The 72,089-nt window shown below is 32.8% G+C and overlaps 4 protein-coding genes and 1 pseudogene across 4 annotated transcripts; all 5 read right to left on the bottom strand.

Moving 5' to 3' along the window:
- Positions 1–26,140: 26,140 nt before the first annotated feature.
- On the bottom strand, positions 26,141–28,533 carry LOC111879258 (F-box/FBD/LRR-repeat protein At1g13570-like). Its single transcript, XM_042902099.2, has 4 exons — positions 28,340–28,533; positions 26,904–27,736; positions 26,677–26,844; positions 26,141–26,579 (listed from the first exon to the last, which is right to left on the bottom strand). The coding sequence occupies exons 1-4, from the start codon at positions 28,341–28,343 to the stop codon at positions 26,289–26,291; spliced, it is 1,296 nt and encodes a 431-aa protein (XP_042758033.1). The 5' UTR covers positions 28,344–28,533; the 3' UTR covers positions 26,141–26,288.
- A 6,525-nt stretch (positions 28,534–35,058) lies between these two features.
- On the bottom strand, positions 35,059–35,913 carry LOC128127604 (SH3 domain-containing protein C23A1.17-like). The gene has a single exon (XM_052766250.1). The coding sequence runs from the start codon at positions 35,911–35,913 to the stop codon at positions 35,059–35,061; it is 855 nt and encodes a 284-aa protein (XP_052622210.1).
- Positions 35,914–36,066: 153 nt separating this feature from the next.
- On the bottom strand, positions 36,067–37,916 carry LOC111879256 (uncharacterized). The gene is made up of 3 exons (XM_023875721.2): positions 37,363–37,916; positions 36,896–37,130; positions 36,067–36,810 (listed from the first exon to the last, which is right to left on the bottom strand). The coding sequence occupies exons 1-3, from the start codon at positions 37,914–37,916 to the stop codon at positions 36,067–36,069; spliced, it is 1,533 nt and encodes a 510-aa protein (XP_023731489.2).
- A 4,201-nt stretch (positions 37,917–42,117) lies between these two features.
- Positions 42,118–48,076, bottom strand: LOC111879255 (F-box/FBD/LRR-repeat protein At1g13570). Its single transcript, XM_042897029.1, has 7 exons — positions 47,722–48,076; positions 47,041–47,326; positions 46,820–46,884; positions 43,389–43,614; positions 42,799–43,298; positions 42,487–42,683; positions 42,118–42,402 (listed from the first exon to the last, which is right to left on the bottom strand). Exons 1-7 carry the CDS (start codon positions 48,074–48,076, stop codon positions 42,118–42,120), a joined length of 1,914 nt encoding a protein of 637 aa, XP_042752963.1.
- An 8,736-nt stretch (positions 48,077–56,812) lies between these two features.
- On the bottom strand, positions 56,813–59,185 carry LOC111879253 (F-box/FBD/LRR-repeat protein At1g13570-like; annotated as a pseudogene).
- Between the last annotated feature and the right edge of the window lie 12,904 nt (positions 59,186–72,089).

Raw genomic sequence — 72,089 nt, 5'->3', positions numbered from 1 at the left:
TCTTTAGCTAACGTCATCGCCCCTGCTCCACCACCACCACTGTCCCTGCTGTTGCATAGGTGTCGTCGTCGGTTGCTTCACTGCCGTCGTCGTGTGTATCCACCATCGCCGTCACATTCGTCCACCGTCGCTACTCTAGATATTAATTTTTCATCTTCTGATCCTAGCTTCAAACTCTCCCAACATACATACATAACACTCGTATCTACAATCCATTATCTGGTAATTTCTGCCAATTTTAAATTCACCTCCATTGATCCGGTAATTTCTGCTAATTTTAAATTCACCATCGCATTTAGTTCCAATTTTAACATAATAGTTGTGAAAGGAAGTAGCTACAAACCCTAAGGATTTCAATTTAGTTCTCACCGGAGGCAAACACAGGTACGTTCACATCTTAAGAACTTATGCCATAAATCCTTCCTAATGTATGCGTACATTTTTTTGCAAGTGATTCTTTGTAGCGTCTGTACCCTAAATTCAAAGATCTATTTCATATATGTTTTGATTCGTGTTAGATTTTTTCACGTATTGATTTATTCAGAGATATAGAATCATAGACGCAGATTAGGAAGCATATTAAATCGATGTTGCTATTCTAATTGTGATCTGTTTGGGGTCGGATATCTGAATTGAATCTATAACATTGGTCCTTTTCTATGAAATTACATCTTTGATCTGCAAGTGTATTTATGTTTAAGTTTAGCATCTTATAAGTATTAGCTATTGGTCATACGTCTTATGGTGAACATTGTCTTTTTGAATAACCTTGGATATGGTTTAGTTATTTGCCCAGATAAGCCTGGGAATTAGAGATCAGTCTTTTAGTATTACCAGTTGTTATTATACGAACACTACTGGAGTGGAATGATGTAAGGGACTCTTTTGTGAAGTTTTTGTATACTTATGGTTCAATTATTTCATAGATAGTACTTTATATCCTCCAAAAAATGGCTATATTTAGACTCAATGTCATAGTCTTGATAGAGGGAGTCGTACTTCTAATTTCATGGAGTTTCTACAAAGGAGATTCCTTCACTGAACTATAGGATTGGAGCTTTCTCCTGTACATTATCTCACATGTTTTAAGGAGTAGGTTTAGTCTTCAACTCCCAACTATCCTTACCTGTATTTTGATTTATGTTAAATGTTAAAGATACATCATATTTTTTAAATATTAAATTCTCAAGATCCAATCTTTATTTAAAAAAAAATGATTCAGATTAGTTCTAGATACCATGAATCATGATAATTGATTAGCTCATGTAGAATGGTGAATATTTTTTTTGTATTATGGTATTATAATGCTGACATGTGGCATGCTCGCATCAATCTTTTCGCAGACCCAAGCTATTTCCATGGCAGCAAATCAGCGTGATTTGCTGGAAGACAACCTAAGAGCAGCAAGTCTACCAGGAATGGATAATACTACGAAATTATGTCTCCAATTTAGAAATCGGAGTCACTAATGAAGATATAAGGGTAAAAAAACTATCAACTACCACAAATTTGTTTCTATATATTTTCATTAAGTTAACAATTGATTTGGGCCCTACTCCAATAATTGTTTCCTGTGATTGGAGAGCTTGGAGAGCTGAATAGATATGCAATTCATTATGACAAGAGTGGTCATCTAAATGTAAGTGTAACTATAGAGTCTCAAATTCTTTGATAAAACAAATATTTTTTAATTCTTTTTGTTGTTTTACTTTGGGAACAGATGAAGTGATGTTTACTAGAATAAGTGATGCATTTCAAGCATTTGAACATTACAACAATATACAATTAGATGAGAAGCCTATGAAGATTGAAATTGTAGGGTCAAAGTCGGATATTCCTCCTTCACCTAGTGTCAATTTGGTTAGCAGAGTACATGGACATATATTGATATCTCAGTAAATTCAATTTAACAAACATAATTATTATTTATCCCCTTCTATTGCAATAATCGTTTTGTATAGGTTTTGATATTGGGAGAAGGAAATTATATAATTGAAGAGAAAGGAAAAGAAAATCCACCATGTAAGTTTTGAATATTTTTCTCTCCTTCACTTTTCCGGATTAATAGTTTAATATCCTTATTTCTTAATTTTTTCTTGAAATGTGAAGATATTTAACAATCAATATAAGGCAACAATAGGAGCTGATTTCTTGAGAAAATAAATGGAATTTGAGGATAGACTCTTCACTCTATAGGTTAGTTGTTAGTGATGCTTATTTAATAGAGATGCAGATCCGTTTGAAAGCATTATAAACTTGGTTATGTGGGTATCAATCAGAAATATAAAAAGAGATGTAATTAAATATTGTGACAAACTTGAAAAGGTTTAGGCTTTAAAATTCTAATTTCTTGATTCTCACTACCGATTAGGAATATAATATTAACCCAAATATTATTCCAAGTAAATTGGTTGAATTTTTTTCTTCTATGTACATATAAGTATCAATCTTTCACCACTCCCATGATACGATTTGTAACATCACATACACGGTAGCTAAAGAATTCATTTGATGGAAAGTTAGTTATAAAATAGTCCTAATTCATTATTGAAACTAACACAGGCCATGATCTACAACACCATGATTACATTTTTTTATTCTTGCTTGTTTTTCTTGCAGAAAACTTACCTATTAGTACACGAAGAAGATTGATCCATCTTCAAACAACGTTAAGCAACTGTGGTAATGTATTTTGGATTATTTATCAACATTAATACTTTCTGTACTCATACTAACTTTTATTATAATTGATTTTGTTTTGTAGTATTTCCTACAAGCTATTTCAAATGATTCCACAAACACACAATGGTCAAAAGACTAGCTAGCAAATCATTATTTGTTTTGTTTTGTAATCTTCCATACTAGCACAACATTTAGATTTATTAAATTTTAAAGGCATTTGTATTTTATGTATTGAGAATATTAATGTTAGAGAAATTAATTTGAACTTAAGTAAAGATTTTGTGTTTTTCAATTTAAAACTTATAAAAAAAAAATTGGACCTAATTATCAGATATAAATATTTTTTGATAGTACAAAGTGTCCCAAAAACATAAAGATTGTTTTTTATTTTACCACTTATCGTGTCATTAAAGAAGCTTTACAAAAACCAAAAGTGTTATAGTGGCATAAAAAAAGTGTTAACTAAAACTCAAAAGGGCTGCAGCGACATAACCAAAAAGTGCCAGTAAAAGCTTTTAGGGGGAGCGTTTCTAGTGACACTTCTTTTTTGTGTCGCTGATTGCAAAGGAAGGTTTTAGTGGCATTATTTTTATTTTTAGTGGCACTTTTTTGTGCCACTAAACATCATTTTATATGTAGTTAAAAATATAAAAAATATATTTATCTATATTGATATGTATTTTAAATTTTTTTATTAATATCTATAAAAATGTCTTTATATGTATTTAAACATCTAAAACCTCATATATACATATAAAAATATACTTTTACAAATATAGATAATTTTTAAATATACAAAATACTTATAAATAAATTAAAATATGTATAAAAACATTTTTAATACATATTTATACATATAAAAAAAATTATACATATATAAAACATATTTAAACATATAGAAAAAGCTTTTATACAAATTTAAACATATTTTACATATTTATATACATGTTACATATAAAAACCTTTTTATACATATTTATACATATAAAAAATATTTAAAGGTATAAAAACATATTTCTAAAGTTATAAATATATTTAAAAGGTATAAAAAGAGTATTTTGTATTTACTTATAAGTATTTTGTACATTTAAAATATATTTTTATTTTTAAAAATTCTATATATATATATATATATATATATATATATATATATATATATATATATATATATATATATATAGTTTTGTATGTTTAAATTCATATAATAAAACTTCATACATATTATAAATATAGAGATACGATAAGTATTTTTATAATATATATATATATATATATATATATATATATATATATATATGTATATATATATATATATATATATATATATATATATTTAAATAAGTATAAAAACATTTTTATATCTTTTTGGGATAATGTCATAGAAATCGTTAAGTTTTCAAAAAATGTTCGTTTTTACCCTTAAGTTTTCAAGTAATGTGTAGTTGACCGGTTGATAACCAGGTAACTTGCAAAAAAAATGAAAATGAAAAAATTTTATACAAACTTTCGACTTAGTGAACCCAAAAGAGATCAAAGGGTAAAACTGAACATCTCTTATAAACTTAAGGGCTTTTATGACAGTACACTAAAAATATATCTTCACCCTAAGTTTTAATTAAAATTTTCCGTAAAATAACTTCAAAAATAAAAGATAACCAAAATATTTATAATATTTGTAAGCACATAATTTTTGCCATGTGAAAATCAAGTTCTTATTTTCCGAACTTTAAACCTTTTTTTTTTTTTGAAAGGGAACTTTCTTAACGAGGGTTTCTGGGCCAGCTTTCACATACCAACTAATCCCCGCTGCAAACATGAGGCTATGCCTCATGCCCTGGAGTCTTTGAATGCGAACCTTCATGGCCACAAGGGCTAAGTAGTGTCAGGGTTTGAACACCGGTTAATTAGTTATCCACCGTATCTTCCACATGTCTTACCAAGTCACCACAACCCAAGTGGTACTAAACTTTGAACTTTCATAACTCTTTTATATGAAATTCGTTTCGGATGATTTTTTTAATTATGTTATTTGAAACAAATATGACACCCCTAATTTGGAGGTCGGTAAGTCATATTTTTTTAGGTGAAAAGTAGACTCATCGGTGAAATATATGAAAAAAGACCAAAGTTTGAACTTTAATAACTTTTTTCATACTAAGTATGTTTGTAGTGAATTTGTAACGTCCCAAAAACACAGTCTAAAAATTTCGTTTTAATTTAATAATAAAACCATAGTCATCGAACATCATATATAAATCATAAACTATATATCTCAAAATATCATAACAATTGTCAAAATATCAGAGTATAAACATCCCAGGCTGAACAGATGGTGTGTGCACTGCAATCTTCCCGAGCTCCTCTTTTGAAAACTGAGTACCTGAAACCAAAACAGAAAAATGTAAGCACGAAGCTTAGCGAGTCTCCCCAAACTACCACATACCATACAATAACATATAAAGCACATACTGGGCCTTGCCCACTGCATCGGAGCGAAGTTCGGAAACTGCATCGGACCGAAGTCCGGAACTAACCAGGGCCTTGCCCTCTGCATCGGACCGAAGTCCGGAAACTGCATCGGACCAAAGTCCGGAACTGATTGGGACCGTGTCCCCTGCATCGGACCGAAATCTGGAACTAACTGCATCAGACCGAAGTCCGGAACTGACTGAGACCTTGTCCCTTGCATCGGACCGAAGTCCGGAACTGAATGAACATAACATAGAATAAACACATATCAACTAGCATGAATACATATACTGCATACTGCATCGGAACAGAGTCCGGAACACATAACACAAAACATGCTTGAATCACAAAGACATCAAGCACTCTAGCTACTGCATCGGACCAAGGTCCGGAACTAACTGAACATAGCATAACATAATCATAACATATAATATAAACACATATACTGCATACTGCATCGGACCATAGTCCGGAACACATAACTCATCTGTATCACAAAGACACCAAGCATAATGAACTACTGCATCGGACTGTAGTCCGGAACTACTGCTAACTAAACGGGCCGACATTGTGGCCGTAGACCCGTTCCTACTGGATGGAAACTCACCTCACATTGTTGAAGTCCCGCAGAATCAGTCTCACACTGCTAAAGTCTCGCAGACTCGACCCCAGCTGCTAGATGACAGATTCCCGATCTGTCAACATCAAAATAACACCCAATTAATAATTGGGTTCCACTACATAACTATCATTACATACTTTCGATAATTACTACATTACCCCAAGTTTGGCTTACCCAAGCCCAAGGTCCAAACCATAAGCCCAAAATCAACTAGGGATCAAAGCCCAACATATGGCCCAATTTTCTAAATTAGGCCCAAACCTCTACATGGGCTTCCCTTAAGACCCAATTGTCCAGTCCAGTCCAACATATCCCATTCTAAGGGACCAATATCATACAACTCTCTAGGCCCAAACTATGGCTCATCTATGGCCCAATTTTCCAAATTGGGCCCAATCCTTCATTAGGGCCTTACCCTAAAGCCCAACTAAATATTCTAGTCCATAATCATTCTTAGATGGCCCATTATTGGCCCAATTACCAATTACCCAATTGAAAATCCCAACTCAAGGCCCATGTGACATTAGGGTTTCACATAAAATGACAATTAGGGTTAAGTGTTTCTCACTTAACCCATTAAGGGCTTAACCCACTAAGGACTTAATTCATTAAGTCCATTATTGCTTAGATTAAGTTCTGCCAATGATTATTATTTAATATTTCACTTGTTAAATAATTCTCGTGTGTGTCCTGATAATTTCTCAAATATTAGTATTTTCTTAATTAGCCCGTTAAGGACTTAGTCCATTAAGTCCTTTATTCTACTAGATAAATGACATGAAATAGTTTGGGCTTAATTCACAATCCAATCCCAATGGCCCAAAAGTGGGTCCAAATAAGTCCAAGGCCCAAATACTCATAATTAGGGTTTTCCACCTAAACATGGCCCAATAGGCACAAAACTAATCCCTAAGCCCATTAGGGTTTGCTAGCGGGGCACCAACCACTACCACCTCGGGTAGTGGTGGTCAATGGCGGCTCACGGCGGCGGCCACCACCTTACGGTGGTGGTTTGAGTTTCTTTTCATTAATCTTTTGAAAATTACAATTACAATGCTTTACTTAAGGATAAACACACACTACCTAACTAATATACACACAACCACACCATGGTGGCCAGCGGCGGTGCTTGGTGGCAGCCACCACCTCACGGTGGTGGCGATGGCTATTCTCGACTTTCCGGCTAGACAAAACGCCCCATACATAATCTAGCACACACACACCACATGAGATAACACACAATAAAACAGAAACACACACTCACACAATCTCACAGCCACCACCACGGCAGCTAGTGGTGACATGACATGGTAGGAGGAAGTAGAAGCGGCAACAGGCGGTGGTTTGCATCAACAGTCGGCGGTTTCTCTTGATTCCCAATCAAGCAAACCCATGTGCACACTCGAAAACATGGTTTGAAGGTCGAGACATCTCCAACTCAGCCACTACGGGTGGCAGGCAACAACCGGAACCCTGGAGATGGCGACCAACATCGGCGGCAACCCAAAACGACGACCATAGGGTTGCTGGCAGTAGCACCTGACGTACACCACGTCGATTCACCAAGAACATTGAAGGAGAGGAGAGGGAGAAGTAGCGGCTGAGAGGCTCACGTGACAGCTAGGACTTCGACTGAAGACGACAGTTGAGCAGCGCCTCGACTTGTCGGAGGACGAGAGGAAGTCCGGTTGCTGACGACCATAACAAAGGTGGTGGTGCGGCACCATAAAACGAAGAGGGAGGCATAAGGTAGAGAGATGGCGGTTGCATAGATGGTCCGTAGGGTTAGGGTTTGGCCGGATGTCACGCTTTATACCCGGCTTCACATACATCTTTCCCGTATTTATAGTTCTAGTCCCTGCCCTTAGAATCTTTTCAAATCTAATCCAATAATTACCCTTTTTACCCCGGCTTCTAAAATTCTTTTCATAATAAGGCCCAAAATTACTAAACAGCCCCTCCTCCATAATTTATTCTCAATTTGAATCTTTAATTTACCAATAAACCCTTAAGCCTTCACTTCTTTTCAATTTAAGTCCCGAATTTTCACTTTAAACCTCTGACTTTTAAAATTCTTCACAATTTAGTCTGGGACTTTCATTTGTTATTTTATTTAAATAATCGGGGCGTTACATAATTTTTTTAATTGTTTCTATGTAACAAAGGCAATCCATGGACATATCACACTTCTAATTTAGAGGTCGAGAATTCATATTTTGTTAGTTCCAAGTTAGGATGGTTTGTGATGTTGGGAGTTTTCTTAAGGTCACATTAATTAGATACTATATTAGTGGATAATGAATAACATTACATATACATTTAATAAAAATATGTATATATTTAAGTTACAAGGGGGTTAACACCACTAGTACATCTTTTAATAATTACCATTAAGGTAGGGGTGGTAGAGAGTACACCATTTCAGTTTGGTATGCAACGTGATACACGACAAAAGTCAAATTTAAGTTAACAAATTGGTGAATCTTTTCCATGTTAAATAATCCCATCGTTATCGTGTGCCCACATACTACACCACTTTTTTTCATTTCCCATATCTACATATCTTGCGATTAAGATGTAGAAATGTATTTTGCAAAGAATCTGTAATGTCATAGTTGAAGCTATAAACTTGTCTTGCCCACTAGGTTTTGCACTTGTGCATCCTCCTATGAAGTTTGGTCTTAACATAAGGTGTGAGATCACCATATTGTACCTGTGAAAAAATAAACATTATTGTCATTTAACACTTAAAAGTAATTATATATATATATATCCTTAAATAGAGATAAATACATTCTACAAATCTATTTACCTAAGTTGTATTGAATCATGAACTCTTGTTGCATCGCCCAACGGACAACTTCATGACATGATGTAATAGCCTAAAATCTAAATAAGATTTTTCATTTTTTAAATAACGAATTCCATTTCCATAAGTTATAAAGTTCTAATCACAATTGTTTTCAATTCCAAAACATCAGATACATTATTCATAAAATTAGAATGTCCCCAAACAAAATGCCAGAGAATGCATGCCACGACATCATGTTGGGCCCTTGCCCTTAGATCTTAAAGTACCTGAAACAACCAACAAATTGTAAGCTAATGCTTATTGAGTTCCCCAGAGCATATCCCATATAATCCACATAATCACATAATCCATATAAATCACATAAGCAACATAAGCCATGCCTACAAACATATATGGATGCCTTGGAAACCCTCCTAGTTCTTACTCTGGGTGCCATGGTAACCCCCATATGGTCTTAGCCCAATGCCTCGAGAACCCCCTGAGGTCTTAACTAGATATGCCATGGAAACCCTCCAAGGTCTTATACCCTAGTGCCTCGGGAACCCCCTGAGGTCTTTACTTAGGATGCCTTGGAAACCCTCCAAGGTCTTACACCCAAGTGCCTGAAGAACCCCCGGAGGTCTTTCATGCAAGTATCACAAAACTAGCATACCATATAACATGTAACCAACTAGTATAACACATATAACTACATCACTAGTGTATCACATATCACAAAATGGGCCGGCCTTGGTGCCTTCGACCCATTGATATGGTGAAGAGACTCACCTCTGCTTGCTGAACCCGAAAGCTGCTCTCCTAATAGTCCGAAACCACCCGTGCTGAATAATAATGCCATTAACCTTAAGTTAGGGTTAAACACAATCTAATTGTAGAACCCAATTACCTAAGTCCAAGTCCTTTCACAATGGCCCAAAAGTCTCCCCTTGCTAATGGGCCCAAAGTCCATGTCTAAAACTATAAATGGGCCATATGGCCCAATAAGGCCCAACCAAACAACCATGGCCCAATAAGGCCCAACCAAACAACCATGGCCCAAAATAGATTAATCGGACCACCAACGCAAAATATGACCGGGTCCAAAAATGAATACGACCCAAAGGGCTTACAAGCCCATACGAAGCCTAAAACCTACCGGGCTACGTACGCCAAGTGTACCACTCCATTACGCTCAACGTACTAACGTCTTAATCAGTATGCGCTGCGTACATGCTGCTGTTGGAATAGTGTCTAAGGCTGCAACTATATTAGGCAAGTAATTGACCCGGTTGTGCATGATCCTTTTGGGTTGCCTTCACCATAGCAACTTGATAGGATGATTTATTAAGAGAGAGTAAATATTATTAGTATATTATGAGAATAATATAAAGAATAATATATTGTTATTTGATTAATATAAGTCATAAATTAATTGGAATTAATTTGGTGACTTAAAGAGATTAATTAAATAAGAGGGTATAAACTGTCAATTGTTTGATAGTTAAACTTTAGACTGTAAATCCATATTGATATGCATTGGACGGATTCTAGAAGATAAGGATAGCTTCAAATCATCCAAGGGGTTATCTAAGGAATGGATTTGGATAGCCTTAAGAGAAGATTATCCAATTAGGGTTTAGGTTGTAACCCTTAAGGAGTCTACAAGTATAAATAGACCCTATGGCAAAGGGAAATCGGCACTTCATCTAAAGTAAGAAAACCCTGGCTGATTTCCTCCCCTCTCCTCTCTCCCAAATCACCCTCCTTGCTATTTGGTGTTTGTAAGCCATTAGAGGAGTGACAATTGTGACTCTAGAAGCTCCAAGACAACAAGATCAACAAGGAATTCAAAGGTATGATTCTAGATCTGTTTCAATATTGTTATTACACCTAAATAGTCATTAGAAGTCTTGGATTCAAAGCATGTTTGATTAGAAAGCCTAGATCCAAGCATTAGGGTTTTGCATGTGCACATAGGAAAGTTCTTATGGCTAAAACCCATCAGTGGTATCAGAGCCTAGCTTGGTTTTCATTAAATTGTTGCTTAATTGTCTGAAACTAAACTGAAAAATTCGATTTTTGTGTTTCTGAGTCATGGACTCGGCGAGTTCCATAGTGGACTTGGCGAGTTGGCCTGACTCGGCGAGTCACTTGGTGCACTCGGCGAGTCCAAGCGTCAGGAATGGCCAGATTCGGGATTTCTTCATGATTATCTTATGGAAACTTACCTTAATCATATTAGATCAACCCTAATCCGATTTTTTTGATATATATGACTATTATCTTGATCCAATTAAAGATATTTATCAACTAATAAAATATTTAATTTCCTTATATGATAATTAATTAATTATTTTGATTATTTTGGTAATTATCTTGAAAGAAATCTTGAATAAATCAAATATAGATAATTAGGAAATTAATTGTTAATTAAAATTATTTGTTATTTGATCCTTCATGTTTTAAATGTTTAAAACTTGTCCTCAAGTTTTGAAATTTATATTTTGTGATTAAAAGTTTTAATTTGGACAATTTAAATTTCAAACCCTAGATTTTAAAAGGTTTAAAATACAACCCTATACTAATATAATATTACAAGATTAATATATATATATATATATATATATATATATATATATATATATATATATATATATGTATGTATGTATAACTAAAATGCTAGTCTTACCGTTAGTAGGCCTCATTCACGAAGCCGATCTATAAGGTGGGTATAAGGTTGCGGCCTATAAAATGGCGCTTAATGGGTGTACACTCACACCCACCGCTTGCTTGATCGGTGGAGGGTCGTTAGCCGAACGGGTAGGATAGGGCAACCTCATCCTCTCATTAAAAGTATAATAGGAAATACAAAGTAACTACACATATTTTAAAATTTCCCAATCTTAGTTACTTTAGGAAAAGTGAATTGATGCAATCCCATGAAATTACACTTTGCACCCTTGCTAAGAAGTTAGTGGAGCGTGTGTGGTTTACAGGCACACTAATTGGTTCTAAGCAAAGGTGGCAAAGGGTGATTCATTGTTTATCATAGTTTGATGGAGCGTGTGTGGTTTACCGGCACATCGAATAGGTGATCGTTACAATGAAGGAACCATGTGAATTTGCATGGTAATTCACACCCGCTTTGTGATCCTCGGTATCCCAGTCACAAACTAGAGGGGCATATCGAGATTTAAACATGCCATTGAATAGTTTCAATGAATCTCATCCGATCCTAGGAATTCTCAATACATTTAGGACTAATAGTTAGGTTTTATGGTGGAGAATTAGTGAATCGTCATTCACTTACCTTCAATTTATTTGCATGTTAGATTACGGCATCCCTTTTCTAATATGTAAATGTTGTTGTTGGATCCTAGCCCTAATTTTTCTTATTGGGTGATAATTAGGGATTCATATTCTAATCTATCTTTATCCTTTCTATTTGTAGATGTCGAACGCCAACAACGCTGCTGCTAGTTCTTTCACGTTGATGAGCCTTTGCCAAAAGGTCACCTTCGATGGAACGAACTTAAGCGAATGGACAAGATGCATTCGCATGATTGCTCGCTACGAGGACAAGGAGTATGTCCTCGACGAAAAGCTCGAGAAGATCAATCCAGAAATCGCTACTCCGGCTGAAATGGCTGCTTTTGAAACTCATGAACGAGATGCAACGAAGGTACATTGCATCATGATAGCCACCATGAACTCCGAATTCCAAAAGTCCTACGAGGACATGTACCCGTACGAGATGCATCAAGACTTATTGGAGAGATACCACCAAAACGCGATACAAGAGCGTTATGAGATTTTCACTAACATGATTTCCGCTAAGATGGGTCATGGAGAGTCTCTTACCGTGCACCCGCAAAAGATGCAAAGGTATGTCGACCGCCTTCGCAAGTTAAATGTTGACTTTGGGGAAGACTTGGCGATCGACATGGTGCTTCACTCTTTGCCTCCGATGTACAACCAATTTAGGATGACCTACCACATGAACAAAGAGGAGGTCACCCTAAGCAAACTCCAAGGTCTCTTGAGGGTCGCTGAGAGCAACTTCAAAGACAAGTCTGTTGCACCAACTCCCAATCCACCCGCTGCTCCTGTCTTGGCTATTGGTCAAGGAAAGGGAAAGAAGAGGAAGGATTCGTCTAAGAACTATCGCAAGGTTAAAGCCCGAGATGGTGCCTCTTCTAGTGGGACCAAAGTTGATCCCGCTAAGCCCTGCCCTACCCCGAAGGAGGCAGAGTGTCACCACTACCACAAGATAGGACATTGGAAGAGAAGCTGCCCGGAATACCTGCAAGCCATCAAGGAAGGAAAGATCAAGCCATCTTTCGCAGGTATATATACAATTAAATCTAACGATTCTAATCATGCTATTTCTTGGGTTCTTGATACCGGTTGTGGTTACCATATTTGTTCTAATGTGTAGGGACTAAGAAGAAGTAGGGATGTGGAGCAAGGAAGAATCAATCTAATCATGGGGAACAGAAGATCGTCGCCTGTGACCAAGATTGGAGTGTATTCTTTAGTGCTTAGGAATAATTTATGTTTAGATTTGAACAATTGTTGCTATTCGACAGAAATGGCTAGAAACATCATTTCATTTCATGGTTTATATAGACAAGGTTTTAGATTTTCTTTTAATAATGAGAATGGTTCTATTTTGGCTTATCTAAATGGTGTCTTTTACTTTGAAGCTATACCATGTAATGGAATTTATGAAACTGTTATGATTTTTGATAACTTAGGAAATGATGTTTTGAATATAGATTCTTCCACTAGTATGGATAAAGCATCCTTGTGGCATTGTCGTTTTAGACATGTCAACAAGAAACGCATAGCCCAACTCCAAAAGGATGGAGTGTTGGAGTCATTCGACCTTAGGGAAGATGACACATGCGAGTCTTGTTTACTTGGAAAGATGACTAAGTCACCCTTCACGAGTACGTGTGAAAGGGGTGAGGGTCTATTGGACTTAATACATACCGATGTATGTGGACCGTTTTGATCAACCACGAAGGATGGGAACCGCTTCTACGTGACTTTTACCGATGATTATAGTAGATATGGGTATATCTATTTAATCAAGCAAAAGTCAGAAACTTTTGAAAAGTTCAAAGAGTTCAAGAATAAAGTGGAGAATCAATTGGGCAGGAAAATCAAGATGCTTCGATCCAATCGAAGAGGAGAGTACCTAAGTCTTGAATTCCATGATTATCTCAAGGAGTGTGGAATAGTTTCGCAATTGACGCCTCCTAGGACACCACAGTTGAATGGTGTGGCAGAAAGGCGTAATCGAACCTTATTGGATATGGTTCGCTCTATGATGAGTCGTGCTTCACTACCTATCTCTTTTTGGGGGTATGCCTTAGAGACTGCCGCCCATATCCTTAACCGAGTCCCTACTAAGAAGGTTGCCAAAACACCTCACGAGATGTGGACAGGGAAAGCTCCCTCGTTGGCACATATCAAGGTTTGGGGTTGCGAGGCTTTCGTAAGACGAGATACTCACGACAAGCTTGAACCTCGAAGTGAGCGATGTATTTTCGTCGGCTACCCACAGATATCCTTAGGATATCTCTTCTATAGACCGAAGGACAATGTTGTCTTTGTTGCGAGGAGAGGAGTTTTCCGAGAGCGAGAACTCATAGGCCAAGGAGACAGTGGGAGGCAAATCGAGCTTGAAGAAATTCAAGAGTCGATAGATGAAGGAACCTCTACCGCTGGCACTCAACCCGAGGAGGAAACTTCGGTTGAACTGATTGACGAATCCTTACCTCTTAGACGTTCCGATAGAGTTAGAGTTCTACCCCAGTTTTATGGTTTTCATATTACTACCGAAGGGGACACGTATATTAGTGATGGTACACTAATAAATCTTGATGAACCTAATAGCTATAAGGAAGCCATGGCAGGCCCGGAGTCTGCGAAATGGAAAGAGGCAATGGATAGCGAGATCCAATCCATGTATGATAACCAAGTGTGGAATTTGGTTGATTATGTGCCCGGACATAAGACCGTTGGGTGCAAATGGATCTTCAAGAAGAAGACCAACGTGGATGGAAACGTACACACATATAAAGCGCGATTGGTTGCGAAGGGCTTTACTCAAACTCCCGGAGTTGACTATGATGAGACCTTCTCACCAGTTGCGAAGATAAAATCTATTAGAGTGATGCTAGCGATTGCCGCATTTCATGATTATGAGATTTGGCAAATGGATGTCAAGACCGCTTTCCTTAACAGAAAGTTGGCTGAGGATGTTTACATGGCTCAGCCAGAGGGGTTTGTGGATCCGAAGCATCCGAATAGAGTGCGTAAGCTTGAGAAGTCCATTTATGGACTTAAGCAAGAGTCTCGCAGATGGAATCTTTGCTTCGATGAGAAAGTCAAAGAGTTTGGATTTGTACGAAGCGAAGATGAGTCTTGTGTATATGTCAAAGCCAATGGGAGTATAGTAATCTTCCTCGTTCTATATGTCGATGACATATTACTCATAGGAAACGACATCCCGACTCTGCAGGAGGTTAAGTCCTGGCTCGGGAAGTGCTTCGCTATGAAGGAACTCGGAGAGGCTTCTTACATTTTGGGAATAAGGATAATAAGAGAAAGAAGTAAGAGACTAACTGGACTTAGTCAGAACACTTACTTGGAGAAGGTACTGAAACGTTTTTGTATGGAAAACTCGAAGAAGGGAGAATTACCGATACAAAGTAATGCCAAGTTGAGTAAGACTCAAAGTCCGAGTACCGAAGCTGAGATAGCAGAAATGAGCCGAGTTCCATACGCTTCCGCAGTTGGCTCAATCATGTACACTATGACTTGTACTCGCCCTGATGTAGCCTTCGCTTTGAGCATGGTTAGCAGATATCAAGGGAATCCTGGCAGAGCACATTGGATTGCGGTGAAGAATATCCTTAAGTACCTTCGGAGGAAGAAGGAATGGTTCTTAGTCCTCGGAGGGAGTGATGATTTGAAGGTGGGAGGGTATAGTGACGCCAGTTTTCAGACCGACACGGACAACTACCGTTCGCAGTCGGGCTGGGTCTTTACCCTAAATGGAGGAGTAGTGACATGGAAAAGTTCCAAGCAGGAAACCGTAGCTGATTCAACGTGCGAATCAGAGTACATTGCAGCGAGCGAAGCGTCGAAGGAGGAAATATGGCTAAAGAGCTTCATCGGTGATCTTGGAGTTGTACCTGCCATAAAGGAGCCCATGGAGATTTTTTGTGATAACGAAGGAGCGGTTGCCTTAACCAAGGAACCAAGGGATCATGGTAGATCACGATATATCGACAGAAAATATCACTTCATTAGACATCGTGTAGAAGAAGGACAACTCGTAGTGAAGAGGATATCATCAGAAGATAACCCAGCAGATCCGCTTACGAAGGGACTGAGTAGGGTTAAGCACTTGCAGCATGCTAGGAGTATTGGGCTGAAGGATGATATTAGCATAGATTAGATAGTATTAGGAACGTTTAATAGATAAATGTAATTAACATTTGATGATTAAATAAAGGAGTTTTATTTATGAGTAATGTTACTATCTTATGTTAATTGTTTAGCTATTGTTTCACTTTGCATGTTTTGACTTCCAGAATAATTGAGTTTATTAGGAATAATCGAATTGTTCAAATAGTCCATAATCGTTCATATGTTGGAAGTAGATATGAATGAAGATTGTCATGAATCGGTGCGTAGATTGTCTAAATGGTATTAGACATAGCAAAGGGTTGCTGCGACGTTCATGAGTGCTTATGAACTAGTTTTGAGCATTGGAACAAACCCGCGCTTGCTGGAATCACCTTATGGAATATGATATAAAAGGGTGATCGCAAGACGATAATATCATATAGTCTTAAAACCTAGATATATGGTTTATTATTTGCTAATTGATTGTACATTGATAATGCGAAAACGCATTGGTAACTCAATGTTATAAAACGCATTGTTGTGTATAGTTGATTATTGAATAAGTAAATGCATATAAGTCGAAGTTTATCTGTAACTTTTATCTAAGAAGGTAAAAGCGATATCTCGGCCGCTCGATGATTTGATTTGACTTATGTGCCGGGCCCGGTCAGAACTGAATTGATGTGTTCGATTAAGTTCTATGTCGAATAAATCAGAGATCGAGAAACCTAAATGCTTGACTAACCATTCCATAGAATTGTCAGCATGATATCTAACAGAGGACTGTACGATCCCTTATCTAAAGGACAAGATTGATTAGATCAGAGTTTGACAGCGTCTTTGAGAGCTACGATTGCAAACCGAATTGTACTTGTGCATATAGTTACTAGACTTATCCAAGTGGGAGACTGTTGGAATAATGTCTAAGGCTGCAACTATATTAGGCAAGTAATTAACCCGGTTGTGCATGGTCCTTTTGGGTTGCCTTCACCATAGCAACTTGATAGGATGATTTATTAAGAGAGAGTAAATATTATTAGTATATTATGAGAATAATATAAAGAATAAGATATTGTTATTTGATTAATATAAGTCATAAATTAATTGGAATTAATTTGGTGACTTAAAGAGATTAATTAAATAAGAGGGTATAAACTGTCAATTGTTTGATAGTTAAACTTTAGACTGTAAATCCATATTGATATGCATTGGACGGATTCTAGAAGCTAAGGATAGCTTCAAATCGTCCAAGGGGTTATCTAAGGAATGGATTTGGATAGCCTAAAGAGAAGATTATCTAATTAGGGTTTAGGTTGGAACCCTTAAGGAGTCTACAAGTATAAATAGACCCTATGGCAAAGGGAAATCGGCACTTCATCTAAAGTAAGAAAACCCTGGCCGATTTCCTCCCCTCTCCTCTCTCCCAAATCATCCTCCTTGCTATTTGGCGTTTGTAAGCCATTAGAGGAGTGACAATTGTGACTCTAGAAGCTCCAAGACAACAAGATCAACAAGGAATTCAAAGGTATGATTCTAGATCTGTTTCAATATTGTTATTACACCTAAATAGTCATTAGAAGTCTTGGATTCAAAGCATGTTTGATTAGAAAGCCTAGATCCAAGCATTAGGGTTTTGCATGCGCACATAGGAAAGTTCTTATGGCTAAAACCCATCAGCTGCTACATGCACCGTACTAGTCTGGCATGCAAAAATGGCCATTAAATGCTTAATACTTGGGACTTCAACGTCCAACTTTAGATCTGAGTCCATTAAGACGTCCTAAGGCATAAAGTTGGCAGCTTTATGCCTTTACATGTTCCATATGCTCCCAACAACCCATTAAGACCTTTCCAAGAGTCTTAATCCATGCATGAGGTCAAAACACCCATCAAGAGTCCATTTTATGGTATGAATGAGTGAATGGACCTCAGATCTATTCTTCCTAAGCTCTGGAGTTACTCAAACTCTCAAGAGATAACCTATGAACATAAAAAGGGACTATATAGAAAACCCTAGCTCCAGAAATGACTATGATGACCAAGGAGAAAGCTTTTTACCTCCTCAATCTTCCTAAGTTGCTATAAATGCAAGATTCAGAAGCCCTTCCTGGTTTAAGTTTGTTTCTTCCTCTTCCTTGTAGCTAACACACCAAGAAGATGGTATTAAAGCACTCACAAGCTCAAGAACAGGCATTTTAATGATTCTAGGGTTTCAGGGACGTTTGAGGGTTAAGCAGGCTATTAGGGTGAAGCTTAAATGGGATAAGGATGCTTATATAGGTCTTATGTATGGAAATTAGGGTTTGAACATTCGTCACGTACGCCCCGCATACCGTTTGGTACGCACAGTGTATGTGCTGACCCTCCGCGATCATCCATGCATGGTACACTAAGGGTACTCCTGAATTACACCCAACGTACTTAAGGGACCACTATGCAATACTTATAATTTCAATGGTTCCAAGGGTAATACCTGATTTGGAGTGTTACAGATGAGGCATATCAACTGACGAAACAAAATTTGCATTGTTGATTACATGTTGAAGTTTATCTAAAAACAACTCAAAATTATACATGTTAAATTTTTTTACATGTCTGTCTGAACAACCTTTCTACTACCTTATTGTGACCAATACTAGCTCTAAATTCTGGCCAACATTCATACAACAAAACCCATGATATGAATCCAGGTAGACAATACTTAGGGATAATTCTATGAACTTGGACATATTACTTATGAATACGACTTCCTCATTGTCCCCAAGGAATTCCTTGAGTATACGTAGGAATCAGATTCAACCTTCATCACTCTCTATAATTCCCAAACCAAACGCTAACATTACTTCGTAGTGGTTTCCATCCAAGGAAACCGCTATTAACATTAAACCTAAGTAGGTCCCATATAAAGAGACACTACCTATAAAGATAAATGGTATCATGTGTGTTAGAAATGGTTGAATCTACAAAAGAAATGGTACAAGTATTAGTTAAACTATAACTCCAAATACATAATGTATACATTATAGAAATATCTTACCACACATCCTAAGGCCAAACAACATAAATCAAATTGGTCCATGGCAGTTTTATGTATTTTTGTTATGGTGTTGGGACCGGTTATTTCAAAATTATGAAATATTACGTGTAGGTTGGCAAAACTTTTTTGGTGAACTCCATTTTATGAGCTCATTTTGAAATACATTTATATAACTAAAATTAGTTAAAAGAAAGATGATTGCAAAATGAGTCTAATTTACCACATTTATAGGTTAAGAATATAGCTTTATTATCAAAGTTTTAAAATTCATGGTGACATGACAATTCACTGATGAAATTAAAATTCAATGGTTGTATGAAAAATATTATTAAATGTTTGAAATTCATTGCAAAAGTGTATATGTTCGTAGTCAAAGTGACATTAAAAATTCTTGGCGAAATGACATTTCACTAGTCAAAGTGACATGACAATTCACTAGTCATATGACAACTTTTCATAAACTTTTAGTAAAAATGTACATGTCCGTAGTCAAGTGACATGACAATTTCCAGATGAAATGAAAATTCACTTGTTGTATAACAAATATTAATAAATGTATGAAATTCATAGTAAAAGTGTAAATTTTTATAGTTAAAGTGAAAATTCCATACTGAAATGACATATGTTTGGTTAAATTGAAAATCATATTAAATGCATGAAATTCATAGATAATTCGATATAAGGCACCTAAAATCATTATATATATATATATATATATATATATATATATATATATATATATATATATATATATATATATATTAAAAAATCTTTATCCCCATGATGTCTTCGAATCAGAAAAATTAGATTTTCATTTACATAATTATCAAGTGCAACACCACTAGCACCATTAAGAGCAAGGATCAGTTGGCCTTGAGTGAAATTGGCCCATTCTAGACCTTCATATGTCGTCTTAATTGCATGAGGATGAGCAGCTGCTTCTGCAAACCTCTTCTAGACATGCAACTCCACCTGTCCTTCCTTTCTTCTAAAACCTGTAACTAAAATCACCATCACCATTGGAGAGTGTCACCTCAAACCTACAACTAGATCAAAAACCCCACTATTCTTCCATTCTAGAAAATCCTTTGATCTAAAATCCTCAAACTACAGAAACAATAAACACGAAGAAACTTTAGATCAAGCATATAATAGGGGAAAATCGACGACATCAGGGCAAAAACTTTCTGTTTCCGAGTGTTAAATGCTTTTTGTAATAACTATAGATCAAGCGTATAATAGGGGCAAAACAACTATGTCTTTTAGATTAGAGAAATCGGAGGCAATAAAACATGATCGACCATCATATCTCAAACTTGAGAGCCGGAGATTTGAAAGAGACATAAATTTGTGGATGTCAGAAATCAGATAGTAATTTCCTCTTCGTCGTTGATTTGGATGTGGATTTTGTTGATTTCTTCAATGATATTCATATCAATAAATTTTTCGTTTGTAGTTTTTTGAATTTAATGGTTCATCAATAACTAACCTTTTTATGAATTTGTTAATGTTTGTAGTTGTGCGACTACTTAATCATGAGAGTTTTTGTATATGGTAAATTAGGACTTGTCAATAACGCTTGAAAGAATGTCTTTTTATGTGGGTGATTTTGATGCATATAAACTAAAGCATTAAAAAGTTTGCATCTTTTTTACGTATTTACCCATAGTTTTTTCCCACTTTTGAAGATCCAACTTTGCTACCGACTCAAACATTGTTGATGTTACCACCTTGAAGATTACTAGATTAGTCATTGAAGATCCAAAGTTGGTTGTGTTGTCTCATTGTTTGTGTAGGAGGGATATGTTGTGCGTTGCTATTATCTAGATTGTACTTGGGTTGTCATTTGCTAGTTTTTATTTAATAAAATTCTTTTTCTTTCAAAAGAACTTTGAATATGCACATCCTAGTAACATACTCATATGTCCATTTATGCTAAAAGTTCTTATAGTTACATGTTAAAAAGCACAACACTCTAGTTAACTTGCCATTTTTAAACAAAGGAGTTGCACCTTGTAACATTAAGGTTATGAAGGCTGCTATGGAGAATGCTGCTAATCAAGGTATATTCATTATATAAATACACCATCAAACTAATATGAGAAATATTAACGTATTTTTATTGATTTATTGCCTCTAACTGCATAAATGGATGTTGAAAATGGTCATGAAAAATAATCAAAGAAAAGCAAGAAAAATAAGTTGAAATACAATGGTGAAACAAAGCTAAATGACAAAGAGAATAACAATGTTACAAATGGAGATGTTGCTCCTGAAACCAAATCAGGAAAGAAGAAAAAGAAGACGATGTGAAGTGGAACGCATGCAAGATGCAAAGCTTGTGAACTTAACAAACATGTCAACAAGAGGATATGAAATGGCACATAGGGTTAGGTTGCTTGATGACCCCATATTTTGTTATATTTTATTATTAAATCAATTCCAGTAGAATACATATATAAATATTTGGATATGTAATAGTAAAAACACAAATCTGCATATATGTATTTCATTTATTTTTCAAACATCTAATTTTTTTGGAGGATCGAATGTATTAATAAATTTCAATTATTTTCTTTTTGAAAAACATGTTTTTTTTAATAAATTCATAAATTTGCAATTTTATTTTGAAACTTTTAAGTTAAAACTAAAAACTAAAAACTAAAAACACGTTTATTTTAGAAAACAAAAATTTGATATTAATAAAAAAAGAATATTTGAAATTGTTAAAGCTTATTTTTAATATTTTTTTTGGAGTGGTTATTTAATATATATATATATATATATATATATATATATATATATATATATATATATATATATATATATATACACGTGAAAGTTGTCTATTTAGGCAGTTTTGCATGCATTGAGAAATCGAGTGTGAAACTGAAACAAAACAGTTAGCTCTACTTAAATTACATATATAACCTTATAGCATATACGTAATGTTTAATAAGTAAAAGAAAATAAGAATGATGTGTAAAATTGTAATTGGTTCTTTGCATTTTCACAAGATATATACATTTTCGCATGAACCTTCCTCTATATATATACTAGGTTACAATCCGTGGAAACCACGGGTATAAATTTTATAAAATTTTATTAAAATAATAACACATAAGTTTTGTTTAGACTTTTATATTGATTATTTAAAATTAATATATAATTTTATTTGAATATCTATAGGTGATGTGATGTAGATGGTATAATGTAGCATGATTTTATAAAAACTAAAATAATCAAATTAATGAAATCAAAAAGTAAAATAACATTGTACTTTGAAAGTGCATTGTTATTTACGACCATATAAAAAGAACATTTATGCAATTATCAATTACCCCTGTTTTACTACAAGCACTAAAAAATATGTTTAATTATAAATAGTTGTTTTTTAATAGAAAGGACAAAAAATCTCCTAAAAACATCTGTGAGACGAAATTTCAAAAAAATTGGGTATTGTAAATAAGCCATAAAGTAAACTGTCAAAGGAATTGTAATATGAGGGAATCGAATAGCATATTTTTCAAGAGAGGAAGTAACAAAAAAAAAGTGATTATTTTTATTCTTGAAGATATGAGGTTTAAAGTTATTGGTTTTAAGAATGGTTACATGTGATTTGATTATGAAGTAAAGAGGAAGTGGGGAATTCATGTTGATAAGATTAATGATGATGTTTAGCTGAAATTTTAATAAGATAATTTGAATGTGGTTAGTTTGGGATTTAAATACTTGAAAGAAAGTCTGGTCTAAAATATGGGATAGTCTAGGAAATAAAAGAAAAGGCGGCAATATGGTATTTTGGTTGTTAGTAGTGCTAATAAAAACTTCTATTGTAATGATACTTTGTTAGTGATCTGTAAAATGAAAATTCGAAAGTGCAGTGTGGAAAATGGATATTTTTTTGAAGGGCATGATGGTCTTTTATTAAAAAAAATGAAAGTTCAAAAGAAAAAGGAGGTTTGCGGTGAGATGTACAGTAAAGCAAAAGGGCTAAATGATTGGTTAAAATGATTTACTTTATTTGCTTATTTTAGCATCATCCTTTTTATTAATAACATCATACTTCCAGTTTCTATTGTTAAGGCTGACAAACTTACCATTTACAGCAAAAGAATTAAATATATAAATACAGTTTATAACATTAAATGAACTTTTATTTTGGTGCTCCTGGTGTTCCTTCAACCCATCTCCTCAACCTATAATTTTCATAAGATGAAAAATAAGACTTTGAACACTAAAATTTTCATTCAAGAACACAAGCACTCAACTAAATTTGGCATCCAAGAACACAAGTACAATCTACATACTCAAATCTGGCATCCAAGAACACTATGTTAATCTACACTAAAATTAACCTTCTCCCGGTGCATTTATTTGTGTATTATAGTGGCCAGACTTTCTTTTCTTTCTTATATATAATTGTTTCGGAAATAAGAAGATAATAAAGAATAATCACAATTATTTGTAATATGTATATGAAAAAAAGGAATCACAAAATAAAATAACTTACAACCAAGTGCTTCAATCCAATCGCAACCTTCCCACCCGAATTAATTACAGCCAACTACAAACTAACTCAAAACCCATAAACTTGTTAGAATCCTCTTTTCCTGACGAATAATTGGTGATTCTCTCTTTTAATTTCTATAGATATTGGATTTTGTAGGTAAGATTCATCTCTGATGAGTGTAAACTGAAATTAGATGAATTATAGATAAGGAGTGAGAAGAAGGAAGGAAACCTGCTCATATGCCGCTGAAAATCTTTGCCTATCAAATAAAATGTAACACATTTATAAAAGAAATTGGGTTTTTAAGCTTAATCAATACCGATCCAATGCTGAGAGATTCCATTGTTGAAAATCACAAAGGAAATTCACTCTTGACGAAAAGTAGTTGGAGGTTTATGAATAAAGAGAGGGGAATGGTTAAAGAGAATTCAAATTAAGAAATACTGATTTGGTTACTGATTGATTGGCTTCTTGGTATTATGAAAGAAGAGAATTCAAATTTTGAAAGCCCTAAAATTACGATTTTTGAAACGTAACAATAGAAGAGGAACAAAAGTTTCTAAATGAGATTTTTGAAATAGGGCACACCCTGAATATTAGTGTAAACATTGAAAATGGTATCAATCTTGCCTTTCTTTTTCTTCTTCCTCCAAATTCGAACCAAACATATTAACATAGGATTCTAGGTTTTCGTTTATCAACATCCAATATTTCCAAATCCGATCCTGGTTATCAAAATTGTGGTTGTTGATATATCAGAATCAAAAACTAATTGTAAGGGTCTTTTTATCAAGATAAACAAATCGTACCAAGGAAGTAGAACAAATGTTGTTGACATGACGATCTAACTGAAGAAAACGAACCACGTCCTTCATTTTCTTCCTCAAGTATAGAATTCATTTTCTTCCTCTAGCCCAGAAATAGTAGACAATTATGCAAGAATCACAAATGTAAAAAGGAAATTAATCTTCCAAACACCCAAAACCAAAACCCATGGTTAAATCATCCAACAGAAGATGTGTTAGCGGAAGATGAGCTGTGATTTCTGGAGAAAAGTAGATGAGAATCAAGGTTTATTTAAAAATTAAATAGTATCTAGTTTCCAAAATCAAGAATGTCAAATTGACGGAAATAGAGGCGTGATTTATTTTAGTTTTAAAGAATAAACGGATGAGTAAACAACGTTTAGGGGTTTTAAAAGCTGAAGGGTAAATTAGGTATTTTACTTTGAAATTTTGATAGATGGAGAAGATGCCACGTAAGATAAATGGTTTGTTTTATTAGAGTAGAGGATATATATATATATATATATATATATATATATATATATATATATATATATATATAAAATTAAATTAATATGGTAAAGAAATAAATAAGAACATAAAATAAAACTAGTTGTGAGGGGTGGATTTAAGAAATTGACTAAAAGCGGGACAAAAACTAATACTATATTTTTATAACAAATATTAAGTCTTAATGATGGTATAGATAAATCAAATATCCTCCAACTTTTTCTTCCTTTTATATTCCTACACACTTATGATTTATATGAGGCGACAATAGTCAATGTTCGTGTCTAAAGAATTTGAGTAGTTTCGTTAGAATCTCCCGCATTTTCATTATTATGCCTCAAAATCCATGACATGTCCATCAACCCATAAGCACATAAGGTTAACAACTTCTCAGTAAAAAAGGTCATATGACTAGCACCAATGTTTTAAAAAGGTTTTTTTAGTTGAACCAGTCTTTTGAACGGTTACCGGTTCGATAGCCGGTACAACCGGTTCTATTGTTGGTCTACATCTAGTAGTGATGTGTGTCAACCTTCGAGTTGTGTACACTACGGGTAACGTGATTGATCGATCAATCCATTCAATTTGTTTTGGAAATGGACTGTGTTTTTAAAAGGTTAGGTGAAATCCAATTATACAAGTCTAATAAACCGGTTCAAATGGACTGGTTCAATCTGGTTTTTTAGCAAACCATCCGGTTTAATCCAATTTAGAAATTGGCATAACTTAATCACTGTTGAACCCTCCTCATCCCATGTTCCTGTTCCAACCAGCCAAAACCGGTTTTTAAAACAGACTAGCACTTGGATCTTCACGAAAGCGCTAGGACTATATAGAGATGAACTTTTTGGTCTATGGAGCACTTGTTTCTTACTATATATAACTTTTAATATCGCAGTTTTTTTTTACTTAATCTTATTTCTAAACAAATTTAATAAACAAACTTTGTTGGATTGTAATAGTTGTTTGTTATATCTTAAATGTAAGAAGACGAAAAGCTAGGGCCTTGTAGCCATGTCAACCCAACTTGACCGAGGTCTTTGTGGAAATAAGAAAATCGCAAGGGTAGCAAAGCAAATAGGTTACACATATAGGTGGGTGTGTAAAGGGGAGATTTTATATAAATCTCACATTTTACTTGGTTGAAGTCTTGATTTCGGTTGTAGGTATCTATCTATCAACATTTTCGTAACTCGTTTATCATCTGCTTTTACATTGTAGTTAATCCTGTGATTTAAATAAAATAGTAATAATAATAAACAAGTTGTTTTTTAATGTGAAACTGTGAAAGTTTATAGTAGGCGAATTGTACATATTTTGTGAAAAGACCAACAAAATACTAGTTTACAAGAAAGAGCGAATTGTATGTATTTTGTTAATGTAAATACAAAAATTTCATCATACTTGGTAGTTCTAACAATCAGTAGTGTGTTTGAACATTCTTACATACTTGATTATCGCTTGGGATTCAAGTAGAACATTTTCGCTTTAGGTGAGATTCGAGGGTACTGCATAACATCCTTAGCAATGTCAAGTATTTTTTTAGCATCAAGAGCTCCACTAGGTGTGATAGTAAACTTGTCGAGAGAAGGGGAATGGGTAAGAAGAAGCTTTATGAAAAGCAGTTCTGGTTTTGATCCTTCTAAATATGTTATCTCTACAGTTTGCAATCGGTTCAATGTACAATCCAAACAATTTGGGGATTCCAAATGATTTGAAGCTGGACCCACATCAACTCGAGGAACCTAAAAATACACAAAATGCAACCACAATTTAGCATTTAATTCTTGTATCATATAACCCAAAAAAGTTGTTAGTTTTATCATTCTTTCTTTACTTTACCATTGCCATGAATATACACAACGTTTCAAGATTTGGTGAGTTCCGCAGCAAACAAAGAATACTACGAAGTTGATGCAAATCAGCAAGTTGATAATACAACAACGCCAGACGCTTTAAACTATAAATTGCATGTGGAAGCAATTTTGGAATTTTTTCTGCAATCAAACACTGTGAGATGAAAGTTAGTTTTTTTTAAAAAGAGCAAAGGTTACGCATAAAATGTTTACCTTAAGAAAATGACTGTCGACATAAAAGTGTTCAATTCTAGGCAAGTTACTCAACATTGTGGCCAAATTCATTTTTTCAACTCCTACAAAATCTTGTATGGGTTTCTTGAGAGCAATCCCAGCCACAAATAGGCATGGACTATCAAACAACTGGAGCAACATGGCATCAGGACAAGCAGCCACAGTCAAAATCCGCAGTTTTGTAGCCTTAATGTTGAAATTGTAAACATTTTTACACATATGCAGGGTCAACTTCTTAAGCTGTGGTAGTTTGATCTTAGTTCCACATAATCTAGAACCAAAATCAATATCCTTCAGAAGAAGTTCTTCAAGGTTGAGAAATCCTTCAAACTCAAGTGGTGGATTGAAGCGACACTTCTGAAGTTCTAACTTTGTCAATTCTCGACAAGAAAACAAATAAGAAGGAAGTTCATAATTGCGATTTAAATTAGTTATAATGAGTTCCCTAACATTGTTTCTTGATAGGAGTAGCATGAATTGATCGACTTCTTGGAAGTTATCAAGAAAAATATTTGGTATATGGAGATGAAATTTCGAGATAGGACCCTTGTGAAGGATCAAGACTTTGTTTATGATCCTTATAACCCCGTTATGATCAAAAGCTCTATTGTTTGCGAATTTTTTGGAGAAGTGCTCATCAAAAGCTAGTGTACTCATTGTGGTCCATTTGTGCCTCCACTTTTTTGATATAATGCTTGTCCTTACAGCATCTTCAATCGGGAGGCTCTCTAAGATTGAGTCTATCAAGTGTTCCGGTAAGTTACTGATCCTATCTTCCTCACCACAACCGACAACCCTCCATTTATTTCTATCTGTTATTAGATTCACAAAAAAAAGGCAAAGTTATATCAATAGAAAATAAAATCCAATAAGAAACATTGGGCAACTTGACCTTTCTAATACTCTTCCTATTGTCAATGACACTTTTAGGTGTGGTAGCATAGCTCATGAGAAAGAAACTATCTCATTGAATACTTATGATTTGATGGTTGTAAGTTTTTTTTAAGGATATGTGGCACACAAATTACATTTTGTAACCCTAAAAGATAATAATCCAAGTGTCTTTAACATCATAATGGTTTAAAACATGGAATATCGAAGGGAAATCTGTGGGGAAGCCTGCATGGATTCGGAAGCTATGAACAAGCTTGAAGTTGTATCAATGGCTTCCCCTGACAAAACCAAATCTAAAAACTATTCAATTATCTTGCGAATGTCATGTAATAAATCTTCTGGAAATCGGTTTCCTTATTTTTTTTTTACTGTGGATACGTAATGATTGATAATGACTACCCAAAAACATAGTTTACGTTTCCAATTGGAAGGAGCAAAAGAGATCCTGAATAGCATATTTCAAACGAAACACACGACTTTCGAAGAATAAAAATATGGAGGCTTATGAAATAGAAACTTACCCATCTTACAATCGAACGAACAAATAGTATATCTGTCGGGGTAAACTGTCTATCAATTTGGGAATTAGGGTTTACTGCTCAATCAGATAAAGGACTAACACTATAAAACAATTATGTTCACACTGTAACGATTTAATAGAGGAAATAAAAACGATTTAAATTAATAAAGGAAGAAAAAGAAGAAGAAAAAGAAGAAGGAACATAAGGAAATAAAAGATATTCTATTTGTTTTAATTTTTTAAATCGATGAATCGGACAAAAAGGAAATTAAAGTTTAAAGTTTAAACAGTGGGGAACGGTTGTTTAATTGGTTGAAATGAAATACAACATTGTTGTTTATATTTATTTCTAGTGAAATTAATTAAATACATATTCTATTATTTTATATTGTATTTTATTAAAAGAGACTTTTATTCTAATATTTTAGGTTAGTTTACAGTTTAATCAGAAATTAAGTTTTGTTTACAACAAAAGTCAAATTACCTGCTAAGACTTCGAAATAAGCTTTCGTGTTTGGTAATATCTTGTCTTTTTTTTTTATTACCTGATCCAAATTTTGGGTTTTTTTTTGAAGATTATGTTATTTTTTTTTTTACCAATTATCCTTAAACTAATGTATATTTTTTTGAAGATTATGTTTTTGTTGTCACTCAATTTGAAACTTTTTCATGTATCTTTTCTAAACTTTCACTGATTGTAACATTGCGGATTTTGATTAAATTTTCAATTGTTTTCGAAGTCTTCGTTTATGACTCGTGTGTGAAACCAAAAGTTTTCATAAAAACATAAATAAGCATACTTCATAATATTTTACCATCAATAAGGTGATTTATTTTGGTCTTTAAGTCTTGGAATCAACTCGTGCTGGAGTAGAGAATCAGGAGCATGAAGGGTTGGTCACATCTGTCTGCCATGTTTTTATTACTTAGTTATGTCTGAATTTATTCAAGTGTTGTTTGTAATAGAATTTGATACATAATATACATATTTTCCTCATATTTGTTCATCATATGGATAGTATGTTGCAAACATCATAGAGTTAATATATTGTTATGGTTTGGATCTACACGTGCTCTTAATCAATTACACCGAATATGATTGCTCAAATCAATTTATTACAAAGGGATAATGGAATATGATATAAATTGGGCAATATGAAAAATGCAAGTTAAATGTTATTCGGATCATATTTTTCATTGCATTTTGTGTGAATGTATATGAGTTTTGACCCTACGAGTCCAAATAATCGATATCAAGTATCGAACAATATCATATTAATTAGATTTTTGGGTTAGCTTTCACATGCCAGAGTTAACTTATAAGGCTAGAAAACTGTGAAGAATTTACCAACAAGTTTAAATACTAAGTATGGGTAAAAAATAACATAATTTTTGGAAAAGCCCCAAATTTTGATCAATTAATAAAATAAGACGAGATACTGGCTAAATCTATGAAACCGGCCACGAAAGGTTATTCCAAAATTTTAGCCAATAATTTGTCTTTTTGTAAACAAAAATTAATTTAGTATAAACCGTAAACTGACTTGAAATATTATGATTTTATTAGAGATTTTCCTTTATTAAAATACTAATGACTTTTTTAATTTACGGCCTCATTTGTCTTTATTTTTTGATTCTATACCTTGAATATATATATATATATATATATATATATATATATATATATATATATATATATATATATATATATATATATTAAATATACATCCGAACCCAAATACATTACTACAAAGGGACTTCTATTTTGAAAATTATGATCTGAATTATTAACTTTTTTTTTTGTTTTGTAAATTAGATATGAACTTTTTTATAAAGTAACGTGTAATTAAAATGATGAATATATTTTCGGCTTCAAAATCCATTTTATATTGTTAGAAAATGTACTTTTCAATGAAAACTTTTAATCATTGATTATTCTGGGCCTAATATATTTTCATTTCTTTACATGATAAATAATTTTTAAATAGGTTGGCTTTATACGTGCAAAAAACACTAATCCACGGGTATAAATGCAAAAATAATAAATAGCGGGTAGCTAAGATCTTAAAATTAAAATATGAACCTTTAGTTTTATATGTATATAAGCTTTTTCTCTTTGGTTTTTTTAGAAAGCTAAATTCTTAAACCTATGAAGGGGCTATTTGATATTTTTTTGATGTCTGCTTGTCAAAGGTTTAACTTGGTCTACTATTTGATTGAATCTACATCTTATTAAAATCATCATAATTGATTGTGCTGAATGATAAAAATTATTATTTTATCTTTTTATTCTGTTTAAAACTCAAACAATACAAATTAAACTTTTTATCAAATAAGTATCAATTAGTGATAAACTCAAACAATACAAATTCAACTTTTTATCAAATAAGTATCAATTAATATCACTGATGTGTTGATTACTTATTATTAAAATGAATCATAACAACACCATGTCAGTTAGAAAATATAATAAACTTTTGCAAATCTCAATTAAAATGAGGGTAAATAGCACAAAAGTCATAAAGTTTACATAAAACTCGATTTTGACATTGCGTTATATTTTGTCTCAAATTGGATACTTAATTTTCAGTTTGTTACAACTCCGACCAATTCACCAGTCAACCTGGGTCAACCTGGTTGCCAACTGATGTGGCATGATGATATGTAGTTTTCATGACATGACATTCTGACATTGAATGCTAACGTATAAAAATTGAAAAATATTACACAAAAATATTTTGTTTCCACTTTTTTTCTATTTTTACACAGTTTTATTTATTTATTTCAATTTTGACATTCCATTTTTTTGTTCCAAATCCAACATTATTTTTTTCCCGAAATTGTTCAATGACAACCATTCTCCATTTGAAACTGTATAAATACTTTTTTTTTTTTTTTAATTTTTTAATTTTTTTTTTTTTTACATTTGAAACCGTATAAATACAGTTTTTCCATTTAAAAAGTCATTTTTGCATAAATACAAGGTTTTTTTTTACATCCACACCATAATGTCCCGATTGAAAAGTTTGAGCTAGCCAATCAACAATTCTCTGTTTAAATTTCAAGAAACATGTTAGACCTTTGGTCATTAAGAATTTATTTGTAACATAGGACGGGATCCTAACCTTGACATCTCCTCTTAAATGGCTATCTCCTGAGGTTGAAAGTACGTCGAAAACACTGTCACTAACCCGGAGTACACAAAGATGGATCTAAGTTTTCAATGGCACAAGGATAAAAGTACTTCTGCAATCACAATTAGATGACAAAGGGAACCTTACCAAGCACATTCCACCACCAAGATCAAACACTAGAACTTTTTCATTGTGGTATTTTTTTCTCAAAACCATAAGCTAATGAAGCATTTGGGTCATTGATAATGAGAAGAACCTCAATACCTGCGATTCGGCCAACATCTTTGATTGTTGGCACTCTTACTACTTCTTTCGTGACTTTATAACTTCAAAAATTTCGATGCACATTACACAAGCTTCCTCAGCACCTAAAGCCAAAAAAGTGAAGCGACAATTAGTTCTTTTTTTGCTTAAAACAAGCTCACGAATCCATGATTGGCTGTAAGAAAAGATGAATTCCATTAAAATAAACGACTGATGAAGATCGGTCAATGAAGATGAATTGAAATGGGTACCTGTGCAAAAATTTCTTCAGGAACGACTTGTTTCCTGAAAACAGGGCAATCTAAGTTGACTTTTCCATTATCGTCTCTGATAACCTAATAAGAAACTTGCTTTGATTCTTCATCGACTTCAATCATTTTCCTCAGAGAAAAACATGTTCTCCAGACTCACCACCTCCTGCAGTTCGCAATCTGACCAACTAACCACTCTTATGTATCTGAGCGCGGCTGAGTAGGTGAACGCAGGCTTCGATGTCAATTTGGTCGATTGTGTTTCCAGTGCTCAAGTGATTGTGGTAAGAGAACAGACTAATGTCGATTCACCAAGAGTATTGTGGTCAACTTAATTTTTTTTATAATTAAAATGATTTAAATAACAAATAATGAGTATAAAAATGTTTAAAAAAAATAGGATTTTAGCAAATATGATATTTCCGACGCTTATAAACAGTATATATCAAACGTTCCTACGCATTTCCTACGGAATAATTGGTAGTAAATCCGTAGGAACAAGGCGTTACCTACAGATTTCCTACAAAAAACAGGTTGTAGGGAAAACCCTTGTGGGTAATTTTTTCCTACAAATTAGCTACAAACGTTCCTACGCATTTCCTACAGAATATTTTGTTACAAATTTTAACTACGGAATACCTACGGAACACGTTAACTACGGAGTACTTACAGATTACCTACGGGTTATTTAGCTACGAAACTCCTACAAAATACATACATATTATTTTCCTACGGAATACCTACGAAATGATTTTCCTACAGAATACCTACCAACTCCTTTACCTACGGATTACCTACCAACTGATTTTCCTACAGAATACCTACCAACTACTTTACCTACAGATTATCTACCATCATTTTTTCCTACGAAATACCTACATATTTTATTGGATTTTATTTCCTACCGAATACCTACTGAATATTTATTTCCTACATATTTTCTATGAATTTTTTACCAGTTTTTATTGCTATATTAAATTTATAATTCCGACAGATTTATAATTTAAAAAATATCCAAATTTGCTGCTAAAAAAACCAAATAAATAATTAAAATAATAGTCAAATACCATTACATTCATTACCATTAAAATAGTCACTAACATGCCATTCATACATTCAAATACTCAAAATATCATTACAAAAACTAAGAACTAGTCAATAACATAACATTAATTGAGTGTTCTAAAACAAAACTAAGAACTACTTGGTGGATTATCGGACGGATTAATTTATTTCATAAAGGCCACCAATTGTCGTTGCACTTGCAATTCCATTTCATTTCGCATTTGTTGCATTTGAAAATTCATTTCACTTTGTTTTTCTTCCATGGCTTGTTCCATGTTTGATATTTTTTGTCGCAACTCATTTACCTAAATATAGCAAGACAAACACATGTAGTTAGTAAATGTAATTCAACTTTAAACCATGATAGCAATGTACTTTACTTTTAATTCAATATAAAAACACACTATTGCTAATAAAAATGTACATTGTTTTTAACATCTATAATAATAACTTTTTATATGCATAATAATAACATACTATATTTTTATCCATTATACCATTGTACTTTACATTTCCAATCCATAATATCAATATATTTAAATTATTATTAATAACAACAATTTACTTTACCAAATATCAATAATAGCAACATACTATAACTTTCACCCATTATAGCATTATGTTTTACCTAATTTAATAATAGCAACAAAGTATTATTTTCAACCATAATAACAATGCACTTTACATAATATTAATAATGACAACATATTTCAATTTTCACCCGTAACAACAATGTACCTTACCAATATGAACATATATTTTTCAGCCATATTAAGTACCTCTTTACTTGATTTTTTTTTCTCTATAATATATTATGTAAATAATAGTACCTCCTGTTGTGACTTTGCAAAGTCAGCAAAAGATGAAGTTAACTCATAAGAATATGCATCCGTCATCAGAAAGTGAAGATCCGAGTATCCTGCCCCATAGATAGGACCTTTTTGTTTCCCGCCTTTCCTAAGCAATTGTGTTTGGGTCCACAATTCAGGATCATTCACATTATGTTGAGTCGGATCATCACCATATTTTTGAGATAGGGCTGTGTTATATGATTCCTACAACATACCAAAAGAAAGTTTTTGTTATTGTACTAAAGAGTAAAAACTAATATTAGTAAATATATAAAAAGATAGAGACAACTTACGATCGCCACTCTAGATGTCTCATTCACAAAATCCACTTGCGCCTCTTTATCTCCCCCAAAATATATTTTCTTTGATTCGGCGGTAAGATGTGTTTTATAATAAAGATCAATGAATGAGGGGTCTTCACCCGTCAACTGTTTCTATATAAACGACACAATATAATTGATATAATTAGTGTTGAAAGAAAAATGGATCACTAAAATCTATAATTAGGATTATTTACCAATTTAAGACGGTGCTCCTCAAATCCAATGCTACCACCCGTATGTCTGGCTAAACATCTATATGTATTTCAGCAGGATTGTAATTTGCAAGAATCTCAAAGTTATCATTAATCTCTGCGATAACGTGGCCAACTTTTCTTGCAGAATTTACCGATGCTTCCTTAGTATCCCTCATTCTACCCCTGTAGCGATCTTTCAGTGTATTCTCAAACCCTTCACGAATTAACCCTTCTTCATTTGGATCCCACCGGTATTGAGTCTGTAAAAAATAAAAAGTAAAAGTTTAAAATGCAAAATAACAGTGAATGAGAAATAGATAATAAAAATAAATAATTGATATATTACCCTAAAACGCTCAAACATTTGAGTGACAACTTCCTTTAGAATTTTTTTATAAGTAATCCAAGGTTCATTTATAGACTGCCAAAATATCTTTACGATCGCCCGATGAATACTTTGTCTCCCACACCTACAATATTGAAATAACCATATAAGGATAATTATAACCTTAAAAATAGTAAATTTATAATAATTAAAAAAAGACTTACTTGTACCCCTTTCGTGTGATAAGTGGCCTATGAGAGCCACTCGAATCTGCATCATTTGATCCACCATGTGTACCCGAATAATGGGGCGTCTAAACCATTGGTGATTCAGGCTCATGCCCATGCTCAGGCTCATTTTCATGCTCAGGCCCATTATAGAAAAAATCACTAGCAGGGTCTTCATTGTTGCCTGTCATCTCATAACCATATGCAATACCATTCCCAATATTCTGTACCACCCCTGTATCTGCTATAGCATCAGTCAAGCCCATGTGGGTATTTACGTCACCCATGTTACTACTCCCTGAGAATCCTGACCTTGCCGTCCTAACTAAAGTGCGTGAAAGGCCACCCGGCAAAGGGATGCGTGGAAGGCCATTAGGGCCGAGCGATGACCTCGCTCCCGATACAAAACCACCGTGTGGAAGGCCACTAGGATCAAGCAAAGGTGATGACCCGGATCCTGGTACAGAACCACCTATAAGAGGGATGCGTGGAAGGCCACTAGAATCAGGTAAAGGTGATGACTTGGCTCCTGGTACAGAACCACCTGTGAGATGGATGCGTGGAAGGCCTTTAGGATCAGGCAAAGGTGATGACCTGACTCCTGGTACTGAACCACATATAAGAGGGATGCGTGGAAGGCCACTAGGATCAGGTAAAGGTGATGACTTGGCTCCTGGTACAGAACCACCTGTGAGATGGATGCGTGGAAGGCCACTAGGATCAGGCAAAGGTGATGACCTGGCTCCTGGTACTGAACCACTTGTAAGAGGGATGCGTGGAAGGCCACTAGGATCAGGCAAAGGTGATGACCTGGCTCCTGGTACAAAACCACCTGTAAGAGGGATGTGTTGAAGGCCACTACGGTTAGGCAAAGACGATGACCTACCACCTGGCGAAGGACGAACCGGAAAAAGGTTACATGCTAGGCCTTTATCCAACATGCTTCGTTTATATAACAAAAATAGTCAAATATGTTAGATGATAATAAAAAATAACAAATAGACTAGTATCTACATACCATATTATAAATTAAAAGTAAAACAAGATAACAAATATATTAAAGTGTATATACCATATAACATAAAACAAACTTCCTAACATTCGTCCTCATCTGGATAGTAGTCAAAATAAAATGGTTCGTCTCTATCATCTTCATCTGTATCATCTTCTTGGTTTTCCGCTTCAGAACCCTCACTCTCATCGGAAGATATTTGCTCAAAGTTAGTTCTATTTGAGGCTAGGCTCAAACGTTCACTAACATTTACTTCATTCGGTAACTCAAACCGTTCATCAAGATGAAAGACTCCATTTGCTTCAGTACTTCCATCAAGCGCAACTTCCGTTTCAGCTTTGGTGACTTCATATACCCCTCTTGGTTTTGTCTTGACAACTGCCCAAAGATCTTTTAATTCATCTGTCACCGCAGGATATGGTGTATAAAATACGTGTTCCGCTTGTGATGCCAAACAAAAAGGATCATTAGTTTCAATATGAGACGTAGGTTTAACATCAACCAATTTATTCTTATTAACTACTACACCACGGATATTATCAAACCAAGTGCATTTGAATAGCACAACAGTCGAGCGCCCAATGTCATAATAGTTAATCTCTAGGATCTCATCCAATAAGCCGTAGTAGTCTGACTCTTCGCCATTATATATCTCCCCCCTCACGCATAGTCCATAGTTATTTGTTGCACGTCCTTTACCATATTCTTGTGTGTGGAACTTATAACCATTTACAAAGTAGCCGTTATAAGACCGAGCATTGTTCGAGGGTCCATTTGCTAAAGGTTCTAAATGTTTAGCACTTCCATCAGTTGAGTCCCCCGTTACCTACATTAAAGAGCATATATGCAAAATGTTTCTTGAAAAAAAAAATACAAAACTTAACAAGTATGATTGAATTGGTTTTACTTACTTTGTATTTAAACCATTCTGCAAAGTATTTATCTCTAAGTACTGAAATTGGTTCATTTTGATATGATGCTTGGGCTGCTCGATCAAATTTTGTGATGAAAGGGGCAACTTCTACACAGTTTAGTAGGATGTAAGTGTGTGCTTTGTGAAGTTCTTCATGTTTCAAGGGTCTTTTCTTTCCACCCTTTTCATATAATCTTCTTGATGGAAAGGCAAATACGCTTAATATATCTCCACTTGAAGAGTTGTCATGTTGTCAACCGTGGGGGCAAAATATAAAGAACAATAGGTAGCGATTTCATTCACTAGATGTTCATTGACGATTGAACCTTCAACCCTTGCTTTGTTCCGAATTCTTCTTTTTATTATGCCCAACTTTCTATATTTAGAAATTATCAAGAACGTGTTATGAATACTAAAAAGAACGTGTAAAAGTTTAATACTTAATATTACAAACAAAATGATTACCTCTCATATTGATAGATCCATCTGTATTGCACCGGACCACCAAGAATTGCTTCATCAGCTAAATGTATGATTAGGTGTTCCATGGAATCAAAGAAACTAGGAGGGAATATTTTCTCCAACTTGCAGATGGTTTGAGCAATACTGCGTTTCATGTTGTACAAGTCCTCCATATGCAATGTTTTTGAACATAATACTCGAAAAAACATGCATAACTCTGTTATGGCCTCATATACCATATTTGGAACAAACCCTCTAATAGCAAGTGGAAACAAACGTTGCATAAAGACGTGACAGTCATGGCTCTTGAAACCGTAAAAACTACCATTTTTGATGTTCACACAATTCCCTATATTCGATGCATATCCGTCTGGAAATTTCAACTTTTTCAGCCAAGCACAAACTTTTTTAACATCGACCCTCTCTAAAGTGTAGTCTCCTTTCTTGATCCAAGCCTTCCCTTTTTTGTCCCGGACGGGGTTTAGAAGAGGCCGGTCACATAGCATCTCAAGATCTTGTCTTGCACTCAATTTATCTTTAGATTTCGGGGTGTCCATACTTGTATGAAACATATTTTCAAACACATTCTTCTCGATATGCATCAGATCAAGGTTATGTCGGATCAATAAATGACGCCAATAGGGAAGCTCCCAAAAATGCTCCTCTTTACCCAATTATGTGTCACTCCAAAACCATCCGGCTTTATATAATTTGGATGATACGAAGTCCCTTCATAAACAGTGTTAAAATGTTTGACTGTCTGCCAAATTTCTTCTCCGGTTGGGTACGAAATATCTACTTCGCTCTTCGATGTCTTGTTTTTCTTAAAATTAATCTTATCTTTTTTGAAAGTGTGGCCTTTGCGTAAGTATTTTCTATGACAGTCAAACCAACAATGTTTATTTCCCCTTTGAAGCCAGAATGATTCTGATTGATCCAAACAATATGGGCAAGCTAACTTACCATGTGTGCTCCATCCGGACAACATTGCATAAGCAGGGAAATCACTAACTGTCCACATCAATATAGCTCTCATCTGGAAATTTTCCCTTCGATGAGCATCATAAGTTTCAATGCCATCTATGAACAACATCTTTAACTCGTGCACTAAAGGTTGTAAGAAAACATCCAAATTTTGACCAGGATTCTTCGGCTCAAGAATGATCAAAGGAAGCAATATGTATTGATGTTTTAAGGCCAACCAAGGAGGTAGGTTGTATATTGTGATAAACACTGGCCAACATGAATATGAACTCCCATTTGAATTATTTGGACTAAACCCATCGGTACATAACCCAAGTCGGATATTACGTGTCTCTTGTGCAAAATCAGGAAAAACTTCATCAAAATGACTCCAAGCTCGACCTTCACTAGGATGTATCATCTTTTCATGATCTATCGGATGATCTGAGTGCCAAGTCAAATGTTGAGCCGTCTTCTTCGAATAGAACAACCTTTGAAGTCTATATCTAACAGGCATGTAAGTCATGAACAAATTAGGAACCTTGTTGCCCTTTTCCATGTATCTACTTTCATTACATACTGCACAACGATCCAAATTAGCATGATGTCCATAGAATAACATGCAATGGTTTATACACACATGAATCCATTGTGAAGGCAGTTGTAATGGCTTCAACATTTTCTTGGTATCGTAAAAGTTGTTAGGAAGCTTCTCACCTATAGGTAGACTGTCTTTGATTATAGGAATTAATCTATCAAATGAAGAGTCTGATACATTGCACTCCGATTTCCAGTTCAACAATCTGGTGGTGGTGGAGAGTGTGGAAGCTTTTTTAGACCCGTCCCATAAAGGCTCGCTAACTTGGTTCAATATTTTATAGAAAGTTTGGGCTGATTGATTTGGGTTTTATTGTGCTTGTTGACAATAAGGAGCATGTTGATAGTAAGGAGCCTCATGTTGATGCATGCTTTCGATAATTATCTGCTCATATCTACGATAATCACCCACACCTTCATCATTGTCTTGAGCCGTTTCAGAGATTGAACATTGACCAATTTCTTGTGTTGGATATAATTCCCCATGTGTATACCAAAACATATAATCTTCCATGAATCCATTTTGGCATAGATGCAATTCAACTAAATTTCTTGTCTTGTAATAACGATTTTTGCATTTCTTACACGGGCATCTAATTTCAAAAACCTCCACCCCTTCCACAATACTATGTTGGATGTTTGTTGCGTTCGTTTAAGCAAAGTCCAAAAAATAATTGACATAATGTCGAAATTCAGTATTGAAAGCCCCATTCGTAGTGAGTCTCATTGTGTACATCCATTCTCTATTTGATGTCATTTCTATCTGTAAACAACATTTAATCTATCATTCTACTTGATTAAACCCTAAACAAATGAACATAGCAATGTACTTTACACTAAACAAATAAACATGTCATTGTAGTATAACCTAAACAAATAAGCATAGCAATACATGAAACACTAATCAAATATGTTGATGCAATAAATGAAACTATTTAAAACTAACCGATTAACAATTTAAAACTAATAAATAACAATTAAATGGGAAAATAATATTTTGTGTTTGCCTCTAAGTTTCCATATAATTTTTTAAACACTTTTTTGTTGTTTGCTTTAATGATATTGTGCTTGCAAAACTTTTGATCATTTGATTTAAGCTAATTTTAAGTATAATGCTAATGATAGTATTTAAAGGCACTGTAAGTAGAAGTTGTGAAGTCTAACTATCTAGGAACCATAGAAGTTGTATAAGTGCTTGCAAAACTTTTTCACAACAGCATATTATGTTATAAAGGAGCTGTTTTCTATGTATTATTCAGCTTGGTTCAAAATTCTCTTAAACCATTGACGGTTTTTTTTTTTTTTTTTTTTCTTTTTCTTTTTCATTTCTTGACAAGTCAACCATGGGTAAAAAGAATCATTTAAAATAATATATAAATTATCATAACTGAAACAATTGCAAAATACAATTAGAAATAATTAGTAGAGAGAATTATGTGATAATTGGTGGGTGGAATTAAGCCCCATAATACATCTGTTTATACCAGAAAAACAATACGTAAATCATATTAAGAGGTCAAAATACTACTTAAGCTAAAAGTACTCTAATGGTATATTACTTTATAGTTTATTATTATTTACTTAAGCTAATGGTATATTACTTTATGGTTTATTATTATATACCCATATGGCCATACACCACTTGGTGAAAGACTGTAAGTGTTCACGCTGCCTTGTACTACTCATGTGCAAATAACACAGAGACACAAAATTCGTAGCAGATTAAAAGCTAAAACACCCAAAAGAAATAAAAAGTCAAATAATCTTACAATAAGTGAGCTACATGTTTTGAACTAGAAAAATAGAAGTTTTAGGTCAAACCTCCTTGCAATATCTTGATGCAGCAGTATTTTACTGTTTAGTCTTGATCAAAATAAACCAACATTTACAATATACACGATATGCAACCTTAATTGAAGATATATACAACACACACAACTTATTTAACATAGAATTTATCAAAATTAAGATTAACATTACATGTTATACATCAACTAGATTTCTGAAAATTTGAAGTCTTGTGAATGTGTGAGCAAATGAAAGTGAAATACATACCCGGGGTGTCGCAGAAGGTGGTATGGTGCAGCAACGGTGGTGGAACGGGGCAACGCCGACGGATATGTGATGCAGTGGAGCGGGAAATTGACGGATCAGAAATCGCCCGTGTAAGATAGGGTTTTGTTGGGGTAGGTTTGATCAATGAGTGCTGGACATCAGTAAAGTGGGAATTGGGTTTTTAGGAGGCGTAGCAAATTTGTAGGCATAAATGTGGCGTAGGTATTTTGTAGGTATCTACAAATTGGAAAACTGAAGTATTATAATTAAATATCATTTAAAAATTATCTATATAAATATCCTATATTAATATAGTATCTACGGTTTTATTTCAAAGGTATAAGTGCTACGTTTTTTTTTAAATATAATTAATATAATATATAAATATCCTATTTAAGCAACATATGCAGGATTTTCAGTGGATTTCTCATTGACAGTGAGGGTTGCGACAGGGGCATAGATGAACCATCTACATGAGAGATGAGATTTTGATAAGTTAGAACAGGAATCATTTGGTATTTCTAGAGTAAATAGTTTGAGGAGCAAAGCTTTATAAGTATAAAGTGAGCAAGGGAGTGAGGAAGACAGTTATCAGTGGAGGAGGTAGACATGGCTGTGGAGGAGGAGGGAGAAAATGGAAGGAAGGAAAGAGGCCGATATGCTCTAATACCATAAAACTCTTTAGAAAAGAGTATTCTGTGCATTTCAATGAAAAATATACATACAAAGCACAAATATGTAGGGAAGACAAAGTACACGAAAAGGCAAAATAACACCCAATAATAAACACAGGAACTTGGAAAGACACATAACATCTCTGTTTTGAATGAGGTAAAGTAATAGTTATAAAGAAGAAGGTATAAAGAAAAATCATTGTTCCCTTCTTCGTGCACAAAACTATTTACAAGTATTAACACACACCATATAGAAGCAAAAATTAACTATGAGTAGGTTCGCACTCAATTATAAAGAAGAAACTATAAAGAGAAATAATCTGTCTTACTTGCCATTTTTATCAAAATCATCCCAAAGCAAACAAGACAAGAGGAACAAAAAGAAATAAAAGATAACCTAAATATACTTATAATGACGAAATTATAGAGCTAAATTGCAATGTAGTTGAACATTCTTAGGGAAATACGGCTAGGGATCCAAGTAGAATAGTTTTGCCTTTGTTGACGCTCGAGGGAATTGCATAACATCCTTCGCAATGTCATGTATTTTTTTAGCATCAAGATCTCCATTTGGTGTGATGGTAAACTTGTTGAGAGAAGGGGAATGAGCAAGAAGAAGCTTTATAAAAAGAAGTTCCGGTTTTGATCCTCTTAAATGTCTCATCTCAACAACTTGCAACTGATCTAATGTACAATCCAAGCAGTTTGGGGATTCCAAACGATTTGAAGCTGGTCCCACATCAATATGATGCTCCTGAAACAACATAAAAACGCAACAGCACTTTACCATCCAAATCTTGTTTTATATATAATATGATTTTAACACTCTTCACTTTACCATAAGGTGTGTAACAGTGAGTTTTTCCAGCTTCGGTGAGTTTCGAAGCAAGCAAAGAGCAACATCAAGTTGATCCAAATCATCAACTTGAAAACGGATCAACCACATATGCTTTAAACGACTAATCGCATGTGGAAGCAATTTAGGAATCTTTTCTACAACCAAAGACTGTGAGATGAAAGTTAGATTTAACTTACCTAGAAAACATTAGTATTATTTACATAAGAGTACGAAATGTATAACCCTTTATGCAAACAACAATTGGGGAAGAGAAAAGGTTAAGAATAAAAAAGTTTACCATAATAAAATTACTGTCGGTATAAATGTATCGAAGTCTGGGCAAGTTACTCAACATTGTGGCCAAATTCATTTTTTCAACTCCTACAAAATCCTGTGTGTAATCCTGTGAAGAAATGAAAACTGAAATAAGACATGGACTGTCCAATAACCCGAGCAACAAGGCATCAGGACAAGCAATGACAGTCAACTTCCGCAGTTTTGTAGCCTTAATGTTAAATTTGTAAACATTTTTGCAACTAAAAAGGAACAACTTCTTAAGCTTTGGTAGGTTGATCTTATTTCCACAGCTAGTCCCAAAATCAACATCCTCCAAATTGAGTTCTTTAAGATTGAGAAATCCGTTAAACTCAAGTGGCGGCTTATAGATACAGTTTCGCAGTTCCAACTTTGTCAAATCCAGACAAGAAAACACATAAGAAGGTAGTTCATAATGTTGATTTGAATAGGTAAGGACTAGTTCAGTGACACCGTTTCTTGATAAGAATGACATCCATTGACCAATTGCTTGCAAGCTATCATGAAATATATATGATATATGGAGATGAAATTTCAAGATAGGACCATTGTGAAGGAACAAGACTTTGTTTATGATACCTATAAACCTATTACGACCAAAATCTCCATTGCTTGCAAATTTATTAGAGAAATTTTTATCAAAAACCAGCACCCTCATTGTGGTCCATCTGTACCTCCATTTTTTTGATATAATGCTTGTCCTTACAACATCTTCAATCGGGAGCCTCTCTATGATTGAGTCTATCAAGTGTTCTGGCAAGTTACTGAGATTATCTTCCTCACCACAACTGACAACAGTCCTTTTATTTCTATCTGTTATTAGATTCACAAAAGAGACCAAGTTATATAAATATAAAAAGAAATCTAATAACAATCATGGAGCAATTTGACATGTCAAATACGCTTCTTAATATCCTTTCATTATCAATGAAGCTTTTTGGTGTGGTAGCATACTAGCATAGCTTGTGCGAAACAAAATGTCTCGTTCACAATACTTATGATTTAACGGTCATGAGCATTTTTAAAGAAAAGTGACTCACATGTCACATACCTAAGTTATTTCAAAGAAATTGGAATGAATAAGAGACATGGACTAAGTTTTACTTACATTTACCCATAATAGAAACATAATACATCTTGTTACATACAATAACAATGCAAAACCTGAAATTTGTATAATGTACTCTGTTTTTGTTCATATTAGCAATGTACTTATATTTATACAGATATCACAGAAATGCATTTACAATCCCTTACCGATAATAACAATGCACTTGCATATTTTTATTGATGATAACATTATGCAACATGAAACTTGTAATCTTGTAAGCATTTTCCAAGTGTCAGGTTATACATATTGCTCTTTGTTGGTAAATAAATGGAAATATAAGTACTTTTCTATTAGGGGTGGATAATGAAGTATATTTCCCACATTGGTATCGGGAGTAAGGTCCATTGGAAATTTCGACACTTTTGTGATTGTTCAATGGCATCTAATATTACATTTTTTTATTATTAGTTTTTCTCACAAAAAGTATGATATTTGAGTACAGAGGTTCTTATGTTGGTGCCTTCCAAGGAGGGAGTTAATACATAAAATTAGCACAATCGAGTAGTATAGGTCTTTGACTCTTTGCTATTTCTTTTTGAAACGACGGTCTTTGCTAATTAATTCCTTTTTATGTGCATTTAGGTAGCGTTTGGTGCATAGGACTAGACTGAACAGTATTGAACTCGATAGAACTAGTCAAATTATCTATGAAGCATTTGCTATCACTAGGACGGGACATAACATGAGATTAAAAAGACCGGATTGTCTCCGAGACATATATATATATATATATATATATATATATATATATATATATATGTAAGCAATTGTAGAAATTCATAAGATAAAAAGACGAATGTATGTAGGAGGTTAGAATTTGATAATAACTAAAGTGTTTCAGTTTCAAGAGGCCATTAGAGGGTGTCTGGATGGTTGTTTAATGAAGGCAAAGAGATGAGAAAAGAATGTTGGGGTATTTTTGTAACTATGTTTTGTTCCACCTTTTTGGATGGGATTAAAATCTAATAAGATAGTTTCATTTGACTTGGTCAACAACTACTTTTGTTCTTGTCCCATCCATGCCAAACGTTATCGATAAAGCCTTGTTATGTATAGTATTATGTTTAGTCTCATGTACAAATCTCTGCCTTAAGTACTTAAGTACTTATCTACTTATTTATCCTCAAACTTAATACCTTATAGTTACATCAGTTCTACAGGTAAAACCTAACTTATAGAAACTCAAACTAATGAAATTGTATGACCATATAACATATGGAAAACCACTCCCTTGCAAAATTAGGCACTATCCAGTTAACTTTCCAACAAACTACATCTTCAGAAAATCGGTTTACTGATTTATGTTTTTAAACGGGAATGTGAAAGTTGACAAAGAAATTCTAAAAACAGAGTTTATGTATTCAACTTGAATGAACAAAAGAGATCATAAACAACATAATTCAAACAAAATTTACAAAATAAATGGAGGTTTACGTATTAGAAACTTACTCATCACTTGAAGATACCCTTCACTCAGAGCGACCAAGTAGTTTATCTTCGTGTTAAAATCTCAAAATTCTGAGATGAAATTGAAACGACGATTGGAGCGATCATCCACGTTTTATATGTAATGAGAAGGTTTTTGGAGCTATAATTTACCGCATATCGATTTCTAGATTAAACCACTCCCTAAATTAAATATGAGATTTTCTAGCATGCCCTAATCGCATACATAAAAAGCATTAATTGAACTATTAATTATAAGGAATATTACTATAATTAAAAGTGAAATTCATTAATTATAGAAAATATTCTTCATAATTAATGCATTTCATATTTAATTATGGTAATATTTCCCATAATTAATAGTTTTTAAGTGTCCTTTTAGAGCACATGTCAGAAGATCCTCAAAGTCAATTGTTTCATATGGTGTGCAATTCAAAACAAGATAGCTTCGATGGTGGGTCTTAGAGCTAGAGGTATGATTACCCAAACTATCACTTGTGGCGCATGTATCAATGAAGAAGAGGATGCTGATCTCATTTTGGTAAAAGGTCCGTTTGCCAAAGTTGTGAGAAGTACTTGGTTTTGCTTCAAACTGGGGGAGAAGTCCGAAGATAAAAGACCGGTTTCACTCCATATGTTATGGTCTTTTCTGGCATCTATGAAATTATCATAATGACCGGATGTTTAGATTTTAAGCCATCGTTAGACAGGTGTTTTTTAAGCCATCGTATGGTGAAGAGCGAATCAAATCAACATTATTTTTGTGGGTTAAATGTAGACGTAATGGTGGACCCTATTCATGGGATGAGTCATGAATGGTCATCATCTCTATTTTGTATCTGATACTTTTTGTGCTCTGTATTTTGTTACTCTCTTTTTCCCCTCGATAGTTACTTACTAATCGCGAATATCTTTTCAATGATATTTTCCGTTTTCTAAAAAAAATGTTAGAAAATCCCATTAAATATAGACAAATTTGCGTAAAGGTCCATGTACTTTATAAAAGTCATAGCTTCATTTATTATTATTATTATTATTATTATTATTATTATTATTATTATTATTATTATTATTTTAAAAAGTGGATGGTTTCTGTAGTTTCAACTTTCAATTATTTGCGTGGATGATAGTTATGTAATTATGTAAACGTGTTAAAGATCTAAACACAACATGCTAAATTTGGATTGGGTTCAAGTTGAATTTACGGATTATGTCACTTTTTGTCATCTCTAAATGTGATTTTTAAAAGTAAGTTACAACTCTTTAAAAAAAAAAAAATCATTTTTCTATAAACTATAAAGAAGTGAAATAGGTTTTCGTTTTTGCCAATAAATTCTAGAAACACAATACAAGATTTCACATTCAACAAATGCAAGTGTACCTACTTTAAAATATCATAAAAAATAAACATAACATTAATTCTATTCCTATCATCCGCAAATCAATACCACTTTAAACTACATGCAAGGTAGACGTGCAAACAACAAAGGCCATTGCCATTTGCAATGCTGAAATCAGCATGTTGCCTAAAGGAGTAATATAGTGATCCAAAGTATAAAGCAACAGAATTCATACTTAGCATTTATCAAAATCGCCAAGGGGAATAAAAACAAAAGAAAGATAAGGATGTAAGTATAAAGCTACATTGCAATATAGCTGAACATTCCTCATTACAGAATTACAGATTGGGATTCAAGTAGAACATTTTTGCTTTTGTTGAGGGTTGAGGAAACTGCATAATATCCACTGCAATGTCAAGTCTTTTTTGAACATCAGAAGCTTCACTTGGTCTAAGGTTAAACTTCTGAAGAGAAGGGGAATGAGCAAGAAGAAGCTTTATAAAAAGCAGTTCTGGTTTTGATCCTTCTAAATATCTTATCTCAACAGTTTGCAATCGATCCAATGTACAGTCCAAGTTTGGGGATTCCAAATAATTTGAAGCAGGTCCCACATCCACTCGAGGCTCTCCTGAAACAACACAAAAATGCAACGGATGTTTAGCTCCCAACTCTTGCATTATATAAGTAAAATAATTATATAATTTTAGCACTTGTTACTTTACCATTTCCAAGGGCATCCCCAGTGTCTTTAGATTTGGTGACTTCTGAAGCAAACAAAGAGCACCATTAAGTTGATCCACGTCACCATGTTGAAATTTTCGGAACCACATACGCTTTAAACTATTAACCGGATGCGGAAACCACTTTGGAATATTTTCTGCTGTAAAAATCTTTGAGGTGAAAGTTAGATTTTAACTTGCCTAAACTACATGAAAAATATATCTTTTGTGCAAATTCCTTTTGAGAATTATACCTTAAGAAACTGAGCATCGACGAAAAAACATTTAATTCTGGTCATGTTACTTAACATTGTGGTCAACATGGCATCAGGACAAGCAATGACAGTCAAATTTTGCAGTTTTGTAAGCTTAATATTGAAATTGTAAACGTTTGTGCACTTATGAAGGGACAACTGCTTATGTTGTGGTAGGTTGATCTTAGCTCCACACAAGTTAGCCCCAAAGTCATTACGTCGGAGAAAAAGATCTTTAAGATTTAGAAATCCTTCAAAATTAAGTGGTGGTTTAAAGAAACAGTTTTTCAGTTTCAACTTTTTCAATTCTAGACAAAGAAACACATACGAAGGAAGTTCATAACATAGATTGAAGTGGTAAGATTGAGCTCCTTGACTCCGTTTCTTGATAAGAGTAGCATCCATTGATCGACTTCTTGGAAGCTATCAAGAGAAACGTCTGGTATATGGAGATGAGATGAAATTTCAAGATAGGACCCTTGTGAAGGGTCAAAACTTGGTTTATGATCCTTATAAACCCATTACGACCAAAAGCTTCGTTTTATGCAAATCTGTTTAACTGTTTATCAAAAACCAGCGCCTGTGTTCAGTCAATATGTACCTCAAGTTTTTAGATATAATGCTTCTCCTTATAAACTCATTATGACCAAAAGCTTTGTTTTTTGCCATCTTTTTTGAGAAGTGGTTATTAAAAACCAGTGCCTTCATTTCGGTCCATCTGTACCTCCATATTTTTGATATAATGCTTGTTTTTACAGCATCTTGAACAGGGACCCGCTCTAAGACTGAGGCTATCAAGTGATCTGGCAAGTTACTGATTCTGTCTTCTCCAACACAAGCTACAGACCTCCTTTTATATTTTCCTGTCATTAGATTGAGAAACAAAAATGGGACTTGGTTATTTCAAGGAAAATTGAAAGCTTAAGCAATAAGAAACACTAAACAGCTTGACATTTCTAATACTCTTCTTAATATCCTTTTAATATCAGTGGAGGTTTGGGAGTGGTAACATTACTCATTATAAATAAACACTTTTATTTGCAATAGACAAAACTATAAAATTGGTCCCTGAGGTATTCAAAAAACTTTGGATAGGGTCCAAAACGTTTTTAACTTGCATGGAAGGTCCAAAATCAAGAATTTCCTTTGGTTTTAGTCCCTGGAGGACTTGAAAAGACTGTTTTGCCCTTTCCATTTCATTTTTTGTATTTTTTTATTTTATTTTATAATTTATTAATTAAAAATTAAAAATGAAGGAATTGGGTCCACACCTCTCTCTCTCTCTCTCTCTCTCTCTCTCTCTCTCTCTCTCTCTCTCTCTCTCTCTCTCTCTCTCTCTCTCTCTCTCTCTCTCTCTCTCTCTCTCTCTCTCTCTCTCTCTCTCTCTCTCTCTCTCTCTCTCTCTCTCTGAACACACACACTATTAACATAAACACACATAAATCAATTTATGGGTTTTTTAGGAATAACTGCTAGCATAAACATACATAAATTGATGGATGATTTAACTGAAAGAAGAAGAAGCACTGTATTTGGGTTTGAAATCGGATGTAATCTATTTGGGTTGTTTGGATTCCGATTTGGTATTCTACCTTTCCCCATGGATGAAGAAGCAATAAATTTGGGTTATGTTTGCAGGAAACGAAAACCACAAACCACAAATAGATATGGATTTTTGTTGATGCTACAACCAAACGACGTTAATAATGGTGTTTGTGGATGGATCTCCAGGGGATAGGAGGAAGACAGTCTTGCTACGCCCCTGACTTCAAATCGTCATCGATGGTGAATCTCCTAAGTTCGTCATCGTTCCAAGTGATGTTCATCGGGTGTGTGCCAGGTGGTGTTCATTGGAGCTCATCGTCATTTTAGGTGGTGTTCTTCGAGTAGAGTTTTGTATGTGACTTTCGTTTCAGATCTTGCATTCCCCATGCATCTTCGTTTCAGATCTGGAAAGAGCAAACCCACCTTCAAGCATAGTAACCTTTTTGTTCATGTGTAAAATTGGAGGTGGGAGTTATAAAGCTTGTATTTTGATGCAACTTTTACAGATTATTGAAATCAATTTTTACAATCTATGGTTCAGATCTAGGAGAGAGAGAGAGAGAGAGAGAGAGAGAGAGAGAGAGAGAGAGCCTATGGGTAGGTTGGACCGACATGTTTTTTAAAATTTTTCTTGTGTTTGTTTTCTAATTAATAAGGTATTAAAACAAATATGAAAATACAAAAAAGAAATGAGAAGGGAAGAATAGTCCTTTCAACATTTTTTGAACTAAAATCATAGGAAATTCTTGATTTTGGACCTTCCATGCAAGTTAAAAACGTTTTGGACCATATCCAAAGTTTTTTGAATACCACAGAGACCAATTTTACAGTTTTGTCTTTGCAATACTTATGGTTAATGGTTGTTAGCATTTTTTAAAGGAAATGTGAGTCGTATATTACATTTTGGTAATAATCCAACTATCCAAATGTTTTCAACAACATAATGGTTTAATTAAAAGAGGCCCATAGAATAACGAAGAGAAAGGGACATGAATTCATAGGATATCAAAAGTGTCTAGCAATAATTTTATTCCATAGTTGTAAGAGTGTGTCCAACCTAGAGCAATATAAGATCTCCAAAAGCAAAATTGATGTCAATTAAAATGCATTACAAGAAACTCAGGCAACTAATCAATTACATTGTACTAAAGGGAGACCCTATAACACTAAGAGTTCCAGAAGAGTGACATCGTGTATGTACTGATGGAATACCTAAAACCCTAGAGGGGGTCACCTCTTGTGCTACAAGTTCCATCAATGGCTTCCCCTAGCAAAACATAACTTAAATCTACTCAAAAGTAAAGAAATTACATGAACACAGGCAAAAACTAGCCTAACCCCTTCAGACGTGCTCCTTCCGAAAATAACAAGTATCCAATGACATCTCGAACTGCAAATAATAAATCTTTTCAAAATGAGTTTCTTGACTATGTTTCCAATAAATAGGTGATAAATGACATCCAAAATCCAAAAAATTAAACAGAGTCAACGTATTGATTAACTATAATGAACAAAAGATATCAAAGACAACATAATTCAAAGATAATCTCTGAAAAAATTGATATAACAAGTAAAAGGGATTTCTCTTGCGACTTTCAAAAAGTCAAACACAAGGAGGTTTTCGAAGTAGAAACTTACCCATCAGCACTTCCACATAGGCATAGAGCGAGAAGTAGTTTATCCTCTCATCATTAAAATGCCAAACAATTTGGGAACTTAGGGTTTACTGCCCACCGACGAGTTTTTTACATAAACATAGTTATCGAAAATTTCATTTACCAAGTAAAGGTAGTTTCAACTTTATTTACCAACTAGTTGTATTTTTAATTAAAAAAAAAACTAGTAAACTCCGTTTCCTTCACACGATTTTCTCTCACGCGTTCCCTCCTTCGTTGTACTCGTCTTCACAGTGCTTCCATCGCAAGAACCACCTACGGCTCTCCTTCCACCGCTGGAATACCCTACAACCGCCCTAAGTCTGTCGGTCCTAGGTAAGTCCTTCTAATTGGCTTCTGTTGGTTAATGCTTTATTGCATAATATGTGTCTTTTCCTTATTGTTATAGGTTTCTTGTTTATCTTTTACTCCACTGTAATGTATGTTAATGGTTCTTTCATCACTTCAAACATGTTGCTACTGTGCGTGAGTTTCATTGCTTTTGTATTTAGTTTTTTTTTACTATAATACCTGTTCTTTAAGATCTTGCAAAAGTAACTTATGTGATTCTTATAATACCTGTTCTTTTCTAGGGTAGTAAGTTTTGTAACATCATATAGTAAGTTTTGTAATATGATGTCAATATGATGTTAAGTTTTGTAACATGTGTTTTATATATTAATATGATGTTAAATCCTTTGAAATAAATACTTTTGTTTTTATAGATTTTCATTGCCATGACATCAAAATTTATTACATTATTATGTTATTGGGATGGAAAAATTTGTGACGGAGAAGAAGGTATAACTTACAACAAGTCTCCAAATCAAGCTATCAAGGTTCAATGCGGAATACAGTTCAATGAACTCATCGATCAAATCCATATTGCTACGTCGATTGATAAGCAACAAAAGCCCATTAAAGTAATTTGCAGATATCCATCGGTTGTTGGAAAAGTAATGAAATATATTCCTCTCTCAATTACGGATGACAATGTCATTGAGATCATATTTGATGCGTGTAGTCTCCATCAAGAACTAAGTAATATTGATCTATACTTAGAAGTTGAAGTCAATGGCATTAAAAATCACACAGAGACAGTATTGAAAAAAAACTAATTTTCTATATTGATTTTCAAAGTATTGATAAAAATCTTCTATATTAATTTTCAAAGTGTTGATAAGTGTGATAGTAAAATTAAAAGTCTACTCAAATTGGCCAACATTACTATAGTCTAGGGGCCAATTTTAAATAAAGAAAAAATGGCTTTACACCATATTTAGATAGTACCAACGTAAAGTTTTTGAGTTATTTCTTTTTTGTTATCTCACTGTTTCTATACGGTCATACACAAAAATTAGGAATAGATTTGGATCATCTTTGTTCCATCTCTAAACTTGATATCTTCATAATTATTTTTCATTACTTCCACGAAAATGCTAAGTTTTACTTTTATTTTTGTTGATTTTTTTTATATTAACTACAGATGTTGCGAAACTTTTTCGATAGAACAAGAAAGGGACACAACTTTATCACCTACTACGATTCATACTATTGGTGTGTCATACATGATTCAAAATGAGGACTTCGACATGATTTCTCAGTTTGCAGTTGTGAACAATGGAATGGATTGTGGATTTGACATGGACAATGAAGAAGATGAAATTGGTCAGGAAAATTTATATGATAATGAAAATGATAATGAATGAGATGCAAGTGTAATGGGAGATGTCATTAAGGTGCCGACTAGTTTTACAAGTTTAGAAGGAATAGATGTGGCTAATGTTGACAATTGGATGATGTCACAATCTGAGAATACAAATGATTTAATTCAAGATTTAAGAGAAAACTCTGTTAAAAGTAAGGAAGAACTTATCAGAGCCACCAAGCTTTACACGATTAAAAAGCGCCGACAATATGAGTTTATCGAAACATGTCCAACTATATGGAAGATAAGATGCAAGTTATGTTCATAAACTGGTTGTAAGTGGCAATTGTGTGCATATAAACGCCAACGTAGTGGGTATTTTGAGATAACACGATACACAGGTCCACATACTTGTTTTAAAAATAGGATTACTCAAGACCACCTAAATCTAGATGCAAGCTTGATAGCTCAAGAAACAGAGCACCTTATTAAGGAACAAACATCTATTAGTGTCCCTACTTTGAGAGCAGAAATAATTGATAAATTAGGATACACTCCTTCATACAGGTAGGTTTGGTTAGGAAAGCAGAAGGCGATTGAACGAGTATATGGAAATTGGGAGGAATCTTATATTATTTTACCAAAATTTCTTACTGCACTCCAATTTTTTAATCCTGGAACAATAGTTGAATGGTGCACTACGAGATCAATTGATGTGGATCAAATAGAGTTTAGACATGTTTTTTGGGCTTTTTCTCCATCTATCAATGGATTTAAGTATTGTCGACCTGTTATTAGCATTGACGCGGCACATTTATATGACAAGTACAAGGGAAAGATGATGATTGCAATGGGAGTGATGGTAACAATCAAAATTTTCCTTTAGCATTTGCTATTTTTTAGAATGAGTCATATAGTAGTTGGCATTGGTTTCTAAATCATGTCAAGAAGAATGTGGTAAAAGAACAAGAGGGCATTTGTTTAATATCTGATTGTCATAGTAGAATACTAAAGGTTGTTAATGAGCGAGGATCTCCCTGGTTGGAGCCATATAGTATTCACAGGTATTATTTATTTTATTTCATTAACCACTTTTATGGTACGATTAATTTATAAATGACATTTGAAAATATTTTTACAGGTATTGTTTGCGACATTTCGTCAACAACTTCAATGACAAGTTTCGTAACTCACAATTGAAAGTTTTAGCTTACCGTGCTGGGAGTCAGAACCAAGTTCGTAAGTTCAATTCCATTATGGAAGAAATTGGAAAAGTAAGGGGATGTTTGGTATAATCTGAATTTTTAAGAGGTCTGAATTGCAATAAGGGTCTGAATTTTTAAAATCTGAATTTTAAAAGGTTGTTTGGTTGGAACCTCTGAATTATTGTGCTGAACAATAAAAATGACTATTTTACCCTTATGTATTATTTCTTTTAATTACAAATTTATATTTCTTATTAATACATCGTACTTTAAAAACTATGACCAATTATTCTAATTAGGTAGAAATAGGAAATACAATGCTATGATAGCTAAATAGAGGACAAATATACTGATAAAAATCCAAGAATCGTACGTATATAAACAATTTCAAAATCAAAACACTTTACATTTTAAATTCCTCTTTATATATATAAACAATTCTACATAAATTGTAATCATCTCTAACCTAACTGTAATCATGATTAGAATGTTTACAACTTTGAAAAACATACATATTAAACACCATGAATCTTGAAATGCTATTTCTTCACTTTTTCCAGTCTCGTTTAGAAAGCGAAGACTAATAATAAATAATTAGAAACACAAAATCAATAAGCTTTAAACTATTAATAGCATTGAATTATGGCAGCCCCAACACAACAAAAATTGCAATCAACAATGAGAAGAACAAGAGCTAATTGCAAACTGAACACAACTCAAAAAACAATAACAGTTCATAAAACTACAATTCATATCTGAAACATAAGCACCACATTTGATTCAGTGTTTCTTTCTTAACTACAACCAAATTCACAATCTAACAGAATAAAAAAAGTGGAATCTACACATACGTTAAATTAAATAATCACATAAAGCATGAGATGGTGAACTTCATCAACAAATAAACAAGATAGCAGCAAAAAACATCACAAAAATCATGATTTTCTGAAGAACAAAACAACAAAAACCAATATTTGAAACAGTACAAAGCATCATTACCGATTTCAGCAAAAACCAAGAGAAAAGAAATGAAGAAATGGCGATTTTATGAAGAACGAAAACCATACATGCTTATGCAATTACGGCAAAAACAAAGAAAACGATCGCGCCGAAGTGAACGTGGGAGGGTGGCATACAACAAAAGCAAACAACAATCAAAGCAATTAGAGGAAGGTCTCCATTGTTGCCATCCTCAAACAGGGATAGTTGCGTAAGGTGAAGATTAGGGGATGACGACACTAAAGGAAGGATAGAGAACATAGGCGGTGGCGAAGGGAGATGTCGGAGGTGGTGTTGATGCTGGAAGGAAGTCGGAGCCTCAGAGGGTGTTTTTGTGTCTTGTATGCGATGGGGGGGGGGGGGGGGAGGAGCATGTTTATGCGATTAGCGCAAAATGGGAAGCAGCCCTTTTTTTCTTCTTTCAGATGCGAAACATGTCTGACCGAATAAGATATAAATTTCAGATTCAGATATAAAATTAATAGCTAAACAAACACTCTTAATGGAAAAGATTCTGATATGCCTCTTATTAAGAAGCAAACAAACAACCCCTAAATGCACAAGCTCGCCAATGGCATTAGGGGAACTCACTTTGTAGATGGACACTTGCACATCATTGTGGAAAGCATTATGGATTGCTCACCACAAATATGTCAGAGATTTTCAACAGTGTACTTAAAGGTGCTCGTTTTTACCAATCACTTCATGTGTCCAACTTACATTCTATAGATTGGTTTACTACTTTGATGTCAGACATCTTTTAGGATCAACTGCTCAAGCTAAAGGAGATATGTTTACACCCCATGTGCTAGTAAAACAAGTAGCATCAATGTCAAAAGCTACTGCACACAGCTTGAAATCATTTAACCGAGCAAAAGGAATTTTAGCGGTGGTTACCCAGAAAGAAAAAAATGTGTAAGTTGTTTATTTGGAGAAAAAATGTTCATGTAACAGAGACTTTTTAATGCTTTGATATTTTCTAAAACCCTTAAGGTCATCAGTTCGAAGACGCAAAGATATCTCCTCTCATTTATTCTGAAAAAAAAAATCATAAGATAAAATAGTATGAAACTGATTTCCTACACGCCATTTATGCTTTTTTTAATAAACAAAAAGAGACCACAATAAGATATAAGATTATTGATTATAAAATATGTTTATAAAACTATACAATACCTTAGTCTTAGTGCTTCTGAAGGTGGAGGATTTAACTATAAAACACAAAGAAATTATATAATCATGTCAATTTTCATTAAAACTAAATGAAAGTATATAATTACCTAATAAGAAATAACTTGCAAGTAAAATATTGTAATGAGAAATGAAAGTACAATGCTATAATAATTTTTGTTTTTTTGGAATCAAGAATTTAAGTGATCTAACCAAAAAAAAGTGACGAGTAAACCAGGGGGTAGGGGCATATAAGTAATTAAGCACTTGAGTTACCTATACCATAAGTCTTTCAAACCATGGAACTAGTAATTGACATTGTTCATATGTTAGTAAATTACATATGAATTATGGAGGAGGTACTCGTGCAAACAACAAAGAGCAGGTGGAGAAGAAGAAGTGTTGGTAAACCCAAAATGAAACATCTTGAAGCAAGGTACTGATTTGGAATTACAAAACACTTGTATAAAATATACAGGTTATATTTTGATCCATGGTTGATTATGTGAAAGAAACCCCATTCTTTGCAGACTAAAGAGAGGATAGGGAGGGATGAAGGGTTTGTATATATATTTTGATACATCAAAAACAAAGAAGTTCTATTGAAATAAAGTAGACCTGATTGAAACTTGAAAAATAAACAACGAAAGTTGTTTTAAAGAAAATGTTAGATTGCACCAAGCTTATAAACTAGTTTCTAGGAGATAAACTTTATATTTTATCTTAATAACCATAGACAATTTTAATTTTAAATTATTCAAAAGTACCTATTCTTACAGTTAGAATGCCATGCCTCTAGTTATAAAACAAAGTCAATGAAGACTCTGTTTGATTGGCTTTTATGATTAAAACAAAGCCAATGAAGATGATTATATGAACAGGAAAGCCAAAATATCTATAATCATGGAGGGAATTAGCATTTTAAACAATCAACTCTTTCATAAACAACCAAATGTAAATGAAAATTTGCCAGATAAACAGTTCAGTAAGGTTGACGTAAAAGAACTAAAGAATACTACAATTGGTAGAACATTTTTGCTTTTGTGGAGGCTTGAGGGAACTGCATAATTTTCATCGCAATTTCAAGTCTTTTTTGAACATTAGAAGCTCTACTTATTTTAATGGTAAACTTCTGGAGAGAAGGGGAATGAGCAAGAATAAGCTTTATAAAAAGCAGTTCCGGTTTTGATCCTTCTAAATATCTTATCTCCACAGTTGTCAGTCGACACAATTTATAGTCCAAGGAGTTTGGAGATTTCAAAATACTTGACGCAGGCCCGATGTCAGCTTGAGGCTCCTAAAATAGCATAAAAAATTCAACCACACTTTAGCTTCCAACTCGTGTATCGTATAACCAATATATATATATATATATATATATATATATATATATATATATATATATATATATATATATATATATATATATATATATATATATATATATATATATATATATATATATATATATATATATATATATATAGGGATGAGCATGGGTCGGTTTGGGTCGGTTTTTGGCTAAAACCAAACCAAACCGTAGAAAGTCAGTTTTTCGGTTTTTAAAACCATATAGGTTCGGTTTTTGCATGGGTCGGTTTTTCGGTTTTCCGGGTTGGGTTTATGGGTTTTCGGTTTTAAACCGTGGGTTTATAAGCTCCTGTTTTTTTTCTAGTTTTTGGGTTCAAACCTAGTGAAAATACGTTGCGATAAATAGTATTATATCTACTTTAAATATACTAAAATAAGAGTGCGAATTCTAGTATTATAAAAGCATAAAAGTGTTCAAAAGATCAAAGTTTAACACCATTAATAGTTTGTTGAAAATAAACATAAAGTATTAAAGAGATAAAATGTAAAGTCTAAAACTAAAAACTTAAATCATAATATAAAGAATATATGTGGGTCGGTCGGTTTTTATGGGTGGGTTTATACATCAAAACCAAACCAAACCGTTATTTTTCGGTTTTTGTAAAATTCAAACCTAAACAATCGGTTATTGCTTTGGTTTCGGTTTTTCGGTTTTGGTTATGTCGGTTTTTTTTGGTTTTTCGGTTTTCGGTTCAGTTTTTGCTTATATATATATATATATATATATATATATATATATATATATATATATATATATATATATATATATATATATATATATATAGAGAGAGAGAGAGAGAGAGAGAGAGAGACACACACACTTTACCATCTCCAAGTTCATAGTCAGTGTTTTAAGATTTGGTGAGTTCCGAAGCAAACAAAGAGCACCATGAAGCTGATCCAAGTCCCCAAATTGAAATTTTCCGAACCACAAATGCCTTAAGCTATTAACTGGATGCGGAAACCACTTTGGAATATTTTCTGCAATAAACATCTATGAGGTGAAAGTTAGATTTTAACTTGCCTAACTAGCATGAGAACCACATTTGAGATAAATAGTAGTACATCTTTGTGCAAACTCTTTTTGAGAATTATACCTTGAGGAACTGAGCATCGATATAAAAAAAACGAATTTTGGTCAAGTTACTTAACAATGTGGCGAACATGGCATCAGGATAAGCAATGACAGTTAAATTCCTCAGTTTTGTAGCCTTGATGTTGAAATTGTAGACATTTGTGCATGAATACAGGGACAACGTTTTTAGCTGTGGTAGGTTGATCTTAGTTCCACACAAGTTAGCCCCAAAATCAATATCCTTCAGAAGAAGTTTTTCAATGTTGAGAAATCCTTCAAACTCAAGTGGTGGCTTAAAAAAACAATTTTCCAGTTCCAACTTTGTCAACTCAAGACAATAAAACACATAAGAAGGAAGTTCATAATGTTGATTTGAACTAGTAAGAATGAGTTCCTTGACTCCATTTCTTAATAAGAGTAGCATCCATTGATCGACTTCTTGGAAGCTATCAACAGACATGTTTGGTATATGGTGATGAAATTTCAAGATAGGACCTTTGTGAAGGGTCAAGACTTGGTTTATGATCTTTATAAACTCATTATGACCAAAAGCTTCATTTTTTGCAAATTTCTTTGAAAACTTCTTATCAAAAACCAGAGCCCGTATTTATGTCCATCTATACCTCCATGTTTTAGATATAATGCTTGTCCTTACAGCATCTTCAAATGGTCCCGCTCTAAAATTGAGTCTACCAAGTCCTCTGGCAAGTTATTGATTCTATCTTCTCCAATACAAGTTACAGAACTCCTTTTATAATTCTCTGTCATTAGATTCAGAAATAAAAACGGGACTTGGTTATTCCAAGAAAAATGGAAATCAATAAGAAACACAGAACAAGTTGACATTTCTGATACTCTTCTTAGTATCCTTTTATTATCAAAGGAGGTTTTGGGTGTGGTAACACAACTCATGAGAGAGGAATTGTTTTATTTGAAGTGCATATAATTTAATAACTGTAAGCATTTTTTAGGAAATGTAACTCAAAAATTAGTATTTTGTAACCTTATTAGATGATAATCCAAGTTTCTTAAAGAAGATAATGTTTTAACAAGAGGGCCACAGAAACTAGCAATGGACCAGAAATATGGTAGGGGCTGCATATATCATATCAAATGCAAGAAGAGTAACAAAGGGACATCGACTTGTTGTTTGTTCAAAAAGACATGAATGCCCTTTCACTCTCTTTCATCCAAAATAGCCCTAACAGCATGCCCTGATTTTTATGGTTCACCTCTGTTTTTTATAGCTTTTAGCGGATTCAATTTCTTAACAATCATTTAATCAGTATCTTGATTTCTGTGATCCAATGATACGTGACAACTTGATAACTGACAAAAAATGAAATCCCAAAATAGAGTTTACGTATTCAACTTGAATGTACAAAGCAATCATAAACATCATGATTCAAACACAATCTCTCAAATAAGTTCATATAGCAGTAAAAGGATATCGAGATCTCCCATACGACTTTCAAAGAAAAAATAAATAAATAAATAAACATGAAGGTTAACGCTTTAATGGAGTAGAACCTACCCATCTTACCCTCTGCCGATCATCTGCTGTAAGATGACATAGAGTTAGGGTTTACTCTTTACTGCCCACGGCCCTAAATTAAATATAGAGTATATTTAGTTATTTACCATAGATGGCCCTGATGTATAGTAAAAGTTGCAAATTAAGTTCTTTTTTCGTTTTACACCGATCGATCTTGTGGTTTTATTTTACACGGGTTGATTAAAAAAAATATTAAAATGTAAATAATAAGTATTTTTTAAAATAAAATTTTGAAATAATAAATGAAGAAACATATTAATTACAATTTAGTATAATATTTATTAAATTTGATAATATATATATATATATATATATATATATATATATATATATATATAAGTATTATATGGCTTTTTAATTTTAAAAATTGAAAAAAGCTATAAATTGACATGTGAATATTATTTATTTTAAAAATATTACAAAATAACAACTGTCAAAACTCATTAAAGATTGACATGTGGCAAAATTATTTTCATTTATTATAGTAGATTGTCCTTAAAACGTCTAATCTAATTTTTGGTTGTTTATTTTTATAGAATGATGAATTTGAGTGTGAATTTTTTTTCTTTTTATAATTTTTTAATCTTTTCGAGTCAACTACACGGATGGTTCTTATGGTTTGGAGTAATTTATTGCATCTTTGGTCCTATCAAACATACAAGTAAAATTTGTATTACTTCTGTTTTTCATTTCTAAATTAAATTCCCACCCACCTTTTCCTTTTACATTTTAACAAATTTCCCCAAACCCTTTTTCCGACGAGAGAACGCTAACACTTTTCGAGAGAGAGACACCACCCCATCGACGACCAATTCCGGTAATTTTTTATGGGAACTTAGAATGGAAGCTAAAACGCAAATTTTGAAGGTATGTGGGAGAATCAACAGATTTTGCCAGAGACAAAAATGAAGCGACGAAGGTAACAAATTTCCTAATCTTGATCCTCTATTTTCTCACCGTTAAGTTTGATCCTGACACTCAAGATGTTGGTCTTAATTTTGGTTTGATTTTAATCTCTCTTTAATGGTAGATTTAGTTTTGGTAGGAAATTTGGTTTTTCATGTTGCAAAATTTATGGTTTATCAACCTACAAAATCTCGGTTTCATTTGGCAAAGTAGAAGATTTTCAAAATCGATGTGGGTGTGGTGTTGAGTGTTAGAGGTGAAGTATTAGGGATTTGACGGAGTCTTTGTGACTTTTCAGGGTCGACGAAAAGAAAGATGTGTAACATCTCATTTTTTTCAGTATGTTAATATTTATGTAGTTTTATTATTTAATTTAATTATTTTAATTTTAAAAACGAAGGAAACACCAAAATAACCTAAACTGGAATATAAATGGAGAGGAGGGGTTGAAAGGGGCATGTTTGAAACTTAAATTATTAGACTTCATGGAACTTAGGGACCATTTGCATCAAATTTGCCAAAATAAATTCCCTTTATGGTTTCAAAACGAGAATGACCTATCTTTCATCACTATTTTTTGTTCTAGGGGCAACCCCCAAACCCTAGAATTGCAATCCTTGATGAGTAAGAGTTCACTCCAAAAAGAAAATTTCTAGAATTCTTGTGTTTGAAGACCTTACAGTATTGTTTGGACGATCCACGAAGATCAAACATTTGGATCTTCAAGAAATTTTAACTGAAGGTTCCTACGAAACAAATGAAAGTTTTGACCGGAGGTATTTCAATTTCTCTTTCATGAGTTAGAGTTAACGGTTTTCAAACAAGGTAGAAGTTTTAGGAAGGTTTATGGAAATTATGTTTGGTACAAGCCTTGTTTGTAGCATTCAATCTCAATGACCTAGGTAATATTTCTTCATTATTGAGTGTATTACAGATGTAGAGACATTATGTGTTCATATGGGGATGAACCCTAGTCAATAGGGTTAGGTGTTGGATCGAAAACCCTAACCCTAGTGTTAAAATGTGGTTGAGAGAATCAATATTATGTCTTGTTCTTAGTAACATTATAAATAATTCATGGAAAGTATTTTGGACCTGAAACCCATGCCCAAGGTTCAGAAATTGATTATAGTAAATTTCATTAGATTTGACCTAAGCCTGAAAATGGCTTTAATTAGGTTGATAAATGTGATATTCACAAACTTGTTAAGATTGAGTTGCATGCTATGATATGTTGTTTTAAAATATTCATAATAAATAGTAGAAAATCGTATGAAAAATTGTGATGTGTCCTTGAAAGGTTATAATGTTGAATTTTCATTGTATGGAGTAATGATACATAATTAATGGTTTTGAGGAGGCTAAAGTAGGTTTGAACACATTACTGTTTTGCGATGTATTCTAGGAAAATAAACCAATAACTAACATATATATATATATATATATATATATATATATATATATATATATATATATATATCATTATCATACATACTTATAAAACTAACATTTTTTCTTGAATCTCATGCATTTGAAACACCCTTTTTTAACTTCCTCAAACCACATTCATTTGAAACCCTCTTTTTAAACTAATGCAACTCTAAAGTTTTTTTAATTATGATTTAACACTTAAAGTATACTTTCTATCTCACTCTCTCTCTCTCTCTATATATATATATATATATATATATATATATATATATATATATATATATATATATATGTATATATATATATATATATATATATATTATAATAGTGGTCAAAACACTTCAACCAAAATTCATTTAAAATCTAATATTTCAAATGCTTTTTAATAATGATTGTAAAAATTTCAATATGTATTACTTAATTGATTGATTAATAAAAATATTAATGTTTTGAAATCCTAACTCTTAAACTGATATTATTTAATTTGTTAGTTAACTAAAATATTTTTCCTACATAAAGATAACATTTTTATGTTTGGTTACTCATATTTGTTTATGTAATTAGAAAACATGGTGTACATAGAATGACTACTTCAATTTCACATAGGAATCGATACCACTAGAGAGGAATGTTGTTTTTAACCGGTGGTAGACGATCAGCATACTCTTTTTTAATTATTTATATTAATGCTTAGTAATATCTATTTTATATTCTTATTCACCTTAATTTTTTAGGTACAAATTAAGGAAGAGGATTCTCGGCGCATCAACATAAAGTCAAACGTACACCTTGCAAAATATATAATTAAAATTAAATATCATATTTACTAATCGACTTATTTAAAACTCTTGATGACATTTATGTATAATGATGTATTTTGTATGACTTTATTCTTAATTTCAGTGTTTAATATTTGAAAGTTCATATACAAAATTTTGGATTTTTTGGTGTAATATAAATAATGTAATACAAAGTTTATTAGTTCAATATTGTTTAGTAATAGCTCATTCAAAACAGCTTATTTCTTATTTTATTTAAAAAAGTATTATCGGACATAAGAAAAGTAGGTTATATTAATTTTTACAAAAACTTATAACATATATTGGATATTATAAAAGTAAAAGTAAAGTTTATAAGGTATGGACTATATTAGATAGTATCAAAATATAAAGTCATGGATTTTTATGTTATTTGATAATTCGGTTAATGCCCAAAACATGACAAAAAACGTAAATTTCAACATATTTCTATTTTTTCCTATAATTATTTTAACCACTTAAATGCATTCTTACGCAACGCGCAAGGTTACACCTAGTCTACCCTAATAAATGAAAATGTTATTGCCACTTGTCATTCTCTCATTTATTTGGCCACATGTCATTTTGTCATAATTTTGAAATATATTTATTTTCCACTTGTCAATTACTTTATTATTCATTTCCACTATATCATTAATTTAGTTTCCATAAATTAAACCTACTATAATAACTATTGATTTCAAATTTGAAATTTCAATTTAAATTTCAAATAAATTTAGACTTTAAACATTTGTATTTAATCTACCCTAATAAATGAAAATGTTATTGCCACTTATCATTCTATCATTTATTTGGCCACATGTCATTTTGTCATAATTTTGAAATATATTTATTTTCCACTTGTCAATTACTTTATTATTCATTTCCACTATATCATTAATTTAGTTTTCATAAATTAAACCTACTATAATAACTATTGATTTCAAATTTGAAATTTCAATTTAAATTTCAAATAAATTTACACTTTAAACATTTGTATTTAACATTTTATTATAATAATTCGTTTAGTACACGGGTCTAACAATTAAACCCATAATTTTAATTAATTTATTTTTTGCACGTTTTTTTTTTCATAATTTTCACTTATTACATATTTCAAATTCAAAATAAACTTTTCATCTAATCGCTCATGTTTAACATTATGTTTTAATTAACCCGTATAATATACGGGTTTCACAACTAGTATACTTATAAAGGAGACATTTTTCCTTTCACCACATTCATTTGAAACTCTCATGACTATTCAATTTCTTACTAATAATGATTATAAGTTGGTTAATAAGGTTATATAAAGTTATGTTTTTTAACATTTAATATATTATACTTAATTTATTAGTTTTAATATATTGTTGGATGTAAACCATTATCATTTTAAAACTACAATTTTTGAACAATTTGTATAAAATACTTAAATTATTAATTTAAATATAACATTACATTGTCAACTTAAAATGAAATTTAGTTTAACTTAAACAACCCAAAGAATATTTTGTAAATAGTTAAAAGTGATAAATTGTAGTGTCTTTCTAATAATGATTATAAGTTGGTGAATAATCATCATTATCATTATCATTATCATTATCATCATTATATACTTATAAAAGAGACATTTTTCCTTTCACCACATTCATTTGAAACTCCCATGCACTTTTCCTTTCACCGCATTTAATTGAAACTACCATGACTTTTCAATTTCTTTCTAATAATGATTATAAATTGGTTAATAAGGTTATATAAAGTTATGTTTTTTAACTTTTAACATATTATATTTAATTTATTAGTTTTAATATATTGTTGGATGTAAACCATTATCATTTTAAAGCTACAATTTTTGAACAATTTGTATAAAATACTTAAACTATAAATTTAAATATAACATTACATTGTCAACTTAAAAGGAAATTTAGTTTAACTCAAACAACCCAAAGAATATTTTGTAAATAGTTAAAAGTGATAAATTGTAGGGTCTTTTTAATAATGATTATAAGTTGGTTAATAAGGTTAAATAAATATCAAACCTTAAGGGTAATCATAAATAAACTAAATTTCAATATTGAAATAATATATTTACTTCTACTTGTAAGGTTATGTATTTAATTTTTAACATATTATACTTAATTTATGACATTTAATATGTTGTTTTATGTAAACCATTATCAGATTAAAGTTACAACTATTAAACAGTTTGGACAAAATACATAAATTGTTATTTTAAATATAACATTACAATATCAACATAAATATAAATTTCAGTTCTACTTAAAAAATTCAAAGAATATTTTGTGAATAGTCAAAAGTGATAAATTATAGTGTTAAATGCAAAAAAAAAATTGTAATATCAATGTCACAAAAATATTTCCTAAAGTTATATTTATAATCGTTAAAAATTTTCAACTAAGTAACTTAAAATAACTTCTATTAGCAATAGTTAAAAATAACTATATACAAATGATTATATTGTTACTTTGAAAAAAAACAACGTTTAATGTTTTAAATAATTATAGTAATAGAATTTAAAATGTTAAACAAATAAATTTCAAAAAATTAATTAACAATAACAACAACTATATATAAAATTAAATCATATATTATATTTAACTTTATTCATGAGTAACTCGCTAGTAGAGGTCATTAAAACGATTGAGATTATGTAGTTATAATAGATGTATATATTATCATATAATTCACAACAATTAGTATATAATATCAATTTAGTATACGAATTATTATATAAGATTTAACAAAAACGTTATTGTTATAATTAATAAAACATATATTTGTAAAAATTTCAACTATGTATGTTTTGTTGCGCAATGCGCGGGCATTCGCCTAGTATATATATATATATATATATATATATATATATATATATATATATATATATATATATCTACCGTAATAAATAAGAATAATTTTGGCACTTGTCATTTTCCCATTCAATTGGCCACATGTCATTTTGTCATAATTTTGAGATATATATTTATTTTCCACTTGTCATTTACTTCATTTTTTATTTCCAATATATCGTTAATTTAGTTTCCATAAATTAAACCTACAATAATGACTATTCATTTCAAATTTCAAATTCTAAATTTTAATTTCAATTTCAAATAAATTTACAGTTTCAACCTTTGTGTTTAACATTTTGTTATAATTTACCCATTTAGTACACAAATTTGATAACTAAACACATAATTTTAATTTATTTATTTTTTGCATGTTTTTTTCTCATAATTTTCAGTTATTTTGAATTTCAAATTCAAATAAAATTTTTATTTAATCGTTTATATTAACATTTTGTTTTAATTAACCCGTATAATATACGGGTCTCGCAACTAGTATATATATATATATATATATATATATATATATATATATATATATATATATATGTATATATATATATATAGTTGTTCAAAGTTAATATGGTTTAATATAGCCATTTTTCTTAAAGTATATTGATTTGAAACTCCAACAAAACTTTCAAGTAATTAATCACTACACTACCACTAAAGAGTTTTTAACTTATATATATTAACTTTCAACTAATTAGTTACTAAAAATCAAAAGTTCTCTCATTTATGGTACTTAGTTGTAGTTAATTGATATAGCTTTTATGTAGAACATATTTATAGAATTTGTAGAATAAGATGGAGAGAACGATAAATAAAAAATACACAAACCTCCACTGGATGCATGTTTTTTGTGTAAAATGAGAAAGATGTAATCATGGTAATCAAAGATCTTAATTTGTATAAGTTAATATATTTGTTGATATTTTTTAATATTGTTCACATGGTATTCTTTTATGAAATTGTAAGTTCAACTAATATAATATATATTGGTCCAAAAATTTTGTAGTTCAAATTTTATTTATATCCATTTTGTTCTATAATTCCTTCATGAGTTTGCATAAGCTATTATATATATATATATATATATATATATATATATATATATATATATATATATATATATATATATATATATATATATTAGAAATTGTTAGTCTTATTTACGAACTGTAGTTGTTAATTCACTAACAAACCCAAATACTAATGAATAATTTTAATTCTCAGTTTAATATTGTGGGAAATCTTCAGAAAAGTCCCAATATTTACGGAAAAGTTACACTTTAGTCCCAAGATTTTTTTTTTGAACGAAAAAGTCCCGAAAACCGGCAAAAATTTGCAGTTTGACCCTTTTTGACCGGTTGAAACCGGTACCAAATTAATTTGGGACTATTTCGTAAACTAATCCAAAATATTGGGACTTTTCTGTAAACAAAAAATATTATGACTTTTCTGTAAACAAAAATATTATGATTTTTCAACAAAACAAAGCCCTTATTATTATTATTATTATTATTATTATTATTATTATTATTATTATTATTAAAAATATAAATAAGAATATTTATTTTTTGAACTTGTTATTATTTATATTGTTACTAATACATATAAATGTATTTAAATGAAAAAAAATAATATTAATGACATTGTTTAAGGGTGGAGGTGGAGGAGATGTTGATGCTTTTAGCATTGAAATCATGAATGTTTGCTTGTATATTTTTACTTTATATATGGTCATTTCACATTTGTTGTTATTGTTTTCAATTCAGAATAATAATACTTAACAATTTAAAAGAAGTTGCATATTTGTAAAAATTGTTTATAAATAGTTTAAGCTAAAAGGATTTCTCACTTTGTATATAAAAATGTTTAAGGTAGAAGGATTATTTTCCAAATCCAACAGATCCACTACAAACATCTACATAGGTAGCCCATATCAAAATTCAAAAATATTAATTACATTGTGTTGTTTAATAAAAAGTAATAGGACATGTTTTTTGGATTAATACTTTTGAATTTTGATTAATATTTTTGTATTATTCCTATTACTTTTTATTAAACAAAATATTGTAATTAATACTTTTAAATTTTGATATGGGTTACCTATGCAGATGTTTGTAGTGGATTTGTTGGGTTCGGAAAATAATTCTTCAACCTTAAACAATTTTATATACAAATTGAGAAACTCTACTACCTTAAACTATTAATATGCAACTTCTTTCAAATTGTTAAGTATTATTATTCTGAATTGAAAACAATAATAACAAATATGAAATGACCATATACAAAGTAAAAATATACAAGTAGACATTCACGATTTCAATACTAAAAGCATCACCATCTCCTCCACCTCCACCCTTAAACAATGTCATTAATATTATTTTTTTATTTAATGCATTTATATGTATTAGTAACAATATTAATAATAACAAGTTAAAAAAATAGTATTCTTATTTATATTTTTAATAATAATAATAATAATAATAATAATAATGGTTCTGTTTGTAGAAAAGTCCTAATATTTTTGTTTACAGAAAAGTCCTAATATTTTTTGTTTACAGAAAAGTCCCAATATTTTGGATTAGTTTACGAAATAGTCCCAAATTAATTTAGTACTGGTTTCAACCGGTCAAAAAGGGTCAAACTGCAAATTTTTACCGGTTTTTAGGACTTTTTCGTTCAAAAAAAAAAAATCTTGGGACTAAAGAGTAACTTTTCCGTAAATATTAGGACTTTTCTGAAGATTTCCCTAATATTGTTTGTTATAACACGAGAAATAAGTAGTCATTCATATGGTAGTATGTTTAGAAGCAAAAGAATAAAATTAGGTTGTATTTATTTTTTATATTAAAGTCTTCGTTTCTTTTTATATGATAACAATCGCCATTAATAAAAATAATTAATGAAATTAAAAATTTGCAATAAAATACGAAAAAAATAATTTTTAAACCAGCTAGACGGCAAACAAAAATTTTAGCAAACCAGAGAGACAATATTTGCAATTTATTTGATAAAAACAAAGTTTTTTAAAATATTTCAAGAAAAATTAAATATTATAAAAATAATTATAATGTATAATATTATAAAACAAGAAGTTTAAGTTGCGTTTGGAATACATTATATACTAAGAAAAAACTAAATTTTCTTTTACTATTTTCTAAACTAAGTTTACATATGTATAATATAATTTTTATTTCGTAAATTAGGATTATATATATAGTAACTAAAACCCATGGTTAAAAAAGTAATTTCGAACATATTTTAAAATTTTAAAATTTTCAAAATAACTATTTTAACTGTATGATTGCAAACTTGCGCAACGCGCGAGACTACGTCTACTATATATATATATATATATATATATATATATATATATATATATATATATATATATATAATACCTTATAAAACATATTTAGTCAAATGCTGAATTTTAAGTTGTACAAACCTTATTACTATATGTACAAACTTTTTATGCATGGGTCAACATACATTCTAAATCTCGTTGGGACTTGACCAAGTCGCCATCCCCTATCCCGTCTAACAACCTCCCCCAATATATATGGCCTTTCCCCCGCACTCTAATACTATGTTCACTATTTATATAACCCATCACCTCCGACCTCACGCTCCCTTGACAACCACAAAAAAGCCATAATACACCGTTCTCCACCTCTTGCTCCACTACTATGCTATTCCAACCGCTGATCACTACCCACATGCCCTGCTTTCAGCGTCGCCAACTACTCCCACCATCTGCCATCGATACTATTAGACCAAAGTGTTGTACCATACATTTAATTGTTTATATTTATTATTTGTGGTGTACCCTTGTAATTATTTATCTATAAATAAAGCATAACCCCATGATCGTGGTCATGGAGAGTCATCTTTAATCTCATTATTTTCATGGTATCAAGAGCCTATCTCCCTTCACCTCCCACCCCCTAAAAATTCCGATTCTCCTTCTTCTTCCTCCTGTTTCGGTTTCCTACCACCCTTCTCCTCCTTCCATCGGAAATCTGCCACCACCCCACTGCCCCTCCCATGGCGTCTTCTTCCACTGAAACCACCCTACCCATGAACACAATTCTTCACCTCATTACCATTCGCCTCTCTCCCTCAAACTATCTGCTGTGGGTCAACCAAATGACCCCTCTCCTTACTTATCAGAATCTTTTTGATCATATAGACGGCTCCTCTCCAGCCCCACCATCCCACCTTGTGGTTGATGGCAAGCCTACTCTCAATCCGGCTCATGCGGAATGGCTAGCTGCGGATCAACGGGCTGTTATTTTGCTTCAAGCCTCTCTCACCGAGGAGGCCTTCTCAGAAATTGTTGGCCTCACCACTGTTCGTTCCATTTGGTTGGCACTTGAGGCTTCCTTTGGGAATTCCTCCATGGAACGTGTGCATAACCTTCGTGACACTCTTCACTTCCTTACCAAGGGTTCCACCTCGGTTTCAGATTTTGGTAGGCGTTTCAAGACCATTTGTGATCAATTAGCCGCTATAGGCCACCCCGTTGACCACGAGGACAAAAATCATCATTTTTTGCGAGGACTTGGGGGATCATTTGAGGCCTTCTCCACCGCCATACGTGCCTCCGGGATGTCTCACTCCTTTCGTGACCTTCTTGCAAAGGCCGAGGGCCATGACATGTTCATTTCTTCGCTCCACGGTGGCTCCACCCCACCCGTCGCATTTTCTGCTGCTGCTGCCCCCGGCGCCTCCGCGGCTGCCACTACCTCTCGTGGTCGTGGTCGTGGTGGTCGGGGTGGTGGTCGTGGCGGGCGTGATCGTGGCCGTCGTCCCCCTCATTGCCAACTTTGTCGGAATAATGGTCACTATGCAAGTCAATGTCCTCAACTCTCTTCTTTTGCATCTTCTCCTCCCGCAAATGATTCGGATTTGGTGAAGGCATTTTTAGCCAAATGTAATGTTTCACCTTTTGGCCCGGATTGGTATGTGGACTCTGGTGCTTCCGATCACATGGTTTCGTCCTCCGCCTCGGTTAATGAACCCGTGCCTTTTGGTGGTGATGGCTCGGTCCATTTTGGGAATGGTAATACCCTTCCTATCTCTTCTATTGGATCCTCTTCTCTTAATAATGGGATCCGTTTGCAGGATGTTTTGGTGGTTCCGCAACTCACCAAAAATTTATTATCGATTAGCAAATTGACATATGATAATAATGTGGATGTTCTTTTTTCAAAATTTTACTGTGATATTCAGGACCGGGAAATGAAACGGGTGCTAGCCCGAGGAAGGCGTGACCATGGATTATACGTTCTCTCCACCAAACCTCCTGCACGTGCTTGTTTTGCAAGTCGGGGGTCCAAGGCATCGTTTGAGTTATGGCACTCTCGTTTGGGTCATGTGTCGTTTGACACCATTTTGTTATTAAATAAACTCGGACGTATTTTTGTTACATCTATTTTACCTAAGCCGGTTTTATGCTCTTCGTGCCAATTAGCGAAATCGCATCGTTTGCCATTTAATAATAATAATACACGTGCTATTGGAGTTTTGAATTTGGTCCATTGCGATCTTTGGGGCCCATCTCCGGTTACCTCGGTTGATGGTTATCGCTATTATGTTACCTTTGTAGACGATTTTTCTCGTTTTACGTGGTTTTATCCACTTAAAACAAAGGCCGAATTTTGCATGGTGCTTGAGACTTTTATTGTATTTGTCACCATGTTTGTTCCTACCAAGCTTCAGGTGGCAGACATATTCACAAAGAGTCTCTCTCGACACCAGTTTGAACAGTTTCGTCATATGCTTCGTCTCGGTCCACCACCTTAAGCTTGAGGGGAAGTATTAGACCAAAGTGTTGTACCATACATTTAATTGTTTATATTTATTATTTGTGGTGTACCCTTGTAATTATTTATCTATAAATAAAGCATAACCCCATGATCGTGGTCATGGAGAGTCATCTTTAATCTCATTATTTTCAGATACCATCATCATCACCATCAATATTGTTTACCACCACCATTTACAATACCTAATGCCAACTTACTTCCCATTCCCCATCCACCTATGCCGGCTCCACTATAACTTTTACAAAATCTCGAAGCCCGACCACTATAGTAGAACCCCGAATGCCACTGATATTGCCATATTTATACATATTTTTAGGCAATATTGATTTACATTTTTATTAATATTTTGGTTATTTG

This window comes from Lactuca sativa, chromosome 1, assembly GCF_002870075.4.
Source record: "Lactuca sativa cultivar Salinas chromosome 1, Lsat_Salinas_v11, whole genome shotgun sequence".
NCBI classification, from domain to species: Eukaryota; Viridiplantae; Streptophyta; class Magnoliopsida; order Asterales; family Asteraceae; genus Lactuca; species Lactuca sativa.
Note: the sequence above shows the minus strand (reverse complement) of the source record. Positions and strands in the feature narration are given on the sequence as shown.

What these genes read in the sequence shown, in the direction of transcription:
- LOC111879258 (XM_042902099.2), bottom strand. An exon ending in TCGACAGTCATTTTCTTAAG is followed by an intron (nt 26,845 to 26,903) that starts GTAAACATTTTA and finishes TTCATCTCACAG; the next exon opens with TGTTTGATTGCAGAAAAAAT. An exon ending in TGTGTATATTCATGGCAATG is followed by an intron (nt 26,580 to 26,676) that starts GTAAAGTAAAGA and finishes GTGTATTTTTAG; the next exon opens with GTTCCTCGAGTTGATGTGGG.
- LOC128127604 (XM_052766250.1), bottom strand. Translation starts at nt 35,913, where the DNA reads ATGTTGGATAAAGGCCTAGCATGTAACCTTTTTCCGGTTCGTCCTTCG.
- LOC111879256 (XM_023875721.2), bottom strand. Translation starts at nt 37,916, where the DNA reads ATGGACACCCCGAAATCTAAAGATAAATTGAGTGCAAGACAAGATCTT. An exon ending in TGGATCTATCAATATGAGAG is followed by an intron (nt 37,131 to 37,362) that starts GTAATCATTTTG and finishes CAACTCTTCAAG; the next exon opens with TGGAGATATATTAAGCGTAT. An exon ending in CAGAATGGTTTAAATACAAA is followed by an intron (nt 36,811 to 36,895) that starts GTAAGTAAAACC and finishes TCTTTAATGTAG; the next exon opens with GTAACGGGGGACTCAACTGA.
- LOC111879255 (XM_042897029.1), bottom strand. Translation starts at nt 48,076, where the DNA reads ATGGATGCTACTCTTATCAAGAAACGGAGTCAAGGAGCTCAATCTTAC. An exon ending in CATGTTGACCACAATGTTAA is followed by an intron (nt 47,327 to 47,721) that starts GTAACATGACCA and finishes GTGTTGTTTCAG; the next exon opens with GAGAGCCTCGAGTGGATGTG. An exon ending in TTTGCACGTCTACCTTGCAT is followed by an intron (nt 43,615 to 46,819) that starts GTAGTTTAAAGT and finishes ATCTAATAACAG; the next exon opens with ATAGAAATAAAAGGACTGTT.